Below are 72,089 nucleotides of genomic sequence, written 5' to 3'. Positions count from 1 at the left end.
AGAACAATCTACTTCTGGATATATTTCAAGTGAGATCAAACATCATTCAACATACTTGAATACTGACACATGATGGATTTGAACTTAGTTGGACCCACTTGTGGTTTGAGGCCAATTCACGATGGCATAAAACTGGGTTGTCGCTAACACACATGTTCTTGTTTATCTGGAAGGTCATGAGAAACTACAAAAGGCTTTGGGTGGGTCAAGTTTTGAAAAAAATGACATGAGGTACGATGTAACCATATGAGGTAATGCTAACATACTACAATGCACAATGTACAATGCAAACGATCTCCCAAAATATCATTAGAAAGCGACATAGCAACCATAATAAAATTATAATCTAGCCTCATAAATCTATTTAAGATCTACACAGAAACCAATAGAAGGATACTACAATGCCCATCGCTCCATGAGAAACGTATCGAGCTCAGGCATCTTCTTGATGGCTCATCCAACCACACTTGGGCCCAATGGGAAAAATGAACAGACAATGAGTATTTTTCATTCACAACCACCATGTCTAATCTGTTTCTCAGTTAGATCAAAGATAGTGAAGCCTTCGTGTACCAACAATAAATATGTGTCTTCCTCCTAAGTAGAAAGTTTAACAAAGGTATGTTCAGAGTACAGAAGTAAATTAATTTCACTAATTTAACCACCACATCATTCACATTTAACTTACCTTAAGTATGCCCTTGGCTATTACAGGTATCTCTTCAACGGCTATATCTGTGACATCTGTGACACTGAACCAGGTGGCAGGGCCAAGAGGGAAGAGGGTCCATTAGGAAAATGAGTCATCTTTTTAGTTTGGGTTTTCTTTTGGTTTATTCTCAATGACAGACATTATGGGAAATGGACACCAGATGGGCATAATACTTGTTCCACTTGAAATGGCTTGAACATAAATATAGATGTTAATGAACACTTTCTATCAGGATTGGTACCCCCGACTCCATAAAATATCCTCTGTCTCTGTAGCAACCCTCAAGGACACCTGCATCCTTATCACTTTTTCCCAGATCATGGTGCCAGTGAAAACATACCTCATGGCACACTGCAGTGCATTTTCTTGAACTTGTTAAGCCTGTATGTATGACGGTAAAATACCTGCTAAACTGTGTGCTGCAGAGAATAGTGAAACATAGTAAAACACTTTAGAATCTGACACCATAGAACGTTTCTCTATTTCCCCACAGATGGAGCTACAGTAGAACAACAGTATGTCAGGTTGAAATAAATGGTTACATTGAATAAGCATGCCTTTAACCCTAGAAGTCCCCTTGAAATGAATGCAGTCAAATCCCATGACGCAACAATACAGTAGATGACAAAAAAAAGTATTCTGTTGTTCCATTCCATAGTAGAACCTTTGCTTGTCCTTTGTCAATGAAACAGAGGCATGACATGTACACTAGAGGGCAACAACAACTGACTTTTATTTCCGGGCAGATTGGCGGGTAAAATGTAGCCTACTTCCAAATTCTAGCCACAGACAATTATGTTTCCAAGAAAAATAAACCCTTCTAGATTGGAATGCTAAAGCAAAACCATCCCTCTCTATATTTCCCAGTCTAGAGCTTAGAACTTGATGTTCAACCCTTAACATTCAGCAGTTCAGCGTCTGCAAGCCATGATGTGTCAAATGGTAGAGCAGTCCTCATTTGAACAGAGTTTAACAGAGTTTCCTCCCCTTGGCTGTGACTGTAAATCCACAGCCCAAATTAAAAAGAACAGTCCCCCTCCGACACGGAAAATAGTTATAGTTTTACTTTAATTTATCTTTATTTGTGTTATAAACCCAGCCATGTTTCTCACAATGTAAGTTTGCTGGCCTAGATTGAGCAGCAGAACAATCCAAATACAATTACATTTTAAACAGCAGGAGAAGGAAAGAGAGCGAAAGGAGAAGATGGGGGTTGGGTATTCTTGGCATGCCTCTGTGAGAGTACTGTATATGTGTGGATGCATACCATATGTTTTCTCCCTGTATGTGTGTGTAGGCCTCCTTCTATGTTGGAGAGTATGTCAGAACGAGAGGTTACAACCATCCATCTGCTGATAATTTGAGGGACTAATGATGGTGTAGAGCTGTAGTGAGATAGGTCAAATGGTGAACTGATTCCTGTGAAAAGACAGGAAGATAAATGCAGTGAAAATAGGAAGGAACTCAGTCATACCCAACAAAAAAAGCCACATTCATGAACACAAAGGCACACTAACCTCCATGCACCTCATATCTTGTTCCCCGTTCCACAAACTTAAACTCCAATGTCAAGCCTACACAAATTCACACCCCATGCTGCTATATTTTTTTTTTAAATCACTGTCTGTATTGTCAAATCATCTTAGTCTATTCTTACATCATCCATTGTACCTATCGTACATCAGACTAGGACAGCGTTTCCCAAACTCGGTCCTCGGGACCCCAAGGGGTGCACATTTTGGTTTTTGCCCTAACACTACACAGCTGATTCAAATGATCAAAGCTTGATGATTAGTTGATTATTTGAATCAGCTGTGTAGTGCTAGGGCACAAAACTAAACGTGCACCTCTTGGGGTCCTGAGGACCGAGTTTGAGAAACCCTGGAGTAGGAGTTTCTACAGACCATGTGACCAGGTGAGGAAAAACTCTGGGCCCTAGTGAAAACCAACTCCTTGTAGGATCTGTATGACATCTGGTCTACATACAGTATAGCAACAGGCCTATTTCCACACAGAATAATATATATTTTTTTCACCTTTATTTAACCAGGTAAGCCAGCTGAGAACAAGTTCTCATTTACAAATGCGACCTGGCCAAGATAAAGCAAAGCAGTGTGACACAAACAACAACACAGAGTTACACATGGAATCAACAAACGTACAGTCAATAACACAATAGAAAAGTCTATATACAGTGTGTGCAAATGAAGTAAGATTAGGGAGGTAAGGCAATAAATAGGCCGTAGTGGCGAAATAATTACAATTTAGTAAATACACACTGGAGTGATAGATCTGCAGAAGATGAATGTGCAAGTAGAGATACTGGGGTGCAAAAGAGCAAAAATTATATAAAAATAAAATAAATAACAATATGGGGATGAGGTAGTTGGATGGGCTATTTACAGATGGGCAATGATCTACAAGCTGCTCTGATAGCTGATGCTTAAAGTTAGTGAGGGAGATATGAGTCTCCAGCTTTAGTGATTTTTGCAATTTGTTCCTGTCATTGTCAGCAGAGAACTGGAAGGAAAGGCAGCCAATAGAGTAATTTGTTTTGGGGGTGACCAGTGAAATATACCTGCTGGAGCGTGTGCTGCGGGTGGGTGCTACTATGGTGACCAGTGAGCTGATATAAGGCAGGGCTTTACTTAGCAAAGACTTATAGATGGCCTGGAGCCAGTGGGTTTGACGACAAATATGAAGCTAGGGCCAGCCAACGAGAGCATTTAGGTCGCAGTGGTGGGTAGTATATGGGGCTTTGTGACAAAATGGATGGCACTGTGATAGACTGCATCCAATTTGCTGAGTAGAGTGTTGGAGGTTATTTTGTAAATGACATCGCCAAAGTCAAGGATCGGTAGGATAGTCAGTTTTACGAGGGTATGTTTGGCAGCATGAGTGAAGGATGCTTTGTTGCGAAATAGGAAGCTGATTCTAGATTTCATTTTGGATTTGGATGCTTAATATGAGTCTGGAAGGAGAGTTTACAGTCTAATCAGACACATAGGTATTTATAGTTGTCCTCATATTCTCAGTCAGAACCGTCCAGAGTAGTGATGCTAGACGGGGGGCAGGTGCGGGCAGCGATCGGTTGAAGAGCATGCATTTAGTTTTACTTGCATTTAAGAGCAGTTGGAGGCCACAGAAGGAGAGTTGTATGGCATTGAAGCTTGTCTGGAGGTTAGTTAGCACAGTGTCAAAAGAGGGGCCAGAAGTATACAGAATGGTGTCGTCTGCAGAGAGGTGGATCAGAGAATCCACCAGCCCCAAGAGCGACATCATTGATGTCTACAGAGAAAATAGGCGGCCCGAGAATTGAACCCTGTGGCACCCTCATAGAGCCATAGAGACAGCCAGAGGTCCGGACAACAGGCCCTATGATTTGACACACTGAACTCTATCTGAGAAGTAGTTGGTGAACCAGACGAGGCAGTCATTTGAGAAACCAAGGTTGTTGAGTCTGCCGATAAGAATGCGGTGACTGACAGAGTCGAAAGCCTTGGCCAGGTCGATGAATATGGCTGCACAGTATTGTCTTTTGTTGATGGCGGTTATGATATCGTTCAGGACCTTGTGCGTTGCTGAGGTGCACCCATGACCATCTCGGAAACCAGATTGCATAGCGGAGAAGGTACGGTGGGATTCGAAATGGTCGGTGATCAATCAATCAAGTTTATTTTATATAACCCTTCGTACATCAGCTAATATCTCGAAGTGCTGTACAGAAACCCAGTCTAAAACCCCAAACAGCAAGCAATGCAGGTGTAGAAGCACGGTGGCTGGGAAAAACTCCCTAGAAAGGCCAAAACCTAGGAAGAAACCTAGAGAGGAACCAGGCTATGAGGGGTGGCCAGTCCTCTTCTGGCTGTGCCGGGTGGAGATTATAACAGAACATGGCCAAGATGTTCAAAATGTTCATAAATGACCAGCATGGTCAAATAATAATCAGGAATAAATGTCAGTTGGCTTTTCATAGCCGATCATTAAGAGTTGAAAACAGCAGGTCTGGGACAGGTAGCACGTCCGGTGGACAGGTCAGGGTTCCATAACCGCAGGCAGAACAGTTGAAACTGGAACAGCAGCAAGGCCAGGTGGACTGGGGACAGCAAGGAGTCATCATGCCCGGTCGTCCTGACGCATGGTCCTAGGGCTCAGGTCCTCCGAGAGAGAGAAAGAAAGAGAGAAGGAGAGAATTAGAGAGAGCATACTTAAATTCACACAGGACACTGGATAGGACAGGAGAAGTACTCCAAATATAACCAACTGACCCTAGCCCCCCGACACATAAACTACTGCAGCATAAATACTGGAGGCTGAGACAGGAGGGGTCAGGAGACACTGTGGCCCCATCCGATGATATCCCCGGACAGGGCCAAACAGGAAGGATATAACACCACCCACTTTGCCAAAGCACAGCCCCCGCACCACTAGAGGGATAACTTCAACCACCAACTTACAATCCTGAGACAAGGCCGAGTATAGCCCACAAAGAACTCCACCACAGCACAAACCAAGGGGGGGCGCCAACCCAGACAGGAAGATCACGTCAGTAACTCAACCCACTCAAGTGACGCACCCCTCCTAGGGACGGCATGAAAGAGCACCAGTAAGTCAGTGACTCAGCCCCTGTAATAGGGTTAGAGGCAGAGAATCCCAGTGGAGAGAGGGGAACCGGCCAGGCAGAGACAGCAAGGACGGTTCGTTGCTCCAGAGCCTTTCCGTTCACCTTCACACTCCTGGGCCAGACTACACTCAATCATATGACCTACTGAAGAGATAAGTCTTCAGTAAAGACTTAAAGGTTGAGACCGAGTCTGCGTCTCTCACATGGGTAGGCAGACCATTCCATAAAAATGGAGATCTATAGGAGAAAGCCCTGCCTCCAGCTGTTTGCTTAGAAATTCTAGGGACAGTTAGGAGGCCTGCGTCTTGTGACCGTAGCGTACGTGTAGGTATGTACGGCAGGACCAACTCGGAAAGATAGGTAGGAGCAAGCCCATGTAACGCTTTATAGGTTAACAGTAAAACCTTGAAATCAGCCTTTGCCTTAACAGGAAGCCAGTGTAGGGAAGCTAGCACTGGAGTAATATGATCAAATTTCTTGGTTCTAGTCAGGATTCTAGCAGTCGTATTTAGCACTAACAGAAGTTTATTTAGTGCTTTATCCGGGTAGCCGGAAAGTAGAGCATTGCAGTAGTCTAACCTAGAAGTAACAAATGCATGGATTCATTTTTCTGCATAATTTTTGGACAGAAAATGTCTTATTTTTGCAATGTTACGTAGATGGAAAAAAGCTGTCCTTGAAACAGTCTTGATATGTTCGTCAAAAGAGAGATCAGGGTCAAGAGTAACGCCGAGGTCCTTCACAGTTTTATTTGAGACGACTTTACAACCATCAAGATTAATTGTCAGATTTAACAGAAGATCTCTTTGTTTCTTGGGACCTAGAACAAGCATCTCTGTTTTGTCCGAGTTTAAGAGTAGAACGTTTTCAGCCATCCACTTCCTTATGTCTGAAACACAGGCTTCTAGCGAGGGCAATTTTGGGGCTTCACCATGTTTCATTGAAATGTACAGCTGTGTGTCATCCGCATAGCAGTGAAAGTTAACATTATGTTTTCGAATGACATCCCCAAGAGGTAAAATATATAGTGAAAACAATAGTGGTCCTAAAACGGAACCTTGAGGAACACCGAAATGTACAGTTGATTTGTCAGAGGACAAACCATTCACAGAGACAAACTGATATCTTTCCGACAGATAAGATCTAAACCAGGGCAGAACTTGTCCGTGTAGACCAATTTGGGTTTCCAGTCTCTCCAAAAGAATGTGGTGATCGATGGTATCAAAGGCAGCACTAAGGTCTAGTAGCACGAGGACAGATGCAGAGCCTCGGTCTGTCGCCATTAAAAGGTCATTTACCACCTTCACAAGTGCAGTCTCAGTGCTATGATGGGGTCTAAAACCAGACTGAAGCATTTCGTATACATTGTTTGTCTTCAGGAAGGCAGTGAGTTGCTGCGCAACAGCTTTTTCTAACATTTTTGAGAGGAATGGAAGATTCGATATAGGCCGATAGTTTTTTATATTTTCTGGGTCAAGGTTTGGCTTTTTCAAGAGAGGCTTTATTACTGCCACTTTTAGTGAGTTTGGTAATAAATGGCTCTCACATGGATAGAGAGCCATTTATTATGTTCAACATAGGAGGGCCAAGCACATGAAGCAGCTCTTTCAGTAGTTTAGTTGGAATAGGATCCAGTATGCAGCTTGAAGGTTTAGAGGCCATGATTATTTTCATCATTGTGTCAAGAGATATAGTACTAAAACATTTAAGTGTCTCTCCCGATCCCAGGCCCTGGCAGAGCTGTGCAGATCCAGAACAGCTAAGCCCTGGAGGAATACGCAGATTTAAAGAGGAGTCCGTAATTTGCTTTCTAATGATCATGATCTTTTCCTCAAAGAAGTTCATGAATTTATTACTCATGAAGTGAAAGCCATCCTCTCTTGGGGAATGCTGCTTTTTAGTTAGCTTTGCAACAGTATCAAAAATAAATTTTGGATTGTTCTTATTTTACTCAATTAAGTTGGAAAAGTAGGATGATCGAGCAGCAGTGAGGGCTCTTCGATACTGCACGGTACTGTCGTTCCAAGCTAGTCGGAAGACTTCCAGTTTGGTGTGGCGCCATTTCCGTTCCAATTTTCTGGAAGCTTGCTTCAGAGCTCGGGTATTTTCTGGATACCAGGGAGCTAGTTTCTTATGACAAATGTTTTTCGTTTTTAGGGGTGCAACTGCATCTAGGGTATTGCGCAAGGTTAAATTGAGTTCCTCAGTTAGGTGGTTAACTGATTTTTGTCCTCTGACGTCCTTGGGTAGGCAGAAGGAGTCTGGAAGGGCATCAAGAAATTTTTGTGTTGTCTGAGAATTTATAGCACGACTTTTGATGCTCCTTGGTTGGGGTCTGAGCAGATTATTTGTTGCGATTGCAAACGTAATAAAATGGTGGTCCGATAGTCCAGGATTATGAGGAAAAACATTAAGATCTACAACATTTATTCCATGGGACAAAACTAGGTCCAGAGTATGACTGTGGCAGTAGGTCCAGAGACATGTTGGACAAAACCCACTGAGTCGATGATGGCTCCGAAAGCCTTTTGGAGTGGGTCTGTGGATTTTTCCATATGAATATTAAAATCACCAAAAATTTGAATATTATCTGCTATGACTACAAGGTCCGATAGGAATTCAGGGAACTCAGTTAAGAACGCTGTATATGGCCCAGGAGGCCTGTAAACAGTAGCTATAAAAAGTGATTGAGTAGGCTGCATAGATTTCATGACTAGAAGCTCAAAAGACGAAAACGTCATTTTTTTTTTGTAAATTTAAATTTGCTATCGTAAATGTTAGCAACACCTCCGCCTTTGCGGGATGCACGGGGGATATGGTCACTAGTGTAACCAGGAGGTGAGGCCTCATTTAACACAGTAAATTCATCAGGCTTAAGCCATGTTTCAGTCAGGCCAATCACATCAAGATTATGATCAGTGATTAGTTCATTGACTATAACTGCCTTTGAAGTGAGGGATCTAACATTAAGTAACCCTATTTTGAGATGTGAGGTATCAAGATCTCTTTCAATAATGGCAGGAATGGAGGAGGTCTTTATCTTTAATGAGATTGCTAAGGCGAACACCGCCATGTTTAGTTTTTCCCAACCTAGGTCGAGGCACAGACACAGTCTCAATGGGGATAGCTGAGCTGACTACACTGACTATGCTAGTGGCAGACTCCACTAAGCTGGCAGGTTGGCTAACAGCCTGCTGCCTGGCCTGCACCCTATTTCATTGTGGAGGTAGAGGAGTTAGAGCCCTGTCTATGTTGGTAGATAAGATGAGAGCACCCCTCCAGCTAGGATGGAGTCCGTCACTCCTCAGCAGGTCAGGCTTGGTCCTGTTTGTGGGTGAGTCCCAGAAAGAGGGCCAATTATCTACAAATTCTATCTTTTGGGAGGGGCAGAAAACAGTTTTCAACCAGCGATTGAGTTGTGAGACTCTGCTGTAGAGCTCATCACTCCCCCTAACTGGGAGGGGGCCAGAGACAATTACTCGATGCCGACACATCTTTCTAGCTGATTTACACGCTGAAGCTATGTTGCGCTTGGTGATCTGTTTGTTATCTTGGCTTTCAAAGACCTTAGAAAAGCAGGATAGGATAGATATAGGTCTGTAACAGTTTGGGTCTAGAGTGTCGCCCCCTTTGAAGAGGGGGATGACTGCGGCAGCTTTTCAATCTTTGGGGATCTCAGACGATACGAAAGAGAGGTTGAACAGGCTAGTAATAGGGGTTGCAACAATTGCGGCGGATAATTTTAGAAAGAGAGGGTTCAGATTGTCTAGTCCAGCTAATTTGTAGGGGTCCAGATTTTGCAGCTCTTTCAGAACATCAGCTATCTGGATTTGGCTGAAGGAGAAATGGGGGAGGCTTAGGCAAGTTGCTGTGGGGGGTGCAGAGCTGTTGACCGGGTAGGGGTAGCCAGGTGGAAAGCATGGCCAGCCGTAGAAAAATGCTTATTGAAATTCTCGATTATCGTAGATTTATCGGGGGTGACAGTATTTCCTAGCCTCAGTGCAGTGGGCAGCTGGGAGGAGGTGCTCTTATTCTCCATGGACTTTACAGTGTCCCAGAACTTTTTGGAGTTTGTGCTACAGGATGCAAACTTCTGTTAGCCTTTGCTTTCCTAACTGCCTGTGTATATTGGTTCCTAACTTCCCTGAAAAGTTGCATATCGCGGGGGCTGTTCGATGCTAATGCAGTATGCCACAGGATGTTTTTGTGCTGGTCAAGGGCAGTCAGGTCTGGAGTGAACCAACGGCTATATCTGTTCCTGGTTCAATTTTTTTTGAATGGTGCATGCTTATTTAAGATGGTGAGGAAAGCACATTTAAAGAATAACCAGCCATCCTCTACTGACGGAATGAGGTCAATATCTTTCCAGGATAGCCGGGCCAGGTCGGATATAAAGACCTGCTCGCTGAAGTGTTTTAGGGAGCGTTTGACTGTGATGATGGGTTTGACCACGGACCCATTACGGACGCAGGCAATGAGGCAGTGATCGCTGAGATCCTGGTTGAAGACAGCAGAGGTGTATTTAGAGGGCAGGTTTCCACACAGAATCTGGAGCAAGATCAAACATCCATCTAAAAAATATCTTCCCTCCTTCCTATCATGTCCATCGTGAGTGTACTAGACTCCCAGCACGCCGTCCCGAACATGCATAATGAGGGGAACCAATCGGAAGCCCCTCTCTCTTCCCCAACTGATCTGCAGGCCCCTGTCTGTGTGTCTATCCGTCCTGTCTCCTGTCTCTTAGTTTCCTCACACTCAGCAGTCGTCAGGGCTTGTTATAGAGACATACACTTCCTCTATCCTCTCTCTCCACTAATGTGGTGCTGCGGCGGGAAGCTTCACTAACAGTAACAGGGGTCTGGCTGTGTGTTTGATCCTGTCTGGGCCCTCAGGGCTGCAGAGGGAATTAAGGCCTTCCTCCCTGACTTTCTCTGTCTGCTGGAAACACTGCTGCCTGTAAAATAGGGTTGGTAACTGTAGGCATGGTAACAGGGTTGCACACTAGAGTTGCATATACAATAATTTGGGTCCCCAGAGTTATTCCTGGTCAAGTAACATGGTCAGGGCAAACTACTGGCCCTACTTATGCTCAGGTCTAAGAGCCAAAACAGCCTATACCCTCTGCTGACACATAATACATGTACATCTAATACATTATGATAAATTGCTGCTGGAATATGTCCATTTTGAGCATTTGGCAATGTGGCACGAACCAGAGGATGGACATCCTGCAATAATGACAATATCCACGCTTTAAATCTTTTTTTCAATTCAGCCATGTGCTAGACTACATACAACCCCATAGAATCTAGTCACTAATCTCCACACCTAAATAAAAGCTTTATGACCCTCAACAGAGAAAACAGTTGTTTTTTCTATTGTGGTGGTGTGAGGTGAGGGAGGGGGCTCAATGTTTACATATTTAGATTTGAGAATAACTAGCGAGTTAGGGAGGCGGCGTGAGTTGACATCATGCCGGATGTGGGAGTTTTGCAATGATCGATGTCCAGCCGCTGACCACATCAGAGAGGCTACGGGGCAAACAGACTACCACTGCTGCTCCCCTCTCTAATCTCAGCCTGCTAATGGAAAACACATGGCCACAGTGTGTGTGTGTGGCTAGGAGGGGGTAATGGCTTCAGTGTGAGCCTGGGACACACACACACACACACACACACACACACACACACACACACACACAAAGCAGTGACGCGCACTCCCTGTGTTCCATTTAGCGTTAGAGAGTCAGACGGCCATTATCAACCCCTGGAGTCTCAGGCAGAAAGCTGGGTGGGCAGAACGGAAAGCCGTATCATCTCAGCAAATTAAGCCAGGATAAAGAGGGTGTGAATAACCATGACTTGGCTGGAAAAAGGAGAGAGCAAGACAGCGATAAGGCAAGCTAGTTAGGCAAGGGGGAAAGTTAGGCAAAGGGGAAAGCCAGAGAAGGAAAGTCCATGGTGGCAACATACGTTTTAGTAATTCTTGGCACAGAAAATAGTGAAAAGAATGCCTGCATCTCATACAATGTACTCAATGTGTGCAACCGCTTGAGGCTTGAGTGTATTTATCAGTATGCTTTTGATTACATTGACTGTAAGACCATTGGTTCAGTGCATAAAAATATACGCTCTGTTGCTCTGAATCATTTCCCTCTCCAGCTTTTGGATAGAAGAGAGCTGAATCTTGTGACCATTTTCCATCCCAATCTCTGGAGCATAGTGAGGTTCTCTACTCCAGGTTGGAGAGGAAGTTAAAAAGCTCTGGGTCTGACTCTGGAATATGTGAAAACTGAAACCTGGAGACACACTGCCTCCTCTCTATAGATAGTGGATGGGGGTGTGGAAAGAGAGAGGGAAAGATGGAAAAGAAAGAGGGCGAGAGGGAATGAGGGAGACAGTGAGAGACAGAGAGAAAAGGAAGAGATAAAGAGAGAGGGGAAGGGAAGGAGAGAGAGAACATTTGACTGACCTGTTTTCTATTAGAACCAGAGCTCCTTAATACACTCAGCAGAATTATGCTGACAAAGGGGGAAAAAATAGTTTAGGCTATTTAAAGTCCCAGACAACTGTTTGCATACCCCTCTCTTTCCACCAGAAAACAATCTGGATGGAGAGGGATTGTAGATGGATTCATTATCTCCCAAATTATTCCCATTCACCAGTAATGCCATGTTTACGACAAGACAAGATGATAACTAATGAATCATACAACTATATTTACTAGCTAAGTGTCTGCATTACAGAAGAAGTGTGGTTGAATGCTAGTAAGGTCATTGTCCGCAAGGAAATATAATTAGCATAATACAAAAAGACCCATAGAAATCTGTCAGTTTAAGCTAGAGATTTCTGTTTTATTTGCACTGGATGCATCTCAATTTACCGCATCCGCTTATGTAACCGCATCTGTGGTGAAAGGTGACAGAGCTAGAGCGATGTTTGTCAGACCATGAGACATCCCGAAAATCTGTAGCGTCCAAACGGTTTGGCCTACAAACTATTATGACCCCTCTATGGAAAAAGACTCACAAATACGATGGTGTTCACCGTTTTGCTCTACGACCCCCACAAGTGTCTTAGGACTCGTCTGAAGTCGGTACAGCTGATCTGCCAACTTCTGTCTGTGGCGTCTGAAACAGTTTGGGCTACACACTAATACACACAAATGACCCCTCTGTGGTTTGCTCTAGGAGACCCACAGGCCTCACAAGACTCATCTGAAGGTCCACCGGTACCAGTTGAAAAAATGAATGGAAGCAGATATGGAGACTGTTTAGTAACAAAACTAAGGGGCTAAATACATGTAAAAAAATAAATAACAAATGTTTCCTGATCTTTCTTATATCTCTCAGATATAGGATAGACACTTCAGAACAAACTTCCTTTAGATTTAATGAGGGGACTATCTGTTGTCCCATGTAGTGAATCTGTTATTCTATGCATTTGTGTCACTGATCCCTCCGGAACTTTCATTACGCACACCTGTCCCCTAATTCCCACTGATTAGTACTTGATTAAGTGTGCCCTTTGGTTTCCTTTGGGCTGTCGATTATTGTTCCAATGTCCGTTGGTGCCTGTGAGTACCTGTGCTGTGTGTTTTGGGCTTTCGTGCCCTTGTGGATTGTGCAGATGATTACGGGTCTCGTCCCGTGTGTTAATCATTGTGCGTGTGTGTATTTATTCGAGGTACTTTTAAAAAAAACAAAACGTTTCAACCCTGTGTTTTGTGTATGTGTTTGTTTGGTCTTCGTCCCCGTGCCTTTACACGGCACGCCACAATTTGGGCTGACTAAAAACCCTATTACGCATTCCTGCGCCTGTCTCCCGAATCATTCATACCAACATGACAATTTTTATGGTCTAATAGCAGTAAGGCTAAATAAAATGTGTCATCAAATAATATATATATATATATTTTCTTGATACTTCAAGGGGTCTTAAAAGTCTAAATCAAATAGCAAAGTGATCCTTGTTATGACCTTCTTAAAACAATTCCATATAGCTTAGTAGTACCCAATCCCCCCTCCCTCTCCCTCCCCCGGCTTAGACAGGGCTTCGACTCTTATGGTTAATACTGTGCTGAGATAAATGTTTCATTGCAAATCACAACTTTGTTAGCCTGCCTTGTTGTTTTGGTAGAGCAACTCTTTTGATTTAGTTATAATTTGCAAAAAAAAATATTATACTGATGTTTCAATATCTGCAGACACTTCAAACCCACATGTTAAGCATAATTACATTACATGACAAACGTATTTTAAATATGCTAGACCCCTTATTCGTTTACTTACCCATAATCCCTTTTTGTCTTTCTATGACAGATATATCATAATACTGACCTGAACTTTACTAAAGATAAGTGTTGCCGAATGTCTATTTGAGATGTCATGCAATGTGGTTGTCTTCAACCAACATAGTATGTCAGAATATCCAATTTGAGTGTGGTGCCATTGTGAGGGAGTTTTGAGTTTTGGGCTATATTATACTATTATAATGACAGTGTTAAATCACAGAGCGAGTAGATGTCACTGGAAATATATAAACACACATGGGATCCCAGCGTTATTTCCTTATGGTGAAACACTGACCTCAGCATGCTGTGGTTAGTGTGTGTGTGTGTGTGTGCGTGTGCGTGCGTGTGTGTGTGCGTGTGTGTGTGGTTTAGGGCGAGGGAAAACGCCAGCTCCATTTCCAGTAAAAGTAATTTCATAGTTACTGAAGCTCCACATGCTGAGCATTACATTAAATTACATTCAATGTGACAAAGCACTAAAATTAAACAATGTCTTTTGCTGTAAGACAATATGTTGACATGAACATCAGACAGTAGATAAGATACTTTGAACGAAATGTGTATAGTTTTAAGTCAGGAATTACTATGAAAACTTGTTGCCTTGAATGAACCCTCTCAATGCTGAAATAATCTGCTTAGTCCAATATATAATTTTACAAGTAGTGCACGTCATCCAGTGAGTCTCACTCTAATATCCACAACGTTTGGGAGAATATAAAAACATTTTCTCCATGCATTCTAGCCACAGAAACATTTATATTTTATATATATATATTTTTAGCCCATTTTCTTTTCTGCTTTGCATTGCAGAAAATATTTGTATTTTTTCCCTCACTCATACATTTCTTTCTTTCTATTTTTTTTGCAGCTAGGGCTGAAATGGATGCCAGATGTGGATGCAGTCTGTTCCTGTTACCGTGGTAACGCAGGATTCTAAAAAAGACCCTTCTAGGTTCTAGGGCTGTTAGCTTGGCTGACTCACTGTTGCTGTTTCTATAGACCTGGCACACTACACAGCAGTAATATGTGCCAAGATCCAAGTTCTGTTTAGACTGTCAGTCAACTTGTCATTGCACTTCCCACCCACTCTATTCCCCCCTAACAGTTTGACTGTCAAACCTGGAAGTTATCCTGTATGGTTTGTTTGTTTTTCTAGTACTGTCGTTTACAAATTGCATGAGAAGCTTTGAGCATCTAAATAACGAGTAAACACATATTTTCATATTTCTCTAACCAATAGAGTTAGAGAAACTTTGGATGGAATCTTAACCATCCAAAACCACAACATTTGTATACAGTACAGGAATACTTCAGAGCTCAGGCCAAAGGCATTGTTTAAATTCAACTAAAGTTGATATTTGAATTGGCCAAATCACAAGAAAAGAGATATACACTATCTGCAAACTTTCTCTTTGAAAATACTCGAACAAAAACGTTGTGTTTGAAGGTTAGATTGCGCCTGTCATTCTCAAAAGACTCTGATTAAACGCAGATATCCATTCTCATTCATTCCGGTCTTATAGGGCATGTTGAGGGAGAGCAACTGTGTGACAGATATTGCAATGCTGGGCTGAGAACCTCCACCATCTGTAAGTTCCACGACAGTAAGTTCTACTCTGACAATAAGTTTGATAACAGTCTTACATTCAATAAGTTATATTACATTCTAACAATCAGTAAGTTCTATACAATTCTACTCTGCCAGTTCTACAGCCAAACACTGAATACAGTAGTCGAGAGTTCTTTGGGATGTTGTGAATTAGTATTAGGACCTGCCATAGCTTTTTCGGGGCCCCAGGCGAGATTTAATTGGGGGTCCCCCCACCTCACAGGCAAAACATTTTAGTGGCCCCCTCTTGATGGTGGAGACTGGGCTCTAAAGTCCGACCAATTTGGTTGCATATGCAAATAAATATTTTGCTGTTCGACCAGGAGTTTTAGGCGATGTTGCCTATGTCACTTATGCCCAGGTTAGTATCACAAACTGAATTTGGAAGTTAGTGGAGGGAGGTCTATTTTAGAAAGGGCTTTACATTAAAAACACAACGTAGAAACGTCATGTGTCAATCAAGACACATTTAACTGCTTTCTCTGGGTTTGACTGGGATATGATTGGCTCAGACCTTCTCTTTGTGGTCACAGTGTGGTCTGAAGCTGCGGTCGACCTCTGTGTCACATCGTGACCGTGCCCTAGTTTGCAGTCTAGCTGTGCATAGGGGGCGCTTTGTTTAGTCTATGCTACACACACACACTCAAAGAAATACACACTCGCAGAAAGACACACATACACACGCATGCTCGCATACACATGCAGTTAAAAAAACATGGAAGTGGAGTACCATGTCAGCAGTGCAGGCCCAAGTCAATGACCCGGTCTTCTGGATTCAATTACCCGACCACATGATCCATCCATACACTCATTCACAGCCTTCTGCCTTGCTCCTGGCTATATACCCTTCTATCCCCCAAAAGAGTACAAATATGCAGCGCATGATGCATTAACTTTGGGGTCCTTAGCACAGAGTTCCCACTGTTTTCCCCCATGAAAGGAGCTCTTGTCTCCCTCAGGAGGAAGCCAGCAGTGGTTCCTCTGGCTCTTCTGCCTCTTTGATGATCAAGTGTGACCGTGAAAAAGTCTCTGTGTCCTCTTTGTCTCCAGGAGAGAGGCAGCCAGGAGTCACCGGAAACTGTAAAATATCAATTATTGCTAAGAGGATGGATGGTTTTAGGCTACAAATGGGGGAAGGGAGCTTTATGTCTGGTTCTGAAATCAATACTCTCGGGCCACTGTGTGATGTTTGTGTGATGGTAATGATAATATTTTAGCACGCAAAAGGTTGACCGAGGGATAGGTTCACAGATGAATGTGAGAGGTGAGAATGTCCATATAGCTACATGTAATCGCTTTTATTTCAAAGAAGTAAATAAAATAAAATAAAAAAATTCAACGACAATAAACAACTGAAAATCAGATCAGACTAACAAACAAAACAGAATGATGAGTTACAAATATACCATATCGCTGATAATGTTTCTGCAGCATTTTGAGGCCCTGCTTACAAATATGTACTGTAGCCCGTGAAAGCAGGCAGAGGCCAGTCAGTCAGATATAAAAAGATGTGTTATCTGCTTGCTTAAATTGGCACTTTATAATCACACAACTCATATGGTTTTAGTTACATGTACTTAATAACAGTGGTAACACAATAATGCACATCCTGTATAATCCTTTGAAGTTTTGATATTTGATATTTCCTATGGACAAAATGATAGCATTTGGGAAAGTCGATAAGATAAAGAGAGTAGGCTATAGATTCCTGTGTAGCTATTAATGCCAAAGTTTCACTCTGCTTCATGCAGTTAAGTGTTAAACAAACAATAACATCAACAGAAGAAAGGGAAATGACAAGCCAAAGGCAACTTTACAAAGTACATACTCATACTCTGGCTGCAGAGACCCTGACACAAACAATCAAATGTAACATGAAAGCCAGTTCATTGACACAAACAAAAATAAGTAGCAAAATAATTCATATAAGCGCAGCTTACAAACATATACAATTATACTGATACAAAAACACCTTCACGTGTAGAAAAAGAACGCTGGTAAAGAGTAGGCTGGCTGTACCATAACAAAATGAAAACATCAAAGGCACCAACACAATCATAAGCACTATCAAATAGCTTTGAAAACTGTGGAATGTACAGTAAGTCTGAATCCACAGTCTGAACCACTGCCACTTTTGTACTACTTTATATTATGCAGATTGGTTAATTGTTTTTTAATGAAGTGTTGTATTTATATTCCATACTCTTTTCTACGAGCCTCCTCTTGTAATGTAGTAATCATCATATGTATAAAACCAGTAAAACTTAATGCAATATGAAATGTTGATTAAACAATACATCCCTGTCGGGGTAAGTGTTACCCTTGATTCAATAAGGCCTCTTTAACCAATTAGCTTTAATTAGCTAGCATTATTCAGCTAATTAGCCACACTGGAATTCAAGTTAAGAAAAAGTAAACCTTCTAATGTAACATGACTAGATTGTCTGTCAGGTAGGTGGATGATTAATATACTGGTAAAGAATGACTGAAGTATCAAAATGTAAGTATAATATTTAATCTGATGCGTTCCCCGTGGATGTGGAATTCAAACATGACTTCAACCTTTATAACAACATTATGATGAGAAATACCAGATAAGCCAATGCCTCTCACAGACTGTTTCTAGTGGCCAAAGACCTAGTGGCAATACATCTGTCTCTATTTGCTTCTTAGAAAACAATGGCTGCAGAAACAATGCACAGAAGCATTTGGTATAAGGAACATTGCCTACCCACATTTATTAGCGCGTAAGAATCAGGCTGAAAACTATTGAGTGGGAAAGAATCTAAGACTAAGACATTTACACTAGCTGTTCAATAGGCCTGACGAAAGAACATAACAGCATCTTAGCTTTTTTTAGCTGCTTTTATAGCATATCCGGGTAATATAGTGCGTGCCTTCAGAATACAGGGCTATTGCTCTGTTAGGAGGGGAATGACAACAAGTGATTCCTTAAAAGTTTGCATTGATAACTAATTTCATTGTCAATAAACTGTGACTGACAAAACTGTGGAACAAACGTACTGTACTTCAGCTAAAACATTAGATTGTGGACAACATAGCAACAACAAAAAAAGATACAAATAACTCAACAATCTACTTTATGGAGTGTTCCTTATGGAAACTGGCTAATTTAAATCAAACAGACAAATACTATATTTGTATTCTCAGTACCTTGTTTCAACTTGAGACCTCACTTTGCATAGATTACATTTCTATTGTTGTATCACATACAATGTTGAGGAAAAACATTTTAATTTACAATTATTGTCGGAAATTCCTATATAAATATAGTGGTGGGCATTGGAGAGATATAGTATAGATGGAAGAAAATAGAAGATGATTGTTTGCCGCTGTCAGAACTCTCCCACTGCCACAGTTATGTCCGGCTTTGAAGTGGAAAACTGATACATTGCAGGTATATGAGTTCAATATAATACAAACACACTCCCACACCAATGAGAAGAACCACAGTTTAAACAAAGTTCTACTTACTTTCCACTGGTCCTGGACGAACAACACACACACACACATAATAAATTCCTTTGATGAAAAACCACCAAGTCCTTTTGCATGTCTCCTTTGGAAGAAAAGTAATTAATTCCCCATTGTCATGTGTGTGAGTAACAATAAAAAACCCTGGTCAATAGGTCTTGGAGTAAAAAATTGTCTATTTGATTATCTGCGGTGGCATAATTGCTGTCTTTGTTGGTGTCTTAGTTTCCAGAGCAGTATCCAATGTCCCTTCCTTGCCTCTCTTTCTGGGAGGCTTTTTGATGGGGGTCTTCTTTGGCGTGACGTCCACTGCTCCACCACCACCCTCTCCCACCCTGGAGCCGTTCAAGTCCTGCTTCTCCGGGCTCTTGGGGGCGACCTCGGGGGTGGCTGGGTCCGTTGTGGGGACCCCCACACCCACCATCTTCTGGAGGCTGGTGGTGGTGGGCAGCAGAGGCTTGTTGGAGCCCTGGTGGCCTGGGGTGGTCGGAGTGGTCCGCTTGGCCTTCTGCGGAGGAGTGGGCTTCTCCCGGTCTCCTCGGTCCCGGAAGGCTGGGGTGGGCAGGCCGTTGGTCTTTACCAGGCCGGTGCCCTCATTCCGGTTGATGCTCTGCGTCTTCTCCTTGAGCTGGGCCGCCAGGAGTGTGGCAGCCTCGGAGTTCATGTGTGGGTGGATCACTTTGGGGCTCTTGGGCGGCTCCTTGGGGTTCTCCACAGTGGCTGCCTTCTCGGCCGCCTTCTTGTCAGAGTTGGAGTTGTGGAAGTTACCGATCTTCTTGAGAGCATTCTGCACCACTCCATTTATGTGCTCCATGTGGTTAATATCCTCCCTGGACCTTCCCAGCCGGTGAGCCTTGTGTTTGCTGGGGGAACCATTGACCTCTGTCCCCTTCCCCTCCTGGTTCCTCTTCTCCTTGGACGTCTCCTTCAGCCTCTGCCTCTCTTCGCTCTTGGCTGAGCTGTCGCTGGAGCTCCTGGTCGTCCTCTCCTTGGGCACTGTCAGCCCCTTACCACCCTGGTTCAGCTGCTCCACCTGGGGTGTGGTACCCCCGGTGTTCCCATGGATCCACGACACCTTCGGTTTGGTGGAGGGGTCTGGCGGGCGTGGTTTGGTGGTGGTCTTCCATCCCGGGGATGGTGGCTTGCCATTACCTTTGACCTCTATTGTAACTGTGCTGCCACCCCCATCCTCTTCATCCTTGGAATTCTTGGAGAGGCGTGCAATGCGAGCATAGAGGGCCCCGATGGCCGACTCAGAGCCGCTGGTGGAGCCCTCGCTGTCAGAGGACTTGAGCAGGGTTGCTTCGCTCCCATCCCCAGCCTGAGGCTTGTTGGTGGTGATGCTGGTAGCGCTGGTGTCTTTCAGAGAGGTGTACTCCCCTGCATCGTCCTCACTGGGCACAGCTGCTGCGGATGGCTTCTCAGCTGCTGGCTTCTCCTTACTCTCATTCAGTGACTCTATGGGACAATAAGATATATAATTGATGAGAGTCAGGTTTATTTTGGATGGTAATGGTGATCATACGTAGGTGGTCAGAATATGAAGTTTATTTCCAAAACACTATATCCACACATGTATTACTTTTTATTTAATTTTATCAGAAATGATCGCTTATGAGTACCTTCATGTGTGTGTAAAATATTACTGTTCTCAGATTTTGTATTCAAGACCAGTGGTGTAGTGGAGGGTATACACAGGTATACGCCGTATACCCACTTGTTTTTTCAGTGGGCATTGCCTATACTGACTTCTTAATTCCCACTGATAGGTATCAAAGTATTGTAGCGGAGGTGTAAGCCGTATCAATTAATAGGGCTGATGGAACAGATTGGAATGTTTTGCTTCAAATGTTGATAAACTATTATTTGTTCACATTTTAGGCGCAGCAATGTACACATGGCAGTAGACCAATGCGTGAATGTTCCCAAATGCAATTTGCGGGAAAACACCGTTCTGAAGTGCGCACTGCACATGCAAGCGGTTTCATGGCCAGAGATTGAAATACAGAGATGGAAATATCCGTTAAAAATAGGTGGAATTTAAAGATGCAACAACTATCATGGGTTGCTAATATGATTAGGATAATGCCTTTGGCTGAAAGAAAGTTGAAAGAAAACCAATAAAACAGGAGAGTGCATATGAGTAAGTCTTTATAAAAAAGAATTGCCTCCACATTTCTATGGTGGGATTTTGACTTTAGGCTACTTTGAATCAAGGTAAGACATGCCTCATAATATGAAGTAAAACGTCCAGGTTTCAAACAATTAAGGAACAGGAAAAATATAGTGATGCTAATGATAGGTCTGTCTTCTGGTAGATGGAAAGGCTTTCCTAAAAACCTTCTCTATTAAATGTTAACTAGCTACAAAGTAGCCCATGCCTTCCTGGCAGAATGATATCATGATGATTATTTGCATCAATCCAGTGGTCATTTCTTTTGCAAACTCCATATCATGTGCTACAGAAACACAGCTAATCAAACAATAGTGCTAGGTACCTGCATACTTGAATTAAAGGGTAGCTACCATCAAAAATCACAATTTATTAGATTTTTACCAGACCTCAAAAGTGGTTACCTGATGTGCATTGTTATGGACTTTTTTGTTGTTTTTCCTGAAGAAGAAAAAAAAGTGCGACTTTGAGAACGAAAACCTGAAAAAATGGGGGGAAATCTGAAACCTGTGAATTTCTGACTCAGTCTATGTGTTTCAATAGTATTAGCCTACTGAACAGTACAGCTTGGGTTGGCCTGACTGTGAAAGATCATTATGGGATTTATAATTTAAGGTCATTCAGAGTGTATGTCACTGTTTCTAATATAATGTTTCACACAGGGCGCCATTTGGAAAAACGTAGGCAAAATGATAGGAAACACACTTCTCCAGGCACCACTACACCACTGTTCAAGACGCTATATATATCCATTGTTTAGCAGGAATGGAATGTTCATATCCTGTATATTTGACTGAGATACATGGTTGTCTCACATAGCTATCTTTAGATGAATGCACTTACTGTAAGTTGCTCTAGACAAGAGCATCTGCGAAATGACTAAAATGTCAAAAGTAAATGTTTTACATACAGATCTCATATGACTCTACTGAATACATTTGACTGTGTAAAACCTAGTAGTACTACTTATTTCTCTGAAAGTGAGGCGGAAACAGAGCATTTTGCAAAAAACATGATAATTTGTCTCTCTGAAATTAATCCATCAAGTAATAGATTTTAAACAAATACACATCTGTTATTGCCATTATTAGATAGTGAAAAAACACTCTTTCATAATTTCTTTAAACATTAAAAGCTAATTTACCAACATCTCTGAAAATAGATATGCAGTGCCTTCGGAAAGTATTCAAACCCCTTGACTTTTTCAAAATTTTGTTAGGTTACAGTGTTATTCTAAAATGTATTTAAAAAAAATCCCCTCATCAATCTACACACAATAACCCATAATGGCAAAGCAAAACAGGTTGTTAGAAGGTAGGTAAACTTTCGCCCCAGTCTGAGGTCCTGAGTGCTCTGGAGAAGGTTTTCATCAAGGATCTCTCTGTACTTTGCTCTGTTCATCTTTGCCTCGATCCTGATTAGTCTCCCAGTCCCTGCCGCTGAAAACATCCCCCCAGCATGATGCTGACACCACCATGCTTCACCATATGGTGAAGTGGGATGGGATGGTGCCAGGTTTCCTCCAGACGTGATGCTTGGCATTCAGGCCAAAGAGTTCAATCTTGGTTTCATCAGACCAGAGAATTTTGTTTCTCATGGTCTGAGAGTCTTTTACTGAGGAGTGGCAACCGTCTGGCCACTCTACCATAAAAACCTGATTGGTGGAGTGCTGCAGAGATGGTTGTCCTTCTGGAAGGTTGTCCCATCTCCACAGAGGAACTCTAGATGTCTGTAAGAGAGACCATTGGGTTCTTGGTCACCTCCCTGACCAAGGCCCTTCTCCCCCGATTGCTCAGTTTGTCCGGGCGGCTAGCTGTAGGAAGAGTCTTGGCGGTTCCAACCTTCTTCCATTTAAGAATGATGGAGGCCACTGTGTTCTTGGGACCTCATATAGACAGGTGTGTGCCTTTCCAAATCATGTCCAGTCAATTGCATGTACCACAGGTGGACTCCAATCAAGTTGTAGAAATATCTCAAGGATGAGCTCAATTTCAAGTCTCATAGCAAAGGGTCTGAAAATATTTGCAAAAAAATCAAAAAAACAGTTTTTGCTTTGCCATTATGGTGTAATGTCTGTAGGTTTCTGATGGTTTTTATTTATTTAATCCATTTTAGAACAGGGCTGTAACGTAACAAAATGTGGAAAAAGTCAAGGGGTCTGAATACTTTCTGAAGGCACTGTACAGCGGTTTTTAATTAAACTCTTCATATAGAGTATTAGTGCATCATCGGGGATAAAGGATGCTTATGTGAGGCATGTTCACATTATTTAGAATGAGTGTACATCATATTTATCTTCTTGAATAATATCAAGACATTTTGAGGCCTCCAAAAACAATCAACTCTAAACTAAATAATATATAAACTGATAGCCATGATGCTCTCCACCAAACTACATTGAGAGATTCATGAATTGGATGACTTTACCATTCTATTTCCTGTTCATTGCTTCACATCAACACAAGGGACAGGGCTCGATGGCACATGGTAAGGATAACTAACTATCATATCTCTCTAATTAGCTTTGCAGAAGTGCGTGACTCAGTGCTCAGTCATCCTAGTACGTACTCTTCCTTTACACTTTGTGACAAACAAATCCCACTCCAAGTGTGTGTGTGTGTGTGTGTGTTCAAACATCTGTGTGTGTACGTGTGTATGTGCATGCATCCATACGTGCCTGGATGTGTTTATTTGTGGAGTAGCTGTGGCTAATCACAGTGTTTATTGTTCTTTCCTGATGACTCACCTTCATGGGGCACACATTGTTTAGACAGGTCCGTTGTCGTGTCTGTCTGTCTGTCTGTCTGTCTGTCTGTCTGTCTGTCTGTCTGTCTGTCTGTCTGTCTGTCTGTCTGTCTGTCTGTCTGTCTGTGTGTCTGTGTGTGTGTGTGTGTGTGTGTGTGTGTGTGTGTGTGTGTGTGTGTGTGTGTGTGTGTGTGTGTGTGTGTGTGTAATGACTCACCTTCATGGGGTACACAGTATACGGGGCCATCATCGCTGGGTTCCTCCTCGAAGGAATCAAAGGACTCCTGGGAGGACCAGGAGGAGGGGCAGGGCTGCTCAACTGCAGAGGGGGGCTCGATGAAGCTGCAGTTGAATGTGTTTTCCGGGTCATGGTGGGCTACTGGGGGACAGGGAGAGAAAACAAACACAGAGAAGCAGGGGTCAGAGAGAAGTAGATTGACAGGACTACCTTACAAGAACAACAGATCGAGAGAGATGTTGTGGAGTGTGTTGATGTTGTCAGGCACGGTACAGTCTGGCTTGAGTTATCTAGAATGTTACAATAGTGTTTCATGTATTTTTTTTGTGACAATCTGCATGATTCTACATTCCTTGAACAAACGGCTATTTACTGAGAAATAAGTTCGAGTTTTCCTTTAGTTATCATACCAATAGACAGAGAATGCTCCATTTCCTAAATGTAGGTACTTTCTCCCTCCCTCCCTCCCTCCCTCCCTCCCTCCCTCCCTCCCTCCCTCCCTCCCTCCCTCCCTCCCTCCCTCCCTCCCTCCTCTTTAGATGTTGATGTATTCTGCTGACCCTTCAGTCTGGGTGACAGCTGTGTTCGTGTGGGATGTCTGTGGATCCTCTTCTCCTTTCCCCAACTGGCCGAGGACTGACTGTGTGTGTGTGTGTGTGTGTGTGTGTGTGTGTGTGTGTGTGTGTGTGTGTGTGTGTGTGTGTGTGTGTGTGTGTGTGTGTGTGTGTGTGTGTGTGTGTGTGTGTGTGTGACTGGGCGTTAACTGGACACTAACCACATCAGATACGTCAATTTACACCCTCCCCCCTCTACTGGATGACACATGAGCCCATCCGTTTGTTCTCCACTAACGCTAAGCTAAAACTAAACCCTCTCTTGGCTGGAAGTTCCCCTCCAACTCTCTATGTATTTGACATGATTTATTTGACCATTTTAAACACAATTCAGCCACACAAGTAGATTTACTGCATTTAAAATCATTGAGGATAAATCAAAAAAGTTTTACAACGTATTTCCATTGTGGTCCTTATTGTGTTATGAGTTTATAGTATGAACGTTGTGGCATGGATGTCATCTCCCAAACTGTAAAACAACTGACCTCTGCTAACACCAACACAACCAGGTGTGGTACAGCTACAGCTAAATGAGTACCAGGAGATGTGTAAATGCAAGAGCAACATTACTTTACTATTCTCACAGCACTTGTTAACTAAGCCTTGGAGTTTTGGGGGGGGGGGGGGGGGGGGGGGTTGTACTAAGCTAACATAGGGAATTGTTTTAAGATGGTCATACCATGGATCATTTAGCATTTAGATTTGAGAATTTTAGGACCCCTGTAGGTATCAGATTTTCTTGGCAATACAGACAGTCCAAAAATGTAACATTAGGAAATGGATTTTGAAGTGTCTGTCCTATATTTAGGAGATATATGAAAGCTCAGGATTTTTATATATTTTTTTACACATATATATCCCCCCGGTTAAAACAAAACAAATTGTTTTAACCGGTATGGGGTTACCTTCAGTCCTGTGAGTCCTGTGACACTTGTGGGGGTCATAGAACAAAAGGGAGAACATCATCGTGTTTGTGGGAGTCTCATCTTTCCAGAGAGTGGTGATATTAGTCTGTACGATTTGGATGCTACAGACAGAATTTGGCACATCGGCGGTACCAACTTCAGACAAGTCCTATGTGGATGTCATAGAGCAAAATGGACCACACCATCTTGTTTGTGAGAGTCTCATCTTTTCCATTTTAGTTTGTAAGCTAAACCGTTCAGACACTAGATACTGTACGTTTTCGTGAGAAGACTGATTTTCGGGATGTCTCCAGGTCTGACAAACAGTGACATAGGTGGATAGCGGTTAACCTCAGAGGTTGAACAGATGGATTTTGATGGGAATCTTTTAATTTTGTTAATTAGATTGATGCAAGGGGACTATCTATTTTGGTGGGAATTTCCACTGAAAATGGTGGGTACTATGAGGATATCCTGCATACTGCAGAGTCAAGCAGAAAGTGACTATTTGTCTATTTCTCCATACTTCTGAAATTGTTCCAGGCATTATATCTGGTGACATCCCAACATTGTTCAGATATTGTTCAAATTCTACATAATACCGCCATGGTGATGGGATTAAATGGAGGAAATTGACTTGATGTAGATTAGTTGGATTGTAGCAATGGCAGCCGTTAGAAACAAACAATATAATATAAACAGTGCCCATCCAAATATTTATCCACGGACACAGAAAAGAAAGGCCATGAAAATTCTTTCATAGCAGCTTTTCTTCCAGCTGAAAATTATTTTGTTCAAATTCAATAAAGTAGATACATAAATAAATGTCAGACTTTCTGTTTGGACGGTATGCACTTCATGACTATTGTAACAGCCCTGCTATGCTAGAGTATAATGAACAGACGACTCCAATGCCATGGAGGTACACTAGCAGAATGTCCCAGTTGACTTAACCAATGTCTGTGCTAGACTATATTACTCAGGACTGATGCAGTGTCCAATAGGTATAGCATAGGGCCTACTGTAAGTAACCTCAATTGACCAACTAACCAACTGGCTCTTTATTCCATACATTCTCTTTCATGATACAGTGAACAACTGCTGTGCTTGAATGTTCACACCAGACTAAAAGTCTGGAGCCGGATGGATTCTTCAGGGAGAGACAGGGCAGCAGCGAAAGCCCAAAGCTCAGCCTACAGAGTCCATTGGACAACTGTGCATTTCTGATGAACCCCAGCTGTACAGGCCTATCATAGCTGCCTGTGAGGCCAACTACACTGGAGCAGGTGGTCCCGCTCCACATCACTTTTCACAGGGAAGCATTCGGACATGCAACTGTATCCCAAATGGCACCCTATCCCCTATATTATAGTAGGATAGGGTGCCAGAGCCCAAAAGTAGTGCACTATACAGTCTAGTGAATAGGGTACCATTTGTGACACACACGCACACACACAGAGGACTACGGAATGGAAATGGGGGAAGGCAGCCAGCCGAGCGTGAGATAGCTAACTATAGTATAGGGCGTTGGATAAATATGCTTAGAATGGAATGACAAACTATAAGCAGTGTGGAGGTTTTAGAAGAGGAGGGGGGATGGGAGAACGTTTATGTATGAAGGAACGGAGGAGCTATATGAGCTATGCAAAAGACAGAGCAAATGTTTTCTTCCTCCCTCCTCCTCCTCTTCCTCCTGTTCCTATTCCTCCTCCCTCTGTTTCTCTTTACATTTGTCTTGGATTGGGTGAGAGTTTGGGTAAAGACACCTTAAATATTTTCTTCCTCCCTCCTCCTCTTCATCTTCCTCTTCCTCCTATTCCTCCGCCCTCTGTTTCTCTTTACGTTTGTCTTGGAATGGTTGAGTGTTTGTGTAAAGACAGCATAAAGGTTTTCTTCCTCCCTCCTATTCCTCCCCTTTTTCATCTTTCCTTTTGTCTTGCCACATCTGTTGTAGTGTGTTGACCACAGTGTGGGTAAATCATAGGTCTGACACGGGCTGGGGTAAATTTGGCCACTTCCTGTTTCGAGTCCAGTGGGCCTCCTGTGGAATGTTGAAGGGACTGACGGCGCCCCAGGGAGGGGAGAGTTTCAAAACGCTGGCAGGCAGGCCACGCTTCTGTGGGCAGGCAATGAGGAAAGCAAAGCAGAGCGTCCTGGCTCTCAAGATGGAGGGAGAGAGCGAGAGAGAGAGAGAAGCTGACCAGTTTATCTCTCCTTATGAACAAGAGAGTCTATAACACTGGGAGACGGACTCCAAAGTATATTCTTAAATTCAGTCAGTTGTCATTTTATAGCTGTGTGTTGTCATGTATTGTTGAATGTGAGGGAGGAAAACTTAGAGAGAATTGGTTTTGGTTTGAACCAAAAACTCTATTCTACTCTCTACAAATTCCCAAAGTGGTAGTTTGTTCTCCTTGATTTGCTTGATCGCAACCCAGACATGGCACGATATGCTTTGTGCACAAAATAATGAAAGGGCTTGTTTGTTTGAAAGGTCATACGCATAGACTTTTAACAAAATGCCATTTCTGTTGCCTCTGGCGGATTGTTTATAAGTTACAGTAAACTTTGAGGGTGTTTGTGCAAAATGATCTTAATGTCCCATGACACTGGATGACAAAGACAATACTGTTCCAGTGTGTGTTTCTACGCAGGCACAATGAAGACAGCTGCGAGCTGAAATAATCAGCTAAAGAAGTGGAGAAGAACATGCTAATCGTTGTGAAAGAGGAGAGAAACAAGGTCACCGCTTTTTAACTCCTTCCCCATCACTGATCTTAATTGGTAAAGGTAACTACAATATATCCCACAAATAGGGCATTTCTTAATTCCAAAATCTAGTCAGAGCACTGTCAGAGCTATTCCATCCATGCATTCAGAACCAGTCTAGATAGCCATGATTCAATTTAACTCCTACATAGCAGAGCCAAAGCAGAACGGCACAGAATGTGGCCGTGTTTGAAATTTCTAGAGATTCCAGAAGGCATCTGGGTAGACAAAGGAGAGTTCTTCAGTATGTAGGTTATGTTTAATGTCCTTTAAGCTGACTTGAGTTGGGTCCCGACAAACAATCCTATCCCAGACCACGAGACCTTCCTCCACTTCCTTCTCTCCCTCCTCCACACAGACAGACAGGAGCTACTCTCCCTCCTCTCCCATCCACATTGACACAAACAGAGCAGCCTTTGATAAAGTATCACTCAACACCACTCAGACCTCCCGAGCACCACACCACTACACTGACCCATTCTCTCTTAATAGCACTGCCTTCAGCCCAGCAGAGTAGGAACTCAACTCACTTTCTTAGGAAGGAGGGCAGGAGGGAAATGAGTAAAGAAAAGAGAGAAAAAAGAAAAGGGCCTGTTTAGGGTTGTAATAATATGAACACATGGTATTTAAGGGTGCCAAGAATAATAAGCCCTGCAACCAGTGCATTCCTCTCAGATGAAACCCCATACCCATTTGGCAGCCGCAGTACACTTTTCAACCCTATTCATTGTCTGAAAACCACTCCACAGAGAGTCGCAGAGAGAAGTATCACAGAGCAAAGGTAGAATGAAAACGCTCTCTCCCTCTTGCCGAAGAGTTAAAGAGGCTTGCAATGATTATGACACAGAAACTATGGGATCATCCAGAGACACATGGAGCATATACACAAACAAACAAGAGTATCCTATTGAAGAAAGTGGCTGTAGCTGCATCCCGAAGGACACCTTCTATTCCCTACATAGTGAACTACTTTTAACTAGGGCCCATAGGGCTCTGGTCAAAAGTAGTGCATTATTTAGGGAATAGGATGCCATTTGGGATGCAGGCTCTGTCTTGGCAGGGTTGAGGCGGTAGACTATGGGGAGGAGGGATTGGGGCTTACCGACTACTTTGGGCAGCTTCTGTCGTCTCAGTGGGATCTGGGGGAGTTTGGTGCTGATTCGGCTGAATCTTCCACACAGGATCCGCTTGGCTTTTTTGCTGTTGGTAGAGTTGTCTTGGTCAGGACTGAGGGAAAGAGGGAGGGGTGACGCCATGGAAAACATACTAAATTACGAAACACCACAGACTGATTCAAATGTGGGTAATGTTCATCTGTATTGACACGCTTGCAGTACAAGCAACATTTCATGGACCACATGAAGAAAGAGACCACACACAATATCATACTGACCCATTTTTGATTTGGCTACAGACAATATGCTATGCAGGGCCTACCATTCTTCCTTACCATGTGAACTAACCAGGAAAGACTTTAGGCCCTTATTGTAACTTATAACAAGGACCCAGAGTCTTTCCTGATCAGTCTTTCCTCCAGGCCCTAACTGTACTATATGTACTTTAATACTATATATTGTCACTGTCAAAAGAAAGCAACGATATAAGATAAAAGGGCAAAAAACGATTTCAAAGGATAGAGCCATCTGCATGAGCTACTAGCAAGGAAGGCAAATGGCCCACTCTTCCCTTCCAACCCATCCCATCCCTCGCCCTACACCAGGCCCGTGTCTGTCACTCACTTGTGGTCATCTTTATTTCGGCAGAGGCAGCAGCAGCAAAGCAGCGAGAGGAGGACAATGAGCAGAAAAGAGACCAGGGTTCCTGCCGCGATCACGCCCATCCGCTGGTTGGGCTCTGAAACAGCAGACAGACACAAGCAGGGATTTTTGGGTGTGCCAAACTGGTGCAGACTGCCAGTGCCAACCAGAGCCATTTGTATAATATATCTGGTGCCAACTAACGTTACTCTCTGTCAGAACTCCCTGAACTCCCAGAATCAGAACTCTGGAGCTGAAATTCAATCTGTCCTGCACTGTGTTGACCCTCCACACTGTGGAAATACTGTAGGCCTATCGTTAAAGAGGGCATTGAAGAGATAGAGATATCCAAATTATCGACAATGTGTAACAGACAAATTGACTTCCATCTATTAAATCGCCACCCGTATTATCCATCTCCTGTTGTGGATTCTACTTCTGAAATATCTGTCAAACCCCATCTTTTCACTTTTCTCTCACTCCTCTACTACACTCCCTATACCGCCATAATTCATTGATGATTTATTAGCACCCCTCCCTTTCTAAGCTGGATACACTTAAACAGAACAGCAGTCCATCTGTTGCATAAGCATCTCTCAGGGTGTGACCGAAATGGCACACTATTCCCTACATAGAACACTATACTGTTAACCAGAGCCTTATGGGCCCTAATCAAAAGCAGTGCACTGCATACGGAATAGGATGCCATTTCAGACGCACCCTTAATTTGCAGAGTATACATGCACTGTGCAGCCAGATGACGCCATCAGTGAGATGACCTATAAGTTAGCAGATAGATAAATACTGCTGGCCCCTGGCCCTCTACGCCCCTCTTCTGTCATAGAGGCTGTGGATGAATGGAAGTGTGGCCTGGGTGTGGCGTGTAAGGGCCTCTGTGTTCACAGCTGGAAAAAGGAAGGGACTAGCCTGGCAGAGCCCAAAGGCCTGACCTGGTGACATCATCACTGCTTCCCAACATGTCCATTCGGTAACCCTGTTTCCTCAAGCTGCTCTCCTCCCTCCCTCCATCCCTTCTCTTTTCTTCCTCCAGCTCTCTCTTCCTCTTCCTCTTTTCTCTCTCTCCAGTGGGACAGGAACAGGGCCAACAAACACAGAAGTAAAAAAAGGACACCAGGCAGTCTGGAAACACCGTTAGGCTCAACTACTACATTGACCTGAATCGACATGTGTGCTAGTGCTCATTGTCTCCCCCATAGGGCTCTGGTCAAAAGTAGTACATTATATAGGGAATAGGGTGCCATTTAGGACGAACTTGTCTCCGTCACCGCTATCAACTGGCTATTGGGACCTTCATGTGCAGTGCACACATTTGATATGTTCCCTATGGTTTCATGCAGGGGTGTGTTTTCTTTATGTTGTGCCTTTCTTTAAAAAATATATAAAAACGTACTTATCACTAGAAGCACCAGGGTTTGACGCCGCAAGTACTCTGCTAAGAATGCCTTTTTACATCTACATTTTAGGTCTTGCAGCGAGGCTGGCTTCAAAAACAGTGACCTAACATTCACCCAGATCTGTAGAAGTGAATGAGGTAATAAAGAGAGTGGTTCCCTTACGTAGGTTGCAGAGTGTATATGTGTGTCTCTGTCTCTCTCTCTCTCTCTGTGTGTGTGTGTGTGTGTGTGTGTGTGTGTGTGTGTGTGTGTGTGTGTGTGTGTGTGTGTGTGTGTGTGTGTGTGTGTGGCTAAGGAAAGAGAGTGGGTTGGTTTCCTTACGTAGGTTGCAGGCCCCAGACATTGGGTTGCAGTTCTTGTCATGACAGGAGCAGGTCTGGGCACAGTTCACTCCATACTGACCCATCTGACACGTCATATTGCAGCTAGAAGAAAGAGGAGACACTAACAACTTAGTTACTGTGTCCATGCGAGACACATACAATTAAATAGACAGTGGCACAGGGATTCAAAGACAGTAAAAGAAAAATGATAATGACAATATGATACTGACTACTTCCCTGTACTGACTGAATAAGCAATGAGTACAGCCAGGAGTTTTTCCTTAACATGTGAACTGAGCAGGGTTGTAGAGATATGCTTGAGGTCTAGGGGTCTAAAGTGTTTCCTGATCTAGTCAAGTAGACAGGAAACTCTAGCGTGAAGCACGGATGAGTGGAAAAAAACAGTAGAGAGAAAACATGTCATGTTGGACACTCTCTCTGGCAGTGAAGCATGAGAGGAGGAAGGGGAGGACCATCCCCCTAGGTGAATTTGATAAAAATAAGAACATTTAAAAAGTTATTATTTTTAGATAAAACTATAAGAAATATATTCACGTCACCAAATAATTTATTAAAGCACATTGTTTTGCAATGAAGGTCTACAGTAGCCTTAGCAACATCCTGTAGGGTGGCACAATGGTGTCGCCGGAGGACAGCAAGTTTCCATCCTCCTCTGGGTACATTGACTTCAATGCAAAACATGGTAGGCTTGTGGTTCTCACCCCCTTCCATAGACTTACACAGTAATTCTGACAACTTCCGGAGGATGTCCTCCAATCTATCTGAGCTCTTGCAGCATGAATTGACATGCTGTCCACCCATTCAAAGGATCAGAGAATGAATCTAACACTGAAAGCATAAGCTACAGCTAGCTAGCACTGCAGTGCATAAAATGTGGTGATTAGTTGACTAGTAGTTACTCTCAAAGAGAGTAAAAAAAACGTTTTTTACAAATTAATTTCTTCATAAATGAATGAGAGGCAAGAGAGAAAGAGAGAGGGAGTGAAGGAGCTAGCTATATTTAGTATTTATTTCACTTTCACTTACTTAGCTAGTAAAATACAGCTTGCTAGTTTAGCCTACTCAAACACCAGGCTCAAAAAGAGAGGGAATCTATGTTACCTATCTGGTTATGGCTATGCAACACTGGAACTCTTCCAAGTCAAGGTAAACTTTTGGTTTTATTAATTTATTGCCACCGGGTCCCGCCGGTGTAACTGGTAAACTGCTTGCTAACTGTACACTGTACTGCATGATTCTAGCGGGTTTACTAATGCATTATTTGTGCACTGAAGTTTGTGGACTTCAGTGCACAACACATTAGCTTTCCAAGCCAAACCTTCATATCATAACCGCTAACAGCTACACACAGCCTACATCGTTGTCATCAGCCTACATCGTTGACTTGGCGGTAGCTAATAATGGTGACAGCGATGTAGACTGTGTGTAGCGGTTAGCGGTTATGATATGAAGGTTTGGCTTGGAAAGTTTTTTTGCCTAGTCACAGACTGCTAATGTGTTGTGCACTGAAGTCCACAAGCGAAGGGAAAAGGTGGAGTGGAGGAGAGGGCAGGGTAAATGCGAGAAGGAATAATTCAAAGCTCAAATCGATCATCCTGTTTTATGTGGCTGCTATGAAAGTGAACTGTGTTTGCGTGTGATCAGGGGTGTATTCATTTCACCAATTCTGTTGAAAAACTTTTCTTAAATGAAAACAAACAGAATTAAACGGGAATAAACATACCGGAATTTGTCCAATATAAATTATTGTTTGCAAGTGTTTGGCTAATGAGTACACCCTTGATCAGCTAGATGCAGGCAAGACTGTGCTAGGCGGTATTGAATGTGTCAATGTATGTCACCTTATTTACTCAAATTTCTCTCGACCTTTGCACCTACATTGTAAACTTTCATTCATAGGCTAGGTTGTAGCAACCTCATGATGGGTATAGGGAAAATGTTAATATCATGTAGTAGCCTAAACCTGTCAATGTTACAATGAGCTGAGTGAATGGAGTATGAATGATAGTCATCCAATATGCTGCAATAGAAATAAGGCCATGTTCATTAAAAACAATTGTCCTCCCTCATCTTAAATGGCACTGACCGCCACTGCTCTCTGGGTAATGTAGCCATGAAGGGAAGCGTAAACATTAAGATGTTTTGGTGAAAGGTCCGACTCACTAGGTCCCGTAAAATCCCGGCTCACACAGGCACTCTCCGGTAGCAATGTGACAAACGCCGTTAAAACAGTGGCTGCAGTCATTCTCACAGTTGTCCCCATAAGTCCCGTTGGGACAGCGCACCTCACACCTACCGACCAGGGATACAAAACAGGAATGAATGTTGTTTATTATGATCATTGTCACATCAGCTGTGAGTCATGTCTCAGCACCATTAGCACAACACGAAAGCCTGTGCCAGTACAAGTTCAGGTATTTGAAATAGTAATTATAATGCAGTATCTATGTAAATTATATTTTGACATGCTGAAAAGTAGACAACAATTGACATTTTCTCTAGCTTTGTATTCAAGTGTGTATTAGCATAACTGTAAGTCTTTGTTTGAAGTTATGTTTTCAAGTGTTGTACTAGAGCAGGGCTGTTCAATGTCGGTCCTGGAGGGGCCAAAACACTCCTAGTTTTCATCCTCTCCTTCAAATCTGGGACTGATTCATACCTGGGACACCAGGTGAGTGCAACAAACTACCAGGTAGAAGCAAAAAAAGTGTTTATGTGTGTGTATGTGTGTTTGTGTTTCCATTCCATTCTCTCACCTGTCCCCGATCCAGCCGGGGTTGCAGTGGGAGCACTTTCCGTCGATGCGGTTGCAGAAGTGGCCATCTTTACACGGGGGACACACATCCAGGCAGTTCTCTCCGAAGAAGCCTGGCAGGCACATCTGATCACACTTGGTCCCGTTCCAGCCCCTCTCACAGGTCACACACCTCCCCTCTGTTATTTTACAGGGCTGCTGGCCTTTACAGTGGCCACATCTGGAGTCAGGACATGAAGGGAGAGAGGGCATCAGGATGGTGGTTGAGACATTGGCCTACAAAACGGCACCATATTAACATAATTCCCTATGATGCACTACTTTTGGCCTGGCCTATTGACAGCAAGACTATTTGGTAACATTTTTATAGCGAATCTTTGTGTTGGTATCTAAACAGTTTAGCGGGCCCTGTATATACATTTCCAGGAGCCTGTAGAAATGTTACACCTCCATACCCCCTTTCTTATAACATCTATGACATAGAGGTCAGAGAAGTGTGGGAAAGCGGCTATGTAGCAGCTCATGTATAACATTAGTTCTGTAGACTTTGAGCAAGGTAAATCACTTAACCTGAATGGCTTCAGCATATTGGATGATTATTATGAGATACTGTGTATACCAATTCCACAGTATCGCTCCAATACACTTTTACCGATCATGTTTAAAGTAACTGTCCAGTGAAAATCTCACTTTTAAAAATGTATATTCTGTTAATTCATACCCAAATAATGCTGTTGACTCTTCCTGGGCTCCCGAGTGGCTCAGCGGTCTAAGGCACTGCATCTCGGTATTAGAGGTGTCACTACAGACACTCTGGTTAAAATCCAGGCTGTATCACAACTGGCTGTTATTGGGAGTCCCATAGGGTGGTGCACAACTGGCCCAGCATTGCCGGTGTAGGCTGTCATTGTAAATAAGAATTTGTTCTTAACTGACTTCCCTAGATAAATAAAGGTTAAAATCCTATACTCGCATGAATAATTTTTATGACCGGTATACGACCACACCATTCCAAGACAGAAAAGCAGATTTTTTAAATACTTAATTAACATTTCACTCATGTTGTAATTATTTATAGGTCATATTTGATAGAAATTTGTAAACACTGGACAATTATTTTAATATATGTTATGGGTTATCAGCTGGAGCGTATGTCAAATCATATTTCCAATCAAAACTCCAAAACCACAATATAATGCGTATCAGGAAAAAAACAGTAACATTAAGATCCTTGGGAAAAAATTAGGAGAAAGCCCTGTTTATAAGAATCCACGGCTTTTCAGTTTCCCATCTGCTACACTATCATGAAAAATGTCTTATCTGTGGTTATAATGACACAGAGTAATGTTCTCCAGTGGTTCCTCACCTGTTCCTGCAGTTCTGTCCGTAGAACCCTGCGGGACACGGTTCCCTGCAGAACTTCCCCCGGTACCCCGGTGTGCAGGTACATGAGCCATCCGCCTGGTTGCACTTCCCATGGATACACTGACAATACCTGTCGCACCGGGGGCCCCATAGTCTCTCCCGGCACTGGCAACGACCCGTGAACTGCTCGCATGGAGAGTTATTACAATTACACTGGATGGCACAATTCCTCCCCGACCAGCCTGGACTACAGTTACACCTTCCTGTGTTCTGGTCACACACAGAGTTGAGACTGCAGTAGCAATTGTTTGCACACTGAGGGCCCCAGAAGCCATATTGGCAAGTGCATGTGCCTGTGTCCTGGTCACACTTGCCCTTCTGGCAGAGGCAGGGCTTCTCGCAGTTGGGCCCCCAGCGGTTAGGGTTGCACGTGCACTTGCCCGTCACGTCATCACACTGGCCGTTGGGAAAGCATTGGCACTTGCCCTTGCAGTCTGGGCCCCAGAACTGGGTGGGGCACTCTGAAAAAGGAGGGATGAAGTAATATCAGGATATTATGGTGAGAACATCATAAGCATTACACAAACATTTATTTGATGCTTTAAATCTAGGTGAATATGTCCTTTCTGATGTTTTAGGACAGGACGTGTGAGATGTGTCCGAAAAACAAGGTGCTTACTTGTATCACAACTGGCTCCGAAGTATCCATGGCGACAGCGGCATTCATTGGGCCTAACGCATACCTCATTTTCCTTACAGGTGAAGTTGCCTTCACAGAGAGCTAGGGGGAGGATGTACTGAATCACTACATGTCCACATATTAAACATTGAGGGCTGGTTTCACCAGGACTAAACTAGTCCAGGACTAAACTTAATCTCTGTCCAGGAAACAGGCCCTAAGTGATATAAACATGTACAGTTGAAGTCAGAAATGTACATACACCTTAGCCAAATACATTTCAACTCAGTTTTTCACAATTCCTGACATTTAATCCTGCAAAAATTCCCTGTCTTAGGTCAGTTAGGACCACCACTTTATTTTAAGAATGTGAAATGTCAGAATAATAGTAGAGAATGATTTATTTCAGCTTTTATTTATTTCATCACATTCCCAGTGGGTTAGAAGTTCACATACACTCAATTAGTATTCGGTAACATTGCCTTCAAATTGTTTAACTTGGGTCAAACGTTTCGGTTGTAGCCTTCCACAAGCTTCCACAATAAGTTGGGTTAATTTTGACACATTCCTCATGACAGAGGTCGTGTAACTGAGTCAAGTTTGTCGGCCTCCTTGCTTGCACACGCTTTTTCAGTTCTGCCCATACATTTTCAATAGGATTGAGGTCAGGGCTTTGTGATGGCCACTCTAATACATTGACTTTGTTGTCCTTAAAGTATGCTTGGGGTCATTGTCCATTTGGAAGACACATTTTCGACCAAGCTTTAACTTCCTGACTGATGTCTTGAGATGTTGCTTCAATATATCCACATAATTTTCCTCCCTCATGATGCCATCTATTTTGTGAAGTGCACCAGTCCCTCCTGCAACAAAGCACCCCCACAACATGACGCTGCCACTCCTGTGCTTCACGGTTGGGATGGTGTTCTTCGGCTTGCAAGCATCCCCCCTTTTCCTCCAAACATAACGATGGTCATTATGGCCAAATAGTTCTATTTTTGTTTCATCAGACCAGAGGACATTTCTCCAAAAAGTACGATCTTTGTCCCCATGTGCAGTTGCAAACCGTAGTCTGGCTTTTTTATGGTGGTTTTGGAGCAGTGGCTTCTTCCTTGCTGAGCGGCCTTTCAGGTTATGTCGATATAGAAGTTGTTTTACTGTGGATATAGATACTTTTGTAACTGTTTCCTCAAGCATCTTCACAAGATTGATTTGCACTTTTTGCACCAAAGTACGTTCATCTCTAAGAGACAGAATGCGTCTCCATCCTGAGTGGTATGACGGCTGCGTGCTCCCATGGTGTTTATACTTGCGTATGATTGTTTGTACAGATGAACGTGGTACATTCAGCAGTTTGGAAATTGTTCCCAAGGATGAACCAGACTTGTGGAGGTCTACAATTTTTTTTCTGAGGTCTTGGCTGATTTCTTTTGATTTTCCCATGATGTCAAGCAAAGAGGCACTGAGTTTGAAGGTAGGCCTTGAAATACATTCACAGGTACACCTCCAATTGACTCAAATTATGTCAATTGGCCTATCAGAAGCTTCTAAAGCCATGACATTATTTTCAGGAATTTTCCAAGCTGTTTAAGGGCTCAGTCAACTTAGTGTATGTAAACTTCTGACCCACTAGATTTGTGATAGAGTGAATTATAAGTGAAATAATCTGTCTGTAAACAGTTTTTGGAAAAATGACTTGTGTCATGCACACAGTAGATGTCCTAACCGACTTGCCAAAACTATAGTTTGTTAACAAGAAATTTGTGGAGTGGTTGAAGAACGAGTTTTAATGACTCCAACCTAAGTGTATGTAAACTTCCGACTTCAACTGTACATATGAAAATACTGTGCTATGATGTTGATATGCTGTATACATACGTGTCAAACATTCCTCTCCTATCTGCCCCCACCCGCTGCAGCACACAAAGCCTGGTGACCTGACAGAGGAGAAGAAATACGAGCGTGTCAGAGAGGAAGAAAATAAGCAAGGAAACTTAAACAGACACTGGAATATAACAACATGCCACCACCCTGCACAACCACTACTATCCTTTCATCTCCTCAGTCCTCACACTTGTCCTTCATGTGGCAAACGCTGAAAACTCTAAACGTCTGCGCAGCATTTGTTCTGACTTTCTCCATATGCTTTCCATGTGCAAAGAAATGGGTAAATATGAATAACACACTTCTCACATAAACATCCTTCTCTCCAAAGCCCCTTCAACTCGACCTCTCCTGCCCGGCCTGTCAGCAGTCAACAGTCAGAAGAATAGTAGCCTCTGAAGTGCTAACCCATGGAGACTATAGAAGAGCAACTCTAGCAATAGCTAGCTAGCTAGCTACAACCACAGTTCAAAAACAATGTTTTCTTTCAAATACTTGAATGTGTGATTGAACCTACCAGGCATACCTGAAGGGTGATGTTTTGCACTTTTGGGACTATCCCATTTGTTCCAGTGTGTCAGTCAGTCTCAATCAAGCACTGCTTTGGTATCAGAAAGAACACAAATACTGTTTAAAGATGACCCCACGTCTAGCCAGGAAGGAGTGAGGAGTGGGGAGTGAGTTTAGAGAGGCAGTCTTTGGCGGTCTAGTTTGAAGGAAAGCTAGATCCCCTCCACTCTGCTCTCTTCTCCTCTCCGCACTGCTCTGTCAGGAAAGGACAGATGCTTCTCTTCTTCCTCCCACACCATTGACCTCCCAGAGGCCCCCGCCACACTTTTACTTCCTCTAAAGTGTTGGGGGCGGAATTCTGCCTTCAGTCAGTGCTTGTGCGCACGCACGCACACGTGCACACAGACACACACATGCGCTGTTTTTCCCCTCTAAAACCTGGCATTTGTGAAAAACACTATCTCAGCCTCTCTGTTTTGTCTCAGACCTGGGTCTGTCACACAGAGGGAGAGTCTAAGGGATACTGGTCTTATTTAGGCCTACTATTCTGGATTGGGTCTAAAGATGCAAGAATGAGCTAATACATAGATAAAAACTGTGTTGGTTTATTTATACCTCACAAGAAGCTGTTTGTAAGGTATTAATCAAATCTCTTTTCAGTGAAGCATTTCCAAAGTGGTCAGTGGTGTCTGCAATTTTAGATGACCCCATCTGACCTTTGACATACAGCTCAATCCATCACAGCTCTGGAAAAGAACACATGATGTTCATTGCGTAACAAATGTGACATTTTGAGATAAAGCAGGACTCACATTTGTCTTTCGTTACTCAAATTAGCCTAAACTTTATCGGCCACAGTATTGTTACATTTGGCACTTCGAACAGTGTTCTAGTACTGAACACTTCATTCAACAACATATTATTTGTTTCTCAACACTGACAAAATCAGATAGCAACTTTTCTCAATTTGTGTGTTTTTTTCCCCCCCTTCTCACTTTCCCATGGTACTTTATGATGCATTGAATACTGACAAACAATGATGTGTGAACCAACGCTGTTAATGTTGTCAATGGCCCCACTAGTCAGCGAGCTGATTTAGTAACACGAGGACACAGATAGGAAGTGCTAAGCAGCAATGATAAATGAACAACTACTTCCCTCAATTCTTCCTGTGAGCAGTGAACCCAGTAAAGAGATTAAACAAAATGCACAAATGAAAGAAAATTATAGGGGTGTTGCACTGCAAAAAATAAATCATGCAAGCCAGTAAAGTAAAAACACCAAGAATAGGATTGTGGTAGAGACTTTAAATTGAGAGTGGGGCCAACAGTAAACGTGTGTGATTTCATTGAAGATAAAGGGTTGACTACTAGCACTAACACTCCTCGGGGATGCTAAATGTTAAAGTAATGGCCTTCAAACCAACTATAGACATTTGGGCAACAACTTTGACAACAAAGGAGCATGTTTTGCCCATGAGACACTGTAAATGCTCACCATTGTCTATTGAGTCACATTTGATCACATTCTAACACAAAAGGTAAGGATAGGCACAGGCAGGGCCCAGGGGTCTACTTGTCATGTCCTTTAAATGTGTATAATGCCAGACCACAGAAGGGCTTTGACCTCTATTATGGAATGCCAAAATGTCAACAGATTTCACACACTCTGGTCCTACACCGACCCTCCTTTGACATGTGGTTTTCAGTCTGCATAGTAAAGGTGCTTACTGGTGAATAAGAAATGTAGGCTTAAGCTAACTTGATGCACCCCCTGTCTATAAGTTCAGTCTACAACTTACCGTTGTTTCTGGTAGCTGCAGCCATACAATTTTGTGTGGTTATTTTCAGCCATATAGCCGATGCCACGACTTCAGGCCAGTGACACTAAATATATAAGGCCTGGAAGCGCCCCCTATGTGAAATTATAGAACATTACCCACGATTCCAGATGTAGGTAGCATCTGGATGGCTGCTCCTCAGATGGACTCCTCCTTGTGTAAGGAGAGTGCATATGAAAAGAAATATGACCAACTAGCCTACACAATATCGAAAATGAACTATTTTAGGTTGTGGAGGGCAAGAGAAACCAGTAATCCCGAGTCTAAAACAAACTTTTGCAATGTGAGTAGTCAATACTCAAAGCACAATAGTTCAGAATTTGACCTGAATCAACAAGTAGCCTAGTAGTTGCATCGCATGGAGAGCGATAGAGGCAGGCAACTCCTTTTTTTTAATCGACAGAAGTCCATTATTCGGCGTCCGCAGTGCAGCTATACTTACCCTGGTAATTTGCATACATTTCTGCCTTTGGGATTGAGTTCTTGGCTAAAACTCAAAGAAAAAAATGAACAAACCACCACAACAACTTCAATAATGATCTTCAATTCCATTTTACAAGAAACAGCATCCTTCTAGATGCCTCTTTCTCTCCGCATTCCTCCTCTCCAGAAAAAGACAATTGCTCCTATTCTTCGGCTCTCCAGGGTTGCGTTTATAATCCACGGAGGTAAAAAAAAAAATGTTTTGTTATTGTGGGAACTTCAGAAGCTTTATCCAAGTATTCGAGATATGATCCAGGTTCCAGTTGGGGAGAAAAGGCTTACCACTGCGCCATCTACGCCATCGACGTACCCAAGAGTTGAAAGAATGTGTAGCGACACCAAACCACACAGAGCACAGTTCCAAAGAAGTTATAAAACCCAAACTTGAACACGCAATTCGATCTCCTCGAACGATTACTTTCCTTCATTGCTGATTTGTAATATTAAACCATTCATTATCCCATACATTTTCAGAAGAATAAGGAAGAAGGAAAGAGGCATCAGAAAAGTAGCGGAATCCAACGGGCATCCTCCTCCGATAATAAAAGCACCCGCTTATTGCCACCAACCATAACTTGACCACAAATAGTATGTTTTATGCCCAGTGCTATGGAATAGGTAAAAACAAAATCTTTCGACTGTTCGAGGCAAAGATTCCCTTTTTTTTTTTAATCAAAGATTAATAAGTGTTATTGTCTTCTCTTTCTATTGCGCTGTCATGAGTGGTGGAGGGGGGGGGGGGCAGGCACTTTCTGATTTGTTACTCTACTCTTGCCTGCAGTTAGTTACACAGAGTTAAGTGAGCATACTTTTCGTGCGCCACAGTGGATTTCTTTTCAGAGAAAAGAGGCGATAAGCAACACGCAAAAGTGGGTGTGCCACATGGGGACAATATGATATAGGCCTAGGTCTCGTTCTTCATTGCCAACCTTTCGTCAAAATATGAAATATAATACATAGGCCTACTACTACTACTGCTACTACTACTACTAATAATAATAGGGTGAGTATTGGTAAAGTGAGACACTTTCTGAAACATCCCCAAAATGATGCAATTCTAAATAGGTTAAGAAATCTATTACACTATAAAAAATAAAAAATATTAAACACAGAATGGATGATTGTCCTAAGACCAATGTTTTTGCTGTCGACACTGGCAAATTGGGACACCTTGATTGGCAGAGCAAGACACTTAATTATTTAATATATAAAAAAAGAGAAATTAGAGAGTAATAAAAATAACAATTTTATAAGAATAAGAGTAATTATATCAAGTATCAAATGTATTTATTGACATTTTTTGTAATATGAACGTTAGTCCCAATCAATTGCCCCAATTTTATGCCAACTTCATTGTATGGGAATTTGACAGAAAGACTACCGATTAGGCTGTACTTTTGCACGGCAATGGCTCCCCCGTCTGTTTCATTAAATGAACTGGCAAAATAACCACAGAGAGGACTATGGGTTATTAGTATATGGCCATAGTTTTTCAATACAATAGTAGTACTATTTTTTCCTGATATTGAAGGTGCAACATTAGGCCTACACAAAAAATCCCTATTCCACAAGATTTCATGACAGCGGACAGATTGATGGTCTTGCGCGCCCAAGTCCACTTTAAAGTCTTGGCCAATGAGGTCTCAATAAAGACGTGTCGAAATTAACCTATTACGTCAAAATCAATATGCATGCGTCAGGGTTTTTCCACCAACCGGTACTTCAGAATTAAACTACTGTAAATATGCATGAACGGAGTAGATACGAATACGCGTGGCAGATAAATGCGAAACAAATTTTAAACAGCCCACAATCGATGCTGCGCTCACCTGCTTAGTTAGTTCCGCTGAGACCAACACAGCACCTCAAAACTCATGTCTTATGTCAAAACTGCCCTTACTCGGGCAGGCGTGGATATAAACGTCAGAAGACTGAATACCCTTTCTAACCGAAGAGCACAGTCCACTGTCGCCTCAACTCAGGCAGACCAGGATGTCACCAACAGAGAGTCCTACTCTTCAAGGAAAAGCAGAAATGCTTCCTCCTCTCCAAAGATCTCTATTGACTTTGAGCTGACCCAGGAAGCATACAAGAGTAAAGATAATTTAGAACTGCTCAGAAGTTTGGTGGTTTTCAAACTGTGCTCTTATGACCTGTTGGTTGATAAGAATAAGGAGGTATGGTACAATAGCTGTGTGCTGAATCTGCATTACGTTTTGCATTTGTTTTGTTGTTGAGAAGCTCAAGTTGGTGAGACACATGAACTCTATTAGAGAAACATTACCGCATGTGATCTCTGTCTCTCTACACCCTGCTGTGGTGGTTTCACTTGCTGATCTGTCTGTCCTTTAGAAGGATGCTGACTCATAATAGAAGACAACACAGAAGACCCAAATGACTTTCTAAATGCAGGAGAATCTGCATTTTATAGGATATATAAGAAACAGAATATAATGGAATTATTTTTCCAGTGAGAGAACTCTTATTTGAGGTGGTATAAGAAAACATAAACATAGTTGTATAACATTCAGTTAACCTAAAGGGTGTGCATACAGGTGCAGGCAGCAAGGAATCTATTACCTCTCTTCCAGTAAATCTGTCGTCTACCTAGCATGCTGTGTGCCTATCACTAGGTAACGTTACCACCAAGCGGTCTATTTAGAGTGTGGAATTACTCCCTCTTATAGAACATAACTGTGCCTGACTTGCCTGGCCCTCCTCCCACTGTTTGCTGTCACCTTGAGGTTCTCACCTCAGGGAAATTTCCAAAAACTGAAAAAGAAGGTGTTCATGGCAAATGCTATAACAATGTTGTGTAGCATTCATAAAGGCTTTATTACCATTATTACCACACAATTATTGTCTTGATTCAATCCGTAGCACTGACGATCCACAGTAATGGCGTGAATGAAATTGAAAGGAAATGTTTACTTGTTTGTGGGGACTGCATTCACTGTAAACGCTTTAATTTTAATCGCGCTATACCTTGAATCGGGTTCTAAATGCATTTCCCTTTTTTTCTTAGCTGATGGACATCAGTAAGTTCCTACTGGGGAAGAAGGCATTTGAGCAGTTTATGAAGATGACATTCTATGGTCAGTTTGTGGCGGGAGAGGACCACAAGTCCATCAAGTCTCTGATTCAAAAGAACAGGGCCTTCGGAGTGGGCTCTGTCCTGGACTACAGTGTAGAGGAGGACCTCACACAGGAGGATGCAGTGACTAAAGAGATGGAGTAAGTAAATTGCTTATTACCCTAAAAATGCTGTTCCTAACCTATATAAAATGCTGTTCCTAACCTATATAAAATGCTGTTCCTAACCTATATAAAATGCTGTTCCACAACTTAATCAGAAGGAATATGAGTGGTTGTTTGATGAATGCATTTCCTGTCATCAGTTAGGTTTCGATGAGGATTAGGGAACATAGAAAGTACTGCAGTTCTGTGTTATTCACTTCTGAAAGCACACGAGCATTGTTTTAAGCAAACAAAGTTCTATTTTTCACACATACAGATTTAGTTCCCCAAACTAATGTCATTTCCTTATTTTGTATAAAATCAAAGGCATCCAAATCTAACCAGAGTGAATGACCACAAGTATGATTTTCCACTCGTTTGAAGCCAGGGACATGCTATAATTTGATATCCCTCTTAGGATGTAAACACTAGTCTGTCCAGACCCCATTGGTCGGTTTGGTCAAGGCCCTCCTCGGTGGATTGGCTGGCCTCTCGGAACTCACTCTTCAGGAATTCTGTCACATGAGTTGATCCCAGCTCTGATATAAGCCTGTATGACAGGCCAGGAAAAACTTACACAACCGTTCTCTCTGAGGAGAGCTGTAGTTTTGATGTGTGAGATAATGGCACTATGTACTCACACTGTGAGTTAGTTATGCTAAGGACATTTGTTTTTCTTCTTAGCTTAGTTTCCTGGCCCCTCTTTGAAGGACAACTTTAACTTTGAGGTTATATACCTACAAATAAATAAATAAGAAATTTGGTCGGCATTTAGTCCAGTGAGAGAGATAAATAAAGCTGCTTAAATTGAAATTGAGAGAGATAAACATCTCTCTCTCTCTCTCTCTCTCTCTCTCTCTCTCTCTCTCTCTCTCTCTCTCTCTCTCTCTCTCTCTCTCTCTCTCTCTCTCTCTCTCTCTCTCTCTCTCTCTCTCTCTCTCTCTCTCTCTCTCTCTCTCTCTCTCTCTCTCTCTCTCTCTCATCAAAAGACATGGTCATCAAAGTCTCAGTCAGGCCTCTCTGTTGGTTAAAAAAAACAGACCTGCAAGGCATACGCTAGGGAAAGGTAGCTAGTCTACTTTGATGCCAGACGACTGCTATAGTAACGTTCGTGCTTGACATGCACTCCTATGACCCTCCAAAGAGAATCGCACTGATCAGCTAGAGTAGGACACAAACAACAGGAACGCTTGGCCTTCCAGGAGAATAAAATAGAAAAGTATGGAGGTTTCACAAGCTCATAGATGTACACACAAATATGCAAACCAACAACCAAACCATCATTCAGACATTTACAGTTCCAAGCCGAGCATGTAAAACGTCTGGCACTTACAGTCCAGACATGCCATCATACCATTCAACCTCCTTCTGTTTAAACGCACTGACAGTGACGTCCAAAAGCCCACCAAACCTAGCACCAATAACCACCAAAATACCCAATGTAGTATCCTGTGACGTCAGCCCTTGTGTCCTGTGATCTGTGATGGTGTAGTGTGTCTGAGTGCCCTTTCAGGAAGGTCAAAACATTGGCAGGGAGACAGCTCAGCTTCAGTCAATCTGGGGCCACCTGTGGGTAGATGTGTGCTATATACACTGGCTTGTGCCTCAAAGGCAATATGGTTCATAGAATGGTGTTTATTTCTAGAAGTGGAACGGGGCTTGATGTGTGCTCACCAAGGAATTGAATGTGTGTGTGTGTGTGTGGAGAGAGATCTCTTGTAATACTTTGTGTCCATAACAAATTAATCAATTCTCCTCTCTTTTCTCATTGTCAGCTCATGCGTGTCTGCTACAGAGAAAGAAGGCATGAGTAAGTCTGTCCTTGCGTTTTTTTTGCTCTCATTTGAGCCCAAACTATATGATGCAACTGGTTGCAATAGGGAGGGATGCTGATGTGTTTGCTTCCCCCTGCAGGCATGGACCACAGAGAAAAGCAGTACAAGGCTCACCAACAGTTTGGGGACCGCCGAGGGGGAGTGACCGGCGCCAGGACATACTTCTACTCTGATGAGGCCAAATGTGACCAACACATGGAGACCTTCCTAAAGTGTATCAAAGCATCTGGTACACCTGTGGATATAAACAATACGAAAAGGCTGGGTGGTTGGGATGGAGTTTTTTATTCAGTGACTAATAGTAATAATAGTAATTACCATGTACCAATTTGTAGTTTCTTGGCATCATAACACTCACTAATGGACACTCATGAACGCCAGACCGTAATTGTTACTCAGCAAAATATCCCTCTATGTAACCTTACTGTTTAGACAACATTATGCAAAATGCATCAGCTTCCTATTCCCATGAATTTATATATTGCTGTTTTTGATTGATATTAGTGTGGCTTACACTGAGCATGTGTGACCTATCAACCTTCATCCAGGTGGGAGCTCAGTGGATGGCTTCTCTGCCATCAAGATGACTGCACTGGGACGACCTCAGTTCCTGGTAGTTAAGGGGGAACTCACCTCATTCAATATCAATGTGTAGCACACACTTAGCTGATAGTTGACTCTCTGGTAAAGTGCTATAATGCTTGTATTTTGCTCTCTACCTCTATAGCTCCAGTTCTCGGAGGTGCTGGTGAAATGGAGGCGTTTCTTCAGCTTCCTGGCGGCACAGCAGGGGAGAGATGGCATGGAGGTTCTGGAGCAGAGGCTAGAGCTGCAGCCACTACAGGTATACAGAACACACAGGGTTGGGGAGTAACGGTTCTGTTACCAGAGTAACGGGAGTAACGGTTCTGTTACCAGAGTAACGGGAGTAACGGTTCTGTTACCAGCAAAAATATTGTAATCCGATTACAGATACTTTTGAAAAACTAGATGATTACTTATAGGATTACTTTTCAATTCAGAAAGAAAGTTTTCTCAACGACTGTAACGAGTGCGCTGAGAGTCGGGAAGCAAGTGTTTTAATAAATAAACAAAAAAATAAACACGAAACACAAACAACGCACCGACATGAAACCGTTAATAACACCTGAGGAAAGAACCAAGGGGAGTGACAGATATAGGGAAGATAATCAAGGAGGTGATAGAGTCCAGGTGAGTGTCATGAGGCGCTGGTGCTCTCGACGATGGTGACAGATGTGCGGGATAATCAGCAGCCTGATGACCTAGAGGCCGGAGAGGGAGTATACGTGACAATGACATTCAAGTCAGAATTCAAAAAAGGCGCAAGTTTAAATTTGTTCGGCGTGAGCGAGTCTGACTACAAGTCAGAGACCACTATGTATAACGACACAAGGCGAGGCCCAGATGCAGACACAGGAGGCAGATGGTTTGAGCTCTGATATTTATTATAGTCCAAGGGATAGACAAAAGGCAGGTCAGGGACAGGAAAGAGTTTATACCCAGGGCAGAGTCCAAAACGGTACAGGGCAGCAGGCAGGCTCGAGGTCAGGGGCAGGCAGAGTGGTTAGGCAGGCGGGCTCAGAGTCAGGACAGGCAAGACTCAAAACCAGGAGGACGAGAAAAAGAGAGACTGGGGAAAAACAGGAGCTGAGAGAAAAACGCTGGTTGACTTGGCAAACAAGATGAACTGGTGCAGACAGACAGAAAACACAGGTAAAAATACCCAAGGGATAATGGGGAAGATGGGCGACAACTGGAAGGGGGTGTAGACAAGCACAAGAACAGGTGAAACAGATCAGGGTGTGACACTATGATGACACACCAAACGTGTTTTATGGATCGCAGGAAAATAGGAATAGGTTTTGTAGGCTACAGTCCAAGCTATGTCTTCCAATGGTGCGACTGCTGTCGGCATCAAACGATTATCCAACTTAAATAAACGCTTGGAGTTAAGGACAACAGCAGTGGTGGATATCACTTATTATTTATATCTACATAGCACATTGATGTGAATCACACTGCTGCTCTCTCATTTAGCTTTTTGTATTTGTATTTATTACAGATCCCCATTAGCTGCTGCCAAGGCAGCATCTACTCTTCCTGGGGTCTAGCAAACTTAAGGCAATTGTATATAATTTAAAACATGCCATTATATTTCACAACAGATTTCACAACACATTAAGTGTGTGCCCTCAGGCCACTACTCTACTATCACATATCTAAAACACAAAATCGATGTGTATGTGTGTATAGTGTGTATGGTACCATGTGTGTGTGTGTGTATGTGTGTGTCTGTGCGCCTTACAGATTGTGGTTGTTTGGGATTGCAGCTTACCAATGTATATGTGTATTTTAACCATATAATGGTAGAATTTAAGAAGTTTAAGCTGCTTATCAATCATTGTTTTTGTGACCAGTGGACAGTCAGTGAGTCAGCTCTTGAAACAGCTTTAGTGCGGTTCCCAGCCTATTGAATAAAAGTTTGAGGGAGTTTCTCCTTTCTAAACTCCCTGTGGTATTGTGTTCAATACTGTCAAAAACGAGTTTAATTTAAGTGGGGCTTTTATTGCTCAATCTAATTCATGCTGATAAAAAAAACAGACACATGCCCAAACTTGCACACTTTTGATAGAATTATCCCAAACAGCTGCAAATTATCAGCATATCAAAGTGTCACCGACAAAAATTTAAGCAATTGGCCTATAGCAAATGCAGCATATGGTATTCATTTGCCACATGCAAATTGTACTTTTCAGTAGTGCTCAAAGCATGCCATTACATGAGTGCAACATTTCTTTTTCAACTTGAAGCAATGACCCCAATCAGTCCTCCATGACAACAAAACATAAACAACAGAGTAGGTTATTAAGTCCTTAGTGTTTGGGTTAAGTTCAGGTAAAACATTTTGGCTAATCTATATTTCTAAGTCTTGAAGATCAAGGAGTATTAATTAATTGGAACGACAGGACATCTGACAGACTTTTTTTAATGCAAATATATGGCCTACTTGTATTATTATCTGTAGTAGAAAGCAATGGGTTAGAAGAAGCCTACATAACCAACCCATAAAGTAAAATGTAACATCCATATATAGCCAGCGATGTAAAGTCTCAAATGTATTTACCCTGCAAAGAAACGTCATTCAATTGGTCATATTAATTTTTGTCTTCTTCTAATGCCTCTTAAGCGGAAAGCAAGCTAAAAGTAACTGAACGTAAACAGATTATGTTACTGAGTTTGGGTAATCCAAAAGTTACGATTCTGATTACAATTTTTGGAAGGTAACTAGTAACCGTGACGGATTATATTTAGAAAGTAACCTACCCAACCCTGAGAACACAGTTGCTGTTCTTTAGGGTTTATAATGACTTGTGTTTAGGTGATCACCCCTTGTTTGACCTATTTGATCCATTGAGATAACAATGTCGTACTATATATACGGTCAAAAATGCCTATTTGTCCATACAGGAGTTTATGACCACGCTGGGGGCCACAGGTGACTTCCATGGCTGGTTCACTGGAGAGAAACAAGGATCAGGGTAAAGATAATACCACTAGTTCGAGAAACTGTATTATGTCATAAAGCAGTAGAATAATGCCCTTGCATACTTTGTTGAAAAAGCCCCTTACAACAACTATATTTGACTAAAATATTATATATTACTATATTTGACTAAAAGCGGTCTCTCTCTGTGGCCCTCCAGAACCATTGACAGGCTGGACTGGAACAGCCTGATCGACGACAGAATAAAGATATCAGATCTGCTGGTTGTCCCAAATTTAGAGGTAAGCAAGGCACGGCAATGGCAATGAAAGTACTCTAGAAGATAAGCACCATTTGGATTTGTTTCAAACTCAAGTGGTTCTGTAAACTCCTCCAAACCCTGTCAATTGTTTGAGCAAATACGTTGATAAGATTGACCATTCAGTTTAGAGTTGATCCCAGAATGGTGAATGAATGTTTGAAAGGAGTTACACCTCTTGTGACTCACTGGGCCTGAAATGGTTTGAATTGGCACGCCATTCCCTATGTAAGCATTAACACATGACAGCTGTGCAATTCAAAGGAATAACCACACACCTCAGCGGTGTGAGAAGGCTTGAGGCCGTGTGTTAATACTTACTTATCTTAGCTTAGACAAAGCCAGTCTGTTGAAGGTAAAGGCCCTCAGGTCTCTGTGTGTGTGAGCTATCTCCAGTGTTAGCTCAGACAGTGTGATTCAGTGAGCCTCAGGTAAGGTATTTTAGGCTCTCCTTTCTTTGTTTGTCCAGACTGGTCAGCTGGAGCCCCTGCTCAATAAGTTCACAGAGGAGGAGGAGAAACAGATGAAGAGGATGCTCCAGAGGCTGGACGTACTTGCCAATGTAAACACAGGGAGGTCAAAATGCTATATGAAACCATGCCATGTTTATGTTATCTTCAGCAATGTTATGCTATGTCACGTTACATCACGCCAGGTCATCTTATCACCTCACAATTAGCTACCAGTTCAGTTTCCTTGGTGTATTGAGAAAAGCTCTGAGCTCATGTGCGGATTGAACTGGAACTCACCTGTTCTGGCTGTCTGTGTTGCAGCATGCAGAGGAGCACAGTGTTCGTCTGATGGTGGATGCAGAGCAGACCTACTTCCAGCCAGCCATCAGCACACTGACTGTGGAGATGCAGAGGACCTACAATAGAAGGAAACCTGTCATCTTCAACACCTACCAGTGCTACCTCAAGGTTAGAGACCCGTTACGTTGCCATCCTTCCAAGTCTTGTTTGTCACATGACAAGGAAGTTGAAGCCTGGGAGCTGAGGCTACTAGAGACCCTGTCACTGAGTTTCTATGCTCATACTGTATATGTAGTCATGTCTTACCAGCAGCTCTCTGAAACACATAATTTGAAGGTTTGCTTATAAACAGCTTATACGCCATTATTATACAGATGACCGGTGTCCCTAATATCCCTCCTTTACTTCCTTCCTCTCACTTTCTCTTCCATTGTAGGAGGCCTATGATATCGTGACCATGGATGTTGAGTTGTCGAGGCGTGAGGGATGGTTTTTTGGGGCCAAGCTGGTGCGTGGGGCTTATATGTACCAGGAGAGGAGCAGAGCGGAGGAGATCGGATACGAGGACCCCATCAACCCTGACTATGAGACCACTAACATGATGTACCACAAGTAAGGGATGGATGTGCTTATTTAGTTACTCACTGTGCTTAAATACATACGGTACTTAAAACATTCTTCAATTCGTATTGAATAGCAATTGTTTTTAAGAACCTGTTAAAATGATGAATGACCTATAAACTAAACTCTCTGACTTGACTAAAAGTAGAGCACTATGGGTAATTTTTATGTCACAGCTGTGTAACATCGTTTCACACAGAGAGGATTTTGGTTTTATTTTAGTCATTCAGCAGACACTCTTATCCAGAGCGACTTACAGGAGCATCTAGGGTTAAGTGCCTTGCTCAGGGGCACATTGACCAATATTTCACCTAGTCGGCTCAGTGATTCAAACTACAACCTTTCAGTTACTGGCCCAACGCTCTTAACCGCTAGGCTTCCTGTAGTTTACTTAACATTTCTGTCATGTCTGTACTTTGTAAGGTGTCTAGACTACGTCCTCGATGAGATTGGACTGAACAGAAATGCCAATGTCATGGTTGCTTCTCACAATGAGGACACAGTGAAGCACACCCTCAGGAGGCAAGTCTCATTACTGCACTGCATGGCCTTAGCTTGACACAGACACACTGAGGATGGCTCTCTGCCTAGTTTTCCTGCTCAAACTCTAACACACGTAGTTATTGCATTTCTATAGAGTTTTTCTCATGTTTAAAGCATATACTATGTACATTCGTGGCCAAAAGTTTTGAGAATGACACGAATATTAATTTTCACAAAGTCTGCTGCCTCAGTTGATGGCAATTTGCATATACTCCAGAATGTTATGAAGAGTGATCAGACGAATTGCAATTAATTGCAAAGTCCCTCTTTGCCAGGCAAATTAACTGAATCTCCCAAAAACATTTCCACTGCATTTCAGCCCTGCCACAAAAGGACCAGCTGACATCATGTCAGTGATTCTCTCATTATCACAGGTGTGAGTGTTGACGAGGACAAGGCTGGAGATCACTCTGTCATGCTGATTGAGTTCGAATAACAGACTCGAAGCTTCAAAAGGAGGGTGGTGCTTGGAATCATTGTTCTTCCTCTGTCAATCATGGTTACCTTCAAGGAAACACGTGCCGTCATCATTGCTTTCAACAAAAAAGGCTTCACAGGCAAGGATATTGCTGCTAGTAAGATTGCACCTAAATCAACCATTTATCGGATCATCAAGAACTTCAAGGAGAGCGGTTCCTATTGTTGTGAAGAAGGCTTCAGGGCGCCCAAGAAAGTCCAGCAAGCGCCAGGACCGTCTCCTAAAGTTGATTCAGCTGCGGGATCGGGGCACCACCAGTACAGAGCTTGCTCAGAAATGGCAGCAGGCAGGTGTGAGTGCATCTGCACGCACAGTGAGGCAAAGCCTTTGAGGATGGCCTGGTGTCAAGAAGGGCAGCAAAGAAGCCACTTCTCTCCAGGAAAAACATCAGGGACAGACTGATATTCTGCAAAAGGTACAGGGATTGGACTGCTGAGGACTGGAGTAAAGTCATTTTCTCTGATGAATCCTCTTTCCGATTGTTTGGGGCATCCGGAAAAAAGCTTGTCTGGAGAAGACAAGGTGAGCGCCACCATCAGTCCTGTGTCATGCCAACAGTAAAGCATCCAGAGACCATTCATGCTTGGGGTTGCTTCTCAGCCAAGGGAGTGGGCTCACTCCCAATTTTGCCTAAGAATACAGCCATGAATAAAGAATGGTACTAACACATCCTCCAAGAGCAACTTCTCCCAACCATCCAGGAACAGTTTGGTGACGAACAATGCCTTTTCAAGCATGATGGAGCACCTTGCCATAAGGCAAAAGTGATAACTAAGTGGCTTGGGGAACAAAACATCGATATTTTGGGTCCATGGCCAGGAAACTCCCCAGACCTTAATCCCATTGAGAACTTGTTGTCAATCCTCAAGAGGCGGGTGGACAAACAAAACCCCACAAATTCTGACAAACTCCAATCATTGATTATGCAAGAATGGGCTGCCATCAGTCAGGATGTGGCCCAGAAGTTAATTGACAGCATGCCAGGGCGGATTGCAGAGGTCTTGAAAAATAAGGGGCAACACTGCAAATATTGACTCTTTGCATCAACTTCATGTAATTGTCAATAAAAGCCTTTGACACTTATGAAATGCTTGTAAATTATACTTCAGTATTCCATAGTAACATCTGACAAAAATATCTAAAGACACTGAAGCAGCAAACTTTGTGGAAATTAATATTTGTGTCATTCTCAAAACTTTTTGCCACGACTGTACAGTTGAAGTCAGAAGTTTACATACACCTTAGCCAAATACATTTTAACTCAGTTTTTCACAATTCCTGACATTTAATCCTAGTAAAAATCCCTGTTTTAGGTCAGTTAGGATCACCACTTTATTTTAAGAATGTGAAATGTCAGAATAACAGTTGAGAGAATTATTTATTTCAGCTTTTATTCTTTCATTACATACCCAGTGGGTCAGAAGTTTACATACACTCAATTAGTATTTGGTAGCATTGCCTTTAAATTGTTTAACTTGGGTCGAACAATTTGGGTAGCCTTCGGCTTGCAAGCCCCCTCCCTTTTTCCTCCAAACATAGCGATGGTCATTATGGCCAAACAGTTAAATTTGTCTTTCATCAGACCAGAGGACATTTCTCCAAAAAGTACAATCTTTGTACCCATATGCAGTTGCAAACCGTAGTCTGGCTTTTTTATGGCGGATTTGGAGCAGTGGCTTCTTCCTTGCTGAGCGGCCTTTCAGGTTATGTCGATATAGGACTTGTTTTACTGTGGATATATTTACTTTTGTACCTGTTTCCTCCAGCATCTTCACAAGGTTCTTTGCTGTTGTTCTGGGATTGATTTGCACTTTTCACACCAAAGTACGTTCATCTCTAGGAGACAGAACGCGTCTCCTTCCTGAGTGGTATGACAGCTGCGTAGTCCCATGGTGTTTATACTTGCGTACTATTGTTTGTACAGATGAACGTGGTACCTTCAGGCGTTTGGAAATTGCTCCCAAGGATGAACCAGACTTGTGGAGGTCTACAATTTCTTTTCTGAGGTCTTGGCTGATTTCTTTTGATTTTCCCATGATGGCAAGCAAAGAGACACTGGGTTTGTAGGAAGGCCTTCCACAAATACATCCACAGCTACACCTCCAATTGACTCAAATTATGTCAATTAGCCTATCAGAAGCTTCTAAAGCCATGACATAATTTTATGGAATTTTCCAAGCAGTCTTAAAGCACAGTCAACTTAGTGTATGTAAACTTCTGACCCACTGGACTTGGGATACAGTGAATTAATCTGTCTGTAAACAATTGTTGAAAAAATTACTTGTGTTATGCACAAAGTAGATGTCCTAACCGACTTGCCAAAACTATAGTTTGTTAACAAGAAATTTGTGGAGTGGTTGAAAAATGAGTTTTAATGACTCCAACCTAAGTGTATGTAAACTTCCGATTTCAACTGTGTGTGGAAAGCTAACGTGTCCCTTTCACCCTTAGTGCTAGCTAGAGCTGTTTGCACATACAGGTACAAAATGTGTCCAAAGGAAGTCTCTATGCCCGGGTACCTCATCTCTTAGTTGCATAGGCTGTGTCTACGCCACTGTCATATACCATACAAATATAAGTATAATATTATTCCTTTTCCTCTTGTTGACACAGGATGAATGAGTTGGGCCTGACTCCCACGGAGAACAAGGTGTATTTTGGACAGCTGCTGGGCATGTGCGACCAAATCAGCTTCCCATTGGGTGAGACTGACTGACTGATTGGTTAATTGATTGATTGGTTAGCTTCCCAATAGTCCAAGTTTGCACTTCCCATGCCTACAGGACAGATTTTTGGGATGCAGGGACAGACAGAGCTCTCGGACCTCACAGAGCACTGCTGATTTGATGGCCTGTCGGCCCTGTTTAGATTCCATAGGATTAGTATTGGTATTTCCCAATAGCAGTCAGTTATTTGTGCTGACACATGGAACCTCATGACCCTGCAATGTGCACATATGGAGTTCTGGGACTTGCACTGACACATTATTGACAAATTGGCCATGACTGTTGTTGGCTCACAGCACTAGTTTGTCAATCAAAGACATTGTATTGAACTAAATCAGGGATGATCAACTGAGGTGCTGGGGAGCCACAGGATGTGAAGGCTTTTGCTCCATCCTAGCGAAGATACTACTGGTTCAACTTTGTGTGGTCTTAAATTTAAGTGCACGATTAGTTGAATAAATTCACAACTCACTAATTCCATTACACTAGCCAAGTATAATATTTTTGGGGTTTGTACTGAAAAGCTGCCCCAATAAATGTCATTATCTTCCCCTCTGTCTCTCTCCCCCAGGCCAGGCAGGTTTCCCTGTCTATAAATATGTTCCATACGGGCCGGTGAATGAGGTGATACCGTACCTATCCCGTCGTGCCCAGGAGAACAGGGGCTTCATGAAGGGTTCCCAGAGGGAGAGGGAGCTGCTGTGGAAGGAGCTAAAACGCAGGCTGACCTCGGGACAGGTCTTCTACAGACCTCAGCCTGAACCGGGACTATGAAATCACAGCTAGCTAACTGTCTGTCCATGCTGCTTAATCTCTTTCTAGTGCGCTCTCTTTCTGTCTCCTCCCTCTCTTTGTCATGTTCTCTGTCTTATTCTTATCGATTACCCCTCTCTCTGTTAATCTCTCCCCCTTCCCCCTAGCCATCTTTCTCCCTCTCTCTCTCCCCCACTTCCCTTTCTTCCTCTCTCTTAATTCTCTCTGTAAGCATTCCTCTTGGTGTCCTCAGCATCCTCAGAGCGCTGCATACATCATATGGGCATCTTTACTACTCTAACAGGACTCCCTAAAATGTCAGGCTGGCCCGGTCTGCCCGTCACTCGCTGCTTTTTATAGCTCTATTTATCCTGGAGAGGGACAACAGTAATAAAAACATAGCAGGCTTGATTTAAATGGAAGTAAAAGATCCATCAATATCCCTTTTACTTTATAATGCTTCTTGAGAATACAAAAACCTCTGAGGAGTATTTCTGTAGATTTCCTACATAATGTTTTAAAGATAGTATCATATAGTGTTCTTTGGAAATGTATACTGTACATAAATCTAGGGTGAGAATGTATACTTGTCTACACACACTGGTGCCTCTGTAGTACTGTATTAAATATTGCTCTCATAGACAGAGCTAGTTTAGTTTGAATCAATAAGAGTTTTTTGGAACTAAATTGTGTAAAGGGTCTGGAGGGTTGGTTCTCCGGAAGCCTAGTTTCTTTTGTGTTCATATCCAGGGATGCAATTACAGTATTGTATACGATTCTGGACATCAAATAACTGATACTGAGTGTGCTATTTATTTGTCCATTTGGCATGTAAATTAATTACATTTTAAATATGTTGGATTTTACACTCCAACCTTGTCTCTTGTAAATATACTTAAGCTATCTGTGAAAAGTCGTTAATTTTGTTTAGTCAAAATGTGTTTCACGAAGTGAGTTTATAATCAAAATGGCTGACAAGAAGAATGTATGGAAAAATGCACAAGGCCTCAACAAGTCTTGTACAAGTTGAAAGTAAATTGAGAAATCACAAAGTTATCGTTCTCTTTTGATAGCCCAGCTTTTGAGTTAGACTCCCGGTATGGGTCATTTTGTATGAATGGACACAACTTCGAACTCTCAACACATCAACAAGTCTTGTTAAAGAAGGAAAATGGGTAAATCACAAAGTTATTGTCCTCTTTTGGTAGCCCAGCTTTTAAGTTAGACTCCCAGTATGGGTAATTTTGTGTGATAATTGTAGGCTAATGCCTGTTTCATTACTGAGAGTCTATTAATATCTCAGTCAGAAACTAATCATGCTTCCCAATAATTATCACCCTGCGACTCTGCAGATGTTCATTAAATTGCCTGTGATATTGTTCTCTCACACTGAATAGGGGAGGGAGAGGATGTGTTATTCATTGTAGGCAAATTGGTCAGACAAACTATTTTCTCTCATTCAATGTTCTGACTGCAAAGCGTGGAGCGCAGGCCATGTAGCCTAAAGCACGCACTCCTATTACGCACAACAAAAATGACAGGAACAGGACACACGGAACTCTGACATAACCTGGGAAATATGAACAAAGACAATCATACATTTAATGAAATAAACAATTGCTACCTCATGAGTCTTGCAAATGTTCATGTGCACTCTAAACATTGTGCACAGTGTTGCTATAAAATGAAAAATGTATTGAAGGCCGATGTATTGTAAACATTACACAAGTTGGAAATCGCAAACTCAACAATGAGTGGTTTGGAAGGAATCAGTTGCCAACTGCAAGTGTTGCAAAGCAATCAATCACTAGCTTGCTATTCAGTGTAGTGGGTGGTCCAAGTCTGGGTTTAACGGTCCCTTTACCAAGATTAAAATAATAAACGTACAACACCACGGGCCAGAACAGTTTCAATACATTGGCCATGCTGTCAATCCAGCATGATTTCTGCCACGTTCAAAACAACTATAAACTCGGAAATCTCTGACTTCAGTGAGTTCAAGACAACTGGGGGAAAAAACTAGCTCCAACTGGGAAAATAATCTTTGAACGGTCATCCAACAGGTCTGACCTGTAGATCATTGACGTCATGATTTGACCTTGACCCCCCCCCCCCCCCCCCCAGTTCCCAGTTGTCTTGAAAGCACGATAAATCCAGAGAATGCTGATTTGTTTTGTAATCAAAATCTGCCAAACTGCTCGCCCGACCTGTGTTGATTGAGAGTTTGCTGGTCCAATTAGAGTTCCGAGTGTACGTTTCACTAGCCAATCTGTTGCATTTTTTTTGCAAGGGCGATGATGCGGCTACATGTAGATTAATCCATGTAGACTGTGCCACAAAATGAGTGACATAACCAGGTCAGATCATTTTAAGTCAGTCTCAAGTCAAAGTCCAGAGTCATGAGGCTCCAAGTCAAAGCTATTTTATACCAAGTCAAGTCTCAAGTCAAATGTGTTTGTATGGGCTAACAGCAATAAAGCAAAAAAATATGTTTTGTACTTCAATGGGTCTTAAAAATCTAAAGCAAATAACAAAAGGATCCTTGGCTTGACCCTCTTAAAACAATTCCATATCAAATTTGGTCGCAAACACACATTTAGCACAAGTTATTGGAGCTGTAGCGAAATGCTTGTTCCTAGCTTTAACAGTGCAGTAATATCTAACAATACACACAAATCTAAAAGTACAATAATGGAATTAAGAAATACAGAATATAATATTAGGATGAGCAATGTCAGAGTCCAGTGTGTTTGTGTGTATATATATAACATTGAGTATATCTGTAGAATACGTAGGATAGCATAATACACTGCTCAAAAAAATAAAGGGAACACTTAAACAACACAATGTAACTCCAAGTCAATCACACTTCTGTGAAATCAAACTGTCCACTTAGGAAGCAACACTGATTGACAATAAATTTCACATGCTGTTGTGCAAATGGAATAGACAAAAGGTGGAAATTATAGGCAATTAGCAAGACACCCCCAAAAAAGGAGTGATTCTGCAGGTGGTGACCACAGACCACTTCTCAGTTCCTATGCTTCCTGGCTGATGTTTTGGTCACTTTTGAATGCTGGCGGTGCTCTCACTCTAGTGGTAGCATGAGACAGAGTCTACAACCCACACAAGTGGCTCAGGTAGTGCAGTTCATCCAGGATGGCACATCAATGCGAGCTGTGGCAAAAAGGTTTGCTGTGTCTGTCAGCGTAGTGTCCAGAGCATGGAGGCGCTACCAGGAGACAGGCCAGTACATCAGGAGACGTGGAGGAGGCCGTAGGAGGGCAACAACCCAGCAGCAGGACCGCTACCTCCGCCTTTGTGCAAGGAGGTGCACTGCCAGCGCCCTGCAAAATGACCTCCAGCAGGCCACAAATGTGCATGTGTCTGCATATGGTCTCACAAGGGGTCTGAGGATCTCATCTCGGTACCTATTGGCAGTCAGGCTACCTCTGGCGAGCACATGGAGGGCTGTGCGGCCCCACAAAGAAATGCCACCCCACACCATGACTGACCCATCGCCAAACCGGTCATGCTGGAGGATGTTGCAGGCAGCAGAACGTTCTCCACGGCGTCTCCAGACTCTGTCACGTCTGTCACATGTGCTCATGTGCTCAGTGTGAACCTGCTTTCATCTGTGAAGAGCACAGGGCGCCAGTGGCGAATTTGCCAATCTTGGTGTTCTCTGGCAAATGCCAAACGTCCTGCACGGTGTTGGGCTATAAGCACAACCCCCACATGTGGACGTCGGGCCCTCATACCACCCTCATGGAGTCTGTTTCTGACCGTTTGAGCAGACACATGCACATTTGTGGCCTGCTGGAGGTCATTTTGCAGGGCGCTGGCAGTGCACCTCCTTGCACAAAGGCGGAGGTAGCGGTCCTGCTGCTGGGTTGTTGCCCTCCTACGGCCTCCTCCACGTCTCCTGATGTACTGGCCTGTCTCCTGGTAGCGCCTGCATGCTCTGGACACTACGCTGACAGACACAGCAAACCTTTTTGCCACAGCTCGCATTGATGTGCCATCCTGGATGAACTGCACTACCTGAGCCACTTGTGTGGGTTGTAGACTCCGTCTCATGCTACCACTAGAGTGAGAGCACCGCCAGCATTCAAAAGTGACCAAAACATCAGCCAAGAAGCATAGGAACTGAGAAGTGGTCTGTGGTCACCACCTGCAGAATCACTCCTTTTTTGGGGGTGTCTTGCTAATTGCCTATAATTTCCAACTTTTGTCTATTCCATTTGCACAACAGCATGTGAAATTTATTGTCAATCAGTGTTGCTTCCTAAGTGGACAGTTTGATTTCATAGAAGTGTGATTGACTTGGAGTTACATTGTGTTGTTTAAGTGTTCCCTTTATTTTTTTGAGCAGTGTATATACAGTACCAATCAAGTTTGGACACACCTACTCATTCAATGGTTTCTCTTCATTTGTACATCTTTCTACATTGTAGAATAATAGTGAAGACATCAAAACTATGAAATCATGTCGTAACCCCCAAAAAAGTGTTAAATAAATCAAAAAAGATTTAACATTTTAGATTCTTCAAAGTAGCAACCCTTTGCCTTGACAGCTTTGCAAGCTCTTGGCATTATATCAACCAGCTTCTTGAAGTAGTCACCTGGAATGCATTTCAATTCAAAGTTAATTTGTGGAATTTCTTTCCTTCTTAATGTGTTTGAGCCAATCAGTTGTGTTGTGACAAGGTAGGGGTGCTATACAGAAGATAGCCCTATTTGGTAAAAGACCAAGTCCATATTATGGCAAGAACAGCTCCAACAAGCAAAGACAAACAGTCCATCATTACTTAAAGACATGAAGGTCAGTCAATACGGAACATTAAGAACTTTGAAAGTTTAAGTGCAGTTGCAAAAACCATCAAGCATTATGATGAAACTGGCTGTCATGAGGACTGCCACAGGTGGACCCAGACTTACCACTGCTGCAGAGGATAAATTCATTGGCGTTAACCACATCTCAGAGTGCAGTCCAAATAAGTGCTTAACAGAGTTCAAGTAACAGACACATCTCAACATCAACTGTTCAGAGGAGACTGCGTGGAGGCCTTCGTGGTCGAATTGCTACAAAGAAACCACTGCTAAAGGTCACCAATAATAAGAAGAGACTTGCTAGTCCAAGAAACACGACCGGTGGAAATCTCTCCCATGGTTTGATCAGTCCAAATTTGAGATTTTATATGTGAGACGTATTGTAGGTGAACGGATGATCTTCGCATGTGTAGTTCCCACCGTAAAGCATGGAGGAGAAGGTGTGATGGTGCTTTGCTGGTGAAACTGTCAGTGATTCATTTAGAATTCAAGGCACACTTAACCAGCATGGCTACCACAGCATTCTACAGTGCTATTTTACCAAGAAGGAGAGTGATGGAGTGCTGTATGACCTGGCCTACACAAGCATCCGACCTCAACCCAATTGAGATGGTTTGGGATGAGTTGCAGATGAGTTGCAGCATTCCAGGTGAAACTGGTTGAGAGAATACAAAGAGTGTGCAAAGCTGTCATCAAGGCAAAGGGTGGCTGTTTGCTTAACACTTTTTTGGTTACTACATGATTCCATGTGTTATTTCATAGATTTGATGTCTTCACTATTATTCTACAACATAGAAAATACTAAAAATAAAGAAAACCCCTTGAATGAGTAGGTATCCAAACTTTTGACTGGTACTGTGTACACACACACACACACACACACACACACACACACACACACACACACACACACACACACACACACACACACACACACACACACACACACACACACACACACACACACACACACACACACACACACACACACACACAAATAGTTGAATAGGATGGCCTTGACTAGAATACAGTATACACATATGAAGTGGGTTAAGCAGTATGTAGTAGAACCCCGCCCGGCTTAGACAGGGCTTAGACTCATGGGTTAAAACCATGCTATTTAAAACCACACAAAACGTACTAACAAAACAAAAGGAGCACAGCAAGTGGTGCAGCCCAGGAGGCAGGCATTCATTTACTCCCGTTATCAATTAAAGCTCAAAATTCATTTTCCATGTGCATTCACCAAACGTAGCCATATGCTCTCAGCACACCCGGCTCCACCAGGCCTCCAGACTGCATTCACTTCTTGTGGGCAGCCACATAGAACACAACACATGAGGACTGAAATACACAATATACAAGTCACATGATTAGGTCAATTGTCCAATGAAAATGCTTGCTGAATTAACAGGGGGGATTAGTCACACTTGTGGAGTGTGATAATCCCGTAACACATTGTAGTCAACAGTGATCAACAGTATCAGAGCGTGTGTGCTTCATCAGTGTCACTTTACTCACTGAATGGCTCTGGGTAATCTGTAATGCTCCATTGATCTGAACACTCTTCAGAGAGCGAGAGAGAAGAGAAGAGAGAGACAGAGTAAGAGAGAATGAGGAAGAAAAAGATAGGGGAATAGAGAGATGAGAGGGGGAGAGAGAGAGACTCAACCCGGACCAGCCTGATTACACACAGCTCCCCTTGGGTGGCGGCTCTGATGTCAACCAATGAGTAAACAAATGAGACGTAAACGCAACAGATGGGACTGGCGCTAACTAATCTCATTGGTCTGTTGAGAGAGAGGCATTCAAAGAGAGAGAAAATTTGGCATCTTATCGCTGCTGTTGTTCTCTCATCCATACCATTTTACTATGAACGATGAGTCATTTCGTTTGTCATAGGCTACAGATCTCCTGGGTCTGTGTGCATGTGTATGTTTTAGATATCAGCATGTCAGATATCAGTAGCTGGGGCAGACAGGAGGGTCTAAAAGTGTAGGGAACACTTCATTCACATCACACGTCTCAGGAAGAATTAATTGTTTTTTCTTCCACCACAGCTTGTTGTCGGACTGGCTGTTTCTCTAATTTAGTTTCCGTTCAGTTTCCAAGGAGGTGAGAGACAAAGCTGTCCTGATAGAAATTACTAATCCAATGGCTGTGTCTCAAATGGCACCCTATTCCCTATATAGTGCTTTGGTCAAAAGTAATACACTTTATAGGGAAAAGGGTGCCATTAGGACTCAAACCATGGCCATGAAAGCCAAGCTCTCTCTCTTCCTCTCCTGAAAGTCACTAAAACAGAAGAAGAATTAATCTTGACTGGATTTCTTTCAATCTGCCCCCTTTTTCCTCCTCCACCACCACCACTAGCTTTTGTTCTAGCCAATGAATGGTGCCCATGTATTATGCAACTAGTTCTCACAGTCTCATGTCAGAATTAGACGTCCATCCATGCTTCTTAAGTATCACATTTCAAAGTAGTAAGTGTTTAAGGTTAAGTTTAGGCATCAATTCAGCATTTTAAGTTTGGCATTAACTCCGAATGGTTAAGGTAGGGGTTAAGTTTTTTTGATAGACTTAAAATAAAAATCTGAAAAAACAACACCCTAGCAAAACCGAAACCTACTTGAAGGTAACAGAGCTCACAAGTCCTCAACTGGCAGCTTCATTAAATAGTACCCGCAAAATACCAGTCTCAAAGTCAACAGTGAAGAGGCGACCCCGGGGTGCTGGCCTTCTAGGCAGAGTTCCTCTTTCCAGTGTCTGTGTTTTTTTGCCCATCTTAATCTTTTTATTGGCCAGTCTGAGATATGGCTTTTACTTTGCAACTCGGCCTAGGAGGCCAGCATCCCGGAGTCGCTTCTTCACTGTTGGCATTGAGACTGGTGTTTTGCGGGTACTATTTAATGAAGCTGCCACTTGAGGACTTGTGAGGCGTCTGTTTCTCAAACTAGACACTCTAATGTACTTGTCCTCTTGCTCAGATGTGCACCGGGGCCCCCCACTCCACTTTCTATTCTGGTTAGAGCCAGTTTTCTCTGTTCTGTGAAGGGAGTAGTACACAGCGTTGTACGAAATCTTCAGTTTCTTGGCAGTTTCTCGCATGGAATAGCCTTAATTTCTCAGAACAAGAATAGACTAACGAGTTTCAGAAGATAGTTCTTTGTTTCTAGCCATTTTGAACCTGTAATCGAACCCACAAATGCTGAAGCTCCAGATACTCAATTACTCTAAAGAAGGTCAGTTTTATTGCTTCTTTAATCAGGACAACAGTTTTCAGCTGTGCTAACATAATTGCAAAAGGGTTTTCTAATGATCAATTAGCCTTTTAAAATGATGAACTTGGATTAGCTAACACAACGTGCCATTGGAACACAGGAGTGATGGTTGCTGATAATGTTCCTCTGTACGCCTATGTAGATATTCCATAACAAATCTGCCATTTCCAGCTACAATAGTCATTTACGACATTAACAATGTCTACACTGTATTTCTGATCAACTTGATGTTATTTTAATGGACAAGAAATGTGTTTTTCTTTCAAAACAAGGACATTTCTAAGTGACCCCAAACTTTTGAACGGTAGTATACATTTGAGATGAGTAATGCAAGATATGTAAACATTATTAAAGTGGCATTATTCAAGTGACTAGTCTGTATGTAGGCAGTAGCCTCTGTGTTAGTGATGGCTGTTTAACTTCTTATGGCTGCAATCCGCTAACGGGATCGATATGACAACAGCCAGTGAAAGTGCAGGGCGCTAAATTCAAACAACAGAAATCTCATAATTAAAATTCCTCAAACATACATGTGTCTTATATAATTTTAAAGGTAATCTTGTTGTTAATCGCACCAAAGTGTCCGATTTCAAAGAGGATTTTCAGCGAAAGCACCACAAACGATTATGTTAGGTCACCGCCAAATCACAGACAAACACAGTCATTTTTCCAGCCAAAGATAGGAGTCACAAAATGCACAAATAGAGATAAAATGAATCACTAACCTTTGATGATCTTCATCAGATGACACTCATAGGACTTCATGTTACACAATACATGTATGTTTTGTTTGAAAAAAGTTCATATTTATATAAAAAAATCTGAGTTTACATTGGCGTGTTACGTTCACTAGTTCCAAAAACATCCAGTGATTTTTCATAGCCACATCGATTCAACAGAAAAACTCATCATAAATGTAGATGATAATACAAGTTATACACATGGAATTATAGATATACCTCTCCTTAATGCAACCGCTGTGTCAGATTTCAAAAAAACTTTACGGAAAAAGCAAACCATGCAATAATCTGAGACGGCGCTCAGAAAAACAGTCAAATTAGCCGCCATGTTGGAGTCAACAGAAACCAGAAATTACATGATAAATATTCCCTTACCTTTGATGATCTTCATCAGAATGCACTCCCAGGAATCCCAGGTCCACAATAAATGCTTGATTTGTTCGATAATGTTCGTTATTTATGTCCAATTAGCTACTTTGGTTAGCGCGTTTGGTAAACAATTCCAAAGTCACGAAGCGTGTTCACTAAAACGTGACGAAATGTCCAAAAGTTCCGTAACAGTCAGTAGAAACATGTCAAACGCTGTATTGAATCAATCTTTAGAATGTTGTTAACATAAATCTTGAATAACGTTCCAACCGGAGAATTACATTGACTTCATATGAGCGATGGAACGGAGCTGACTCTCATGTGAACGCGCATGGTCAAAGAATGGTCACCTCATGGCAGTGGTGACTAATTCTTCCCTCATTCGGCCCCCCTTCACAGTAGAGTCATCAGACAAAGTTCTACAGACTGTTGACATCTAGTGGAAGCCGTTGGAAGTGCAAACCCATTCACATCTCGCTGTAATTTCAATGGGATCTTGGTTGAAAATCCACCAGCCTCAGAATTTCCACATCCTGTTTGGATTTTTTCTCAGGTTTTTGCCTGCCATATGAGTTCTGTTATACTCACAGACATAATTCAAACAGTTTTAGAAATATCAGAGTGTTTTCTATCCAATACTAATAATAATATGCATATATTAGCAACTATGACTGAGGAGAAGGCCGTTTACTCTGGGCACCTCTGTGCACCTTTCATCCAAGCTACTCAATACTGCCCCTGCAACCATAAGAAGTTAACAGTCTGATGGCCTTGAGATAGAAGCTATTATTCAGTCTTTCGGTCGCAGCTTTGATGCACCTGTACTGACCTCACTTTCTGGAAGGTAGCGGGGTGAACAGGCAGTGGCTTGGGTGGTTGTTGTCCTTGATGATCTTTTTGGCCTTCCTGTGACATTGGGTGCTGTAGGTGTCCTGGTGGGCAGGTAGTTTGCCCCAAGGATTGCGTTGTGCAGAACCGCACCACTCTCTGGAGAGCCTTGTGGTTGTGGGCGGTGCAGTTGCCGTACCAGGCAGTGATACAGCACGACAGGATGCTCTCAATTGTGCATCTGTAAAAGTTTGTGAGGGTTTAAGGTGACAAGCCAAATTTCTTCAGCCTCCTGAGGTTGAAGATGCACTGTTGCGCTTTCTTCACGACACTGTCTGTGTGGGTGGACCATTTCAGTTTGTCGGTGATATGTACACTGAGGAACTCAAAACTTTCCACCTGGCCTCCCGAGTGGGGCAATGCTCTAATGCACTGCATTGCAGTGCTAGCTGTGCCACTAGAGATCCTGGTTCAAGTCCAGGCTCTGGTGCAGCCAGCCCAGTTGGCCCAGCATCATCTGTGTTAGGGGAGGGTTTGGCTGGCAGGGATGTACTTGTCCCATCACGCTCTAGCGACTCCTGTGGCGGGCTGGGTGCAATGCATGCTGTCACGGTCGCCAGGTGTACGGTGTTTCCTATGACACATTGCACATTGGTATGGCTGGCTTCTGGGTTAAGTGGGCATTCTGTCAAGAAGCAGTGTGGATCGGCTAGGTTGTGTTTCGGAGGACGCATTGCTCTCAACCTTCGCCTCTCCCGAGTCTGTGTGGGAGTTGCAGTGATAGGACAAGACTTTAACTATCAATTTGGATTCCATGAAATTGGGGGAGAGAAAGGGGTATATATACAGTGGGGAGAACAAGTATTTGATACACTGCCGATTTTGCAGGTTTTCCTACTTACAAAGCATGTAGAGGTCTGTAATTTTTATCATAGGTACACTTCAACTGTGAGAGACGGAATCTAAAACAAAAATCGAGAAAATCACATTGTATGATTTTTAAGTCATTAATTTGCATTTTATTGCATGACATAAGTATTGTATATATATATTTCCACCTTCTCCACTGCTGTCCTGTTGATGTGTATAGGGGGTGTTCCCTCTGCTGTTTTCTGAAGTCCATGATCATCTCCTTTGTTTTGTTGACATTGAGTGAGAGGTTGTTTTCGGACACCACAGTCTGAGTGCCCTCACCTCCTCCCTGTAGGCTGTCTCGTCATTGTTGGTAATCAAGCCCACAACTGCTGTGTCGTCTGCACACTTGATGATTGAGTTGGAGACATCATGGGTGAACAGGGAGTGCAGGGGGCAGGCTGAGCACGCACCCTTGTGGGGCCCCAGTGTTGAGGATCAGCGAAGTGGAGATGTTGTTTCATATTCCTTCACCACCTGGGGGAGGCCCGTCAGAAAGTCCAGGACCCAATTGCACAGGATGGGGTTGAGACACAGGGCCTCAAGCTTAATGATGAGCTTGGACGGTACTATGTTGATGAATGTTGAGCTGTAATCAATGAACACCATTCTTACATAGGTATTCCTCTTGTCCAGATGGGATAGGGCAGTGTGCAGTGTGATGGCGATTGCATCGTCTGTGGACCTATTGGGGCAGTATGCAAATTGAAGTGGGTCTAGGGTGGCAGGTAAAGGGGAGGTAGTCCTTTTGTTCAGTTATCTTAGCCACCATTGTTCCTGTACCCAAGAGGGCAATCTTGAAGCATGTGGGGGCAGCAGACTGGGATAGGGAGAGATTTAATGTGTCCGTAAACACACCAGCCAGCTGGTCTGCGCATGCTCTGAGAACGCGGCTAGGAATGTCATCTGGGCCGGCAGCCTTGTGAGGGTTAACACATTTAAATGTCTAACTCACGTCGGCTACAGAGAAGGAGAGGGAGGGCCCACAGTCCTTTGGTGAACAAAAGGACTTGAGTTCCTGTATGTTGTTACAATTTCAGCATGAGTCGTTAATCATGAAGCATACACCCCTGCCCTTCTTCCCAGAGAGATGTTTATTTATGTAGGCATGACGCATAAAGAATGCCGTTGGATGTACCAACACCGACAACATATCCCGAGAGAGCCATGTTTCCATGAAACAGAATATGTTACAATCCCGGATGTCTCTCTGGGAAGCAACCCTTGCACTAATTTCATCTACCTTGTTATCTAGACTGGACATTGGCGAGTAATATACTCGGAAGCGGTGGGTGGTGTGCACACATCCGAAGTCTGACCAGGAAGCCGCTCCGTCTACGTATTCTGCGGTGATGTTGTTCTGCGTCTGCCTCTGGAATCAGATCAAATGCCATGGGTAGTGGTGAGAACAAAGGATCCCCTTCAGGAAAGTCATATTCCTGGTCGTAATGTTGGTAAATTGACGCCACTCTGATGTCCAATAGTTCTTCCTGGCTGTATGTATTAACACTTATGATTTTCTGGGCTAACAATATAATAAATAATACATAAAAAACGAAATACTGCATAGTCCCTCTCTGTCGGCGCCATCTTATCTTATGGCCAAGCCAACTGGTCTTAAATAAATAACAAAACAAAAAAAAACTCCAAGGCTGACTGGATCTGGATGGATTCCATCATTCTATACCTGATGCAGAACTAGTCTTAGTCCCAAATGGCACCCTATTTCCTATATACTATATATTTGAATGAAGTGCACTAAATAGGGAATAGTATGCCATTTGAGATGCACACCAGAACATTATGGAAGACAGCCTACCTATAGAAAGACAGCGTACTGCCAGCCATGCATCACATGGGTTTCAGGTCGGGTGAAAATCCAGATCGGTAGGATGAATGTTGCCTAGCCATACAGTAAGAGGAGAGATACGGGAACAGAACAGAAACAGAAAGACAGCCAATTGGTTTTCTTCTTCTTGCACTAGCAACTGCACCTAGGGGAGACGAAGGTTGATGGTACTGGGCCTACTGTATATTATAGTGATTGTTCACTGCCAGGTGGCAGGTAGCCTAGTGGCTAGAACTTTGGACTAGTAACCGAAAGGTTGCAAGATCGAATCCCTGAGCTGACAAAATAAAATCTGTCATTCTGCCCCTGAACAAGGCAGTTAACCCACTGTTCCTAGGCCATCATTGAAAATAAATAAAAATTCTAAACTAAAACTAAGGGCATATCATGTTTTAGTTCAGAGGGACTTTGAACTTAGAACTCCATCAAATGGAAGGAAGAAAAGGACTGATGTGTTGTGGGAGGAAGCAGAGAAGAGAACCACATCATCATAATCACATCCTACTTATACAATTACCTCTTATACCTCTACAATGCTTCCTTCCTCAGAGGGACTGTGGACTTATGTCATTAGATGTGTTGTGGGGGAAGCGAGCAGAGAAAAATAAAGAGAAGTTCCTTCATCAGCTTAAATCCTTATTATACCTGTCCATCTCCAAACAGGATATAAATAATTGCAATTTTTATTTCAGGATGATGAGTCAGTGAGTAGATAGATATGGCACAGTGCCTCTACTCCTACCGCTCCTTATTCCTCACTCCATATTCCTAACCCTGGGCAGAAGGGTAGAATCCAGCATATAAAAGTCGACTGTACAGCAGCCAAGTCTAAAACATCTTCATTGATTTCTCTTCTGTGTGTGGGCTTCGAGAGATTCGGCTGGCTGGCGGCATGTGATCCGCAAGAAAAGGATATCCTTTCTTTCTCCGTTGCGTTCTGCCGCCCACGGCCGAGTTGAAATGATGATTCATACCGCTAAGCCCACACACTTTAGATCGAGCAAATACAGGTGAGCAGTGCTCTGGATAGAATACATTCTGGTAGAGGAATATAGTACCAGAACTCATAAGCAGGGGGCAGTAGGGATCTTCCCTTTCCTATGATAAGACTCCAGATGTGTTGGAACTTCACACATCCCATTCCAGCCCTTTACTAGTCCTCCAGCTAAAGCCGTTTTTAGTGTATGAAATTTCATGCTGACCTATTTTAGTTAGGGAAATATCATACGTAAAAAAAAATCTTAAGGCTGGACCTGCTTCTCAGGGCTATTGCACATCATTGTTCAAAACTTACGGCCATATAGTATAATAAGGGCAGAATCCACATTTAGCAGAAGAGCATAAACCACAGGCACAGATGTATGTTTTTCTCTTATCTTACAGTCCATCAATATGTTTCCTAAAGAATGTGTGGCGGAAATTACAACATTATGTTATTCACATTACTTTATATTAGAATGTATTCTTATATTGGTACTTTCACACTCTGTCTGTTCTTCTGAGAGGAGCCTCTGAGGCTTAACGCTGACAGTTGATTTAAGATGCCGTTGGTGATAAAACCTAAAGACATTCCATTCCATGATTAGTGTCTGTGTGAAATGCTGGCCTGTTTCCCAGTGCCAGGCAAACCCTCCCTCCAGTTTATTTCTTCCACATCGCAGATGAACATTGGACTTCATCCTTTGAGGGAAGGACCTAGTGTCCTGTGTTGCATCAGTATTTCTGTATAAACAAGCAGTAAATGACCTAGAGACAGAAACCTGGTGCGATGTAAATCTTGATGTTGCTTGATATCACATTGTACCTTTGTATAATTCTAGACATCTGTTGTTTGTCATGAACATTCAGGAGGATGTACTTTGTTATAAAGAGATGTAACCCAAAACTGCTCGTTGGGCTCTGAGCGATCACCCATGGGGGGTTGTTGACCAGCTCCATTATTGCAATAATGAATAATAAAGTTTGATTGTTTTGAAGAAAGTCTCTCTCCTTTAAATCAGAAATATTCCACTACAAATGTCACAACGCACACGTCAAGAAGCACACTCAACACTCAACTCCCTCTCTCTATGTCCAGCACACATTTCCTTCCATTAACCTCTTGCAGTCACAATACGATAGTGTCGCTGGATAACAGCACTCTATTCCCTGTGATATCAGCCACCATAACCGCATAATCCCTACCTTGATATTTCAAGGATTATTATCTTTACACAGATATAGATTGCACACACACACACGGACACACACACACACAGAAAGAGAGGAGAGAGAGAGAAAGAGAGATAGAGGGATAATCAGCTAGAGAGGAGAGAGAGAGGGAGCGAAGAGAGGAGTGCAGGATTATTGTCCTCGTATCTCTCCCAACCCCTCTTTCTCTCTCTTTGAGCTGATGTACAACAGTTCCTCATACAGATACACACAGCACAGAGTGTACACACACACACAGCACAGAGTGTACACACACACACACACACACACACACACACACACACACACACACACACACACACACACACACACACACACACACACACACACACACACACACAGAAAACGGCTGATATTCATTTCCCCTTCTATCTTTCACACACTTTTCTAAAAGAGGGCTTAACCCCAGGCGTCCATTAGTCAACAGAAAGCCACTCATCCTACGCTCTTCTCTCCAGAAACAATTTTGGTGCTTTACTATCAATCTGGTTGCCTTTCAGATAAAAAATATCATAACACCTTGGCAGGGCGAGGCTTGAGGTACGACTGTGTGGATGTGATTTCCTGCTGTGGAGATAATTCAGTTGAGACTGGGAGGTGTTTGTGTGTTTGTATGAGTGAGTGTGAGTTAGTTTGTGTTGCAGGCAGGTTGAGGTTCCTTCCAAGCTAGGATTACTGTACTATATAGTTCCTCATTATCACCCAGAGGAGAGATTATCCCTGGTCTGCCCTTGCTGCTCTCTTTTGCCACACAGGTGGGAAAAGACTGTCTAAGTATGGTTCCAAATCAGAGACAACGATAGACAGCTGTCACTGATTGAGAACCATACCCGGCCAAAACAAAGAAATACAAAACATAGAAAAGTGAACATAGAATGCCCACCCAAATCACACCCTGACCAAACCAAAATATAGACATAAAAAGCTCTCTACGGTCAGGGCGTGACAGTACCGCCCCCCCCCCCCCCCCCCAAAGGTGCGGACTCCGGCCGCAAAACCTGAACCTATAGGGGAGGGTCTGGGTGGGCATCTATCCGCGGTGGCGGCTCTTGTGCGGGACGTAGACCCCGCTCCACCTCTGGCTTGGCC

General features: G+C 42.8%; 2 protein-coding genes and 1 pseudogene across 2 annotated transcripts; 1 reads left to right on the top strand and 2 right to left on the bottom strand.

The window, feature by feature from the left end:
* The window catches only part of LOC120051622, a 2,139-nt pseudogene extending 1,082 nt beyond the window's left edge, over window positions 1-1,057 (bottom strand).
* A 15,472-nt stretch (window positions 1,058-16,529) lies between these two features.
* scarf2 (scavenger receptor class F, member 2) lies at window positions 16,530-41,696 on the bottom strand. Its single transcript, XM_038988337.1, has 11 exons — window positions 41,168-41,696; window positions 38,370-38,428; window positions 36,492-36,593; window positions 35,814-36,333; window positions 34,449-34,667; window positions 33,856-33,984; window positions 31,670-31,773; window positions 29,916-30,030; window positions 29,279-29,403; window positions 23,868-24,029; window positions 16,530-20,190 (listed from the first exon to the last, which is right to left on the bottom strand). The coding sequence occupies exons 1-11, from the start codon at window positions 41,275-41,277 to the stop codon at window positions 18,908-18,910; spliced, it is 2,928 nt and encodes a 975-aa protein (XP_038844265.1). The 5' UTR covers window positions 41,278-41,696; the 3' UTR covers window positions 16,530-18,907.
* Window positions 41,697-43,043: 1,347 nt separating this feature from the next.
* On the top strand, window positions 43,044-57,210 carry LOC120055268 (proline dehydrogenase 1, mitochondrial-like). Its single transcript, XM_039003156.1, has 14 exons — window positions 43,044-43,385; window positions 44,234-44,442; window positions 46,221-46,255; window positions 46,360-46,509; window positions 46,829-46,893; window positions 47,008-47,124; window positions 49,770-49,840; window positions 50,006-50,087; window positions 50,574-50,666; window positions 50,878-51,024; window positions 51,293-51,468; window positions 51,901-51,999; window positions 55,112-55,200; window positions 55,796-57,210. The coding sequence occupies exons 1-14, from the start codon at window positions 43,083-43,085 to the stop codon at window positions 55,996-55,998; spliced, it is 1,839 nt and encodes a 612-aa protein (XP_038859084.1). The 5' UTR covers window positions 43,044-43,082; the 3' UTR covers window positions 55,999-57,210.
* The last annotated feature ends 14,879 nt before the right edge of the window (window positions 57,211-72,089 follow it).

Source organism: Salvelinus namaycush, chromosome 1 (genome assembly GCF_016432855.1).
Source record: "Salvelinus namaycush isolate Seneca chromosome 1, SaNama_1.0, whole genome shotgun sequence".
Taxonomy (NCBI): domain Eukaryota; kingdom Metazoa; phylum Chordata; class Actinopteri; order Salmoniformes; family Salmonidae; genus Salvelinus; species Salvelinus namaycush.
The sequence above is the reverse complement of the archived record's forward strand: the minus strand, read 5'-3'. Positions and strand labels throughout refer to the sequence as shown.

Bases quoted from the DNA above. Each gene is read 5' to 3' on its own strand.
- LOC120055268 (XM_039003156.1), top strand. From the start codon at position 43,083: ATGTCTTATGTCAAAACTGCCCTTACTCGGGCAGGCGTGGATATAAAC. The intron at 46,256-46,359 runs GTAAGTCTGTCC...TTCCCCCTGCAG, and splicing joins TACAGAGAAAGAAGGCATGA to GCATGGACCACAGAGAAAAG. The intron at 47,125-49,769 runs GTATACAGAACA...TTGTCCATACAG, and splicing joins TAGAGCTGCAGCCACTACAG to GAGTTTATGACCACGCTGGG.
- scarf2 (XM_038988337.1), bottom strand. From the start codon at position 41,277: ATGGAATTGAAGATCATTATTGAAGTTGTTGTGGTGGTTTGTTCATTT. The intron at 38,429-41,167 runs GTAAGTATAGCT...CTCCTCTGTCAG, and splicing joins AATGTATGCAAATTACCAGG to GTCACCAGGCTTTGTGTGCT. The intron at 33,985-34,448 runs GTGAGAGAATGG...CCTGGTCGGTAG, and splicing joins CCCGGCTGGATCGGGGACAG to GTGTGAGGTGCGCTGTCCCA.